Consider the following 66,519-nt stretch of genomic DNA (forward strand, 5'->3'; position numbering starts at 1 on the left):
GTCATTAAAGCAGGAGCATCCCAGTGCCTGCGGAACTCCATGGATTTGAGCTCCAAAGGCTCCGTGAAGGGAGGGAATAATCTGGATGCAGGGTGATAAGGAGGCAGCTCCACTCCGATTATTCTGGCATGCAAGGGAATGGAGCTGGGAAGGGGTTGGAATACCAAAAGGGAGCTGGGAAAGAGGCTCAGACTGGAGAAAAGGACACTCCAGAGGGACATTCCCGCTTCCCACAATTCCCTGGCAGGAGGGAGCAGCCAGGTGGGATCAGGATCTGCTTCCAAGGAATAAGGGATGAAATGAGAGGGAACGGCCTCAAACTGGACATCAGGAGGGATCTCCTCACGGAAAGGGAGGCCCGGTATTGGAATGGGATGGATCCCTGTTCCTCGAGGCGTCCAGGGAACGCCGGGATGTGGCACTCAGAGCTCTGGTGGGGATCGGGACTCGATTCTGAAATATTCTCCCAAATAATTCTGTGATTTCCTTCCCTTGTCACCCCTAATATTTCTCCCTACCTCATTCCCTATTCCCCACAACTGACGATCCCTAATTTTCCTGTTCTTCCCCCAAACCAACCCTTCCTTGGCCAGGCATCCAAAGGCGGGATTTTCCTTTGGAAAAAGCAATTTCCATAAACGCCGTCGCCGCTAATGGCTCCTGATCGCATCTAATTCCCACAGCAAATTCCCGTTAATCCAGTTTGTCTGGGCTGCGCTACCTGAGGGAAATAATATCCATCCTTCCATCCCCTTTTCCCGCTTGTTTGCCAGGACTTCTCCAATATATTTTAATCCCACCATTTATCTTTGTCAACGGAGAACAAGGAATCATTTGAGGGAGAGCAAACGGAGGAGCGGGAGCTTGGAATTATTAACCAGTGGAAAGCAGGTGTTCCCCAATCCCGCCTTGATATCCTGGCAAAAACTTGGATCGTTCTCCTGCTGCATCCTTGTGCGGGCAACAGGAGTGGAGGGAAATTCCAGGGGGTTGGATTTAATCACGCCAGGGACGAGGTGGGAGTAATCCACGGCTTTATTTGCAGTGGAATATTATTTTGGCTCCTTTTATTCCCAGCATTTTTTGGGGGAAGAGGTGCGTGATGGATGCGATACTTTTTGGAGTGATGGATCCTGTCTGGTTCCACGCAGTTTCCAGCCGGGATCCACCTAGTTTCCAATCATAATCCAAGGAATGAACAGCCCCCACTATCCTTCCTTGTATTCCCACTGCTCCTCCTGATCCTGCCGGGAAGCAAAGCCCATTCCCGGCGTTTTGGGGACAAACTGGAATTGAACACCCCCGCTGGAATATCCCTGATCAACTTTCAGCCCCTTCCCTGTATTCCCACCACTCCTCATTCCCGTATTTGGGAGCTTTGCCTGGTTTTTCCCCAGTCCCGCTGTTTTCCCTGGCACCGCATTTCCCGATGCCTTTGGAGACGCATTCCTGCACTTTTTGGGAAGAGCCATCAGCAGCCACCTCTAATTGGGGCTCCTGAGCCGCTCCTGCTTTTTTTAAGGAATTTTTTTAAAGCTTGGTTTAAATGGGGCTTTAAATGGGGCGTCCTAATGAGCCTCATTACAGCAGATCCCGGGATTTAATTATCCCGGGAAGGGAAATTCCCGCGGCCGCAGCCACCCCCGTGTCACCCCTCGTGTCACCCGCGCCCCATAAAGCATTGGAATGAGGCGAATTCCACTCAGGAATTCGCTTTCCCTCAGCGCTGTCACCGGGAGCGCAGGGTGCCGGGAGTTATGGGGTGCTGGGGACACGCGTCCCTGTCCCCAATAAATCCAGGAAAATCCCGGGATTTTAATAAAGGCTGCTTTATGGAGCGGCAGAATCCAGCGGCGCCTTGGAGTAACCGAGTGCCGCTGCCTTGGGATCAGGAGGAGTCTCCCGAAAAAACCCCAGCGTTCACCACTCTGCTCCTTTCCATGTTATTCCCATCCAAAAATCATGGAAACAGTGCCTGTCCGTTGTGCTCAGACCCAACTGAATTCCAGGCTCTTAAAAAACAAAGGGAAGAGATTCTCAAAGGAAAACTCTTTCCCAAATACTTATTCTGATTTTTGGTCTTTGCTTCCAACTGTTTTCTCCCAAATCCCGGGAGTTCAGGAAAGGCGGGAAGGGAATCCAGGGGATGGGACAGGGATGGGTGGCACGAGGGGCATTCCAATGTCTCTGGAAAGCCGGGAGATCCTCGGCTTCCCGAGCTCATCCCGAGCCCAGACTCAGTGGGAAATTGGGATTTAGGAAGAGGAAGAGGATAGAGGGAGGCCATGGATCGGGACCTGCTCCCTCGGCGGCTTGTATGATGTGGGTTTTTTTGGGAATCCCAACATCTGGGATGAACAAACTCATCCATAATTCCCTCTGGAAGTGTTCTCTCCCTAAAAGTCACTAGATGGCGGCCTAAGGCATCCTTTGCCTTTGGAAAAGCGGTGGAAGTTGGGAATGCCGCAGCTGCCTCCCCCCCTTCTCCAGCCTTTCCCCGTTTCTTGAAATCCCGAATTTCGGAGAGACCGACGGCTCAGGGGGCAGGGCGCCTCTGGATCTGCTTCATTCCAGGATTTGTGCCCGGGAATAAAGGTGGACAGTGAGCACAAATCCCAGGAATGATGAGGTTTCCAAGAGGAAAACGGTGGCCGAGTGTGGCAAATGAACTGGTCCTGCTGGTGAGGTAAAAAATGCTAGAATTCCTGAATTTGGGCCAGGTTGTGGAATTCTGTGGCCACTTTATTGGGAATTCAAGGTTTTGCTTTTATTCTTTGCCCATTTTTGTGGGTTCTTTCCCTGGGCTTTTTTTTTGTGGAATTCTCTGAAAATATAATTTTTTTTTAGTTCGTTGTTTTTTGGGGTTTTTTTTAAGAGGATTTTTTTTTTTTTTTTTTTTTCCAGAGGGAAGGGTGTTTCCCAGGAACACGGGATTCCTTACAGGTTTGCATCCCATCAAACATCCAGAGTTGGAAGGGAGGATATTTTTCTCCCAAATTTTCCCATTGTTTGCAGGGATTTTGTGGAGGTTTGATTCCCTCCAGATGTTCCCAGTGTCTTTGTGGATGTCAGGCAGGATCTTCCCGCTCCCTGGAAGGGGATTTGGGAAGAGCAGCTCCTTCTAGGCCTGGAAAATCTGTTCCCTGAGGAGAATATTCCTTGTAGGACTGGAATATCCATTCCCCAAGGAGAATATTCTTTCCCAGCCTGGAATATCCATTCCCTGAGGAGACTATTCCTTGTAGGACTGGAATATCTTTTCCCTGAGGAGACAATATCCACTCTAGGCCTGGAATATCCTTTCCCTGAAGAAAACATTCTTTCCCAGCATGGAATAGCTTTTTCCTATGGAATTTCAGGTGATTCCAAAACTACCTTTTGACACCCAGCTCACAAATCCCAGGATGATGAACTCCACACTCCCAAATCCATAAGGAAGTGTGCTCTCAATCCTATTCCTGGCACAACCCCATAAAGTTCTGTCCTATCCTTGACCAAAGAGAGGCCAGAAATGAAAAAAATCCCCCCAAAAAGCCCAGGATGTGCCAGAACTTTTCCTTTTTATTAAAATCCAGAGTGCGGCTGATGAGGGACCCACCTGGATTTGATTTCTTGTAATAAAAATTCCAATAATTCCCCCCAAAACAATTCCTGAGCACTGGTTCCAATCTCCCGACCCTCAAGATGGATTTTAAAGGCTCTTGTAAAAGGAGGAATATTCCAATAATTCTGGTGCACAATTCCAAGATCACCTTTGTCTTTATTGGACAGGAAAAGGGGAATGTGCAGAGGATTTTATTTCTATTTTTCCATTTTTTTTTTTTTTCCTTAGGATGCAGCAGGTCCAGAGAAAAGATTTCTTTAGGAGAAGGGAAAAGAGAGAGGGATCCCTGGGCTTGGAGTCACTGAGGGAGAGGAATCCCAAGGATTGAAATCACTGGGAAGATGGGCAGGGAGAGGGAAAAAAATAAAGAAAATCAGGAAATAATTGGAAATTTAAGGATTTTCCCTCAAAAGTCCTTAAAAAGTCAGGAGAAGAAAATATTTATATGACAAATATTTATGTGACAATTTCTATGGGATTTGATTTAGAATTGCTTTAAAATACAGAAAAAAATGGAATAAGAAAAGGAAAATTAATTTAAAATAATTATTTAGGTATTTAATATTGAAATTCCTTCAAAACATGGAGAAATAGAGTAAAATAAGGAAATATTAATTTAAAATAAATAATTAATAAGGAATTTGATTTTAAAGGATATTGATGATTTTATACTGGAATAAATTAAAATTAAATTAACTTTGAATCCAATTTGAAATAATTTAAAATTAAATTCAAATTAAATATAAATTGAAAGGAAATAATTTTAAATTGAACTGACATTAAATTGAAATTAAATTTGAAATTAATTTTCAAGAAATTCCATTAAATCTAGATTAAAATAAAAATAAATTTAAATTACATTTAACTATATTTTTTCAAATTTAATCCCATTTTATTGCATTTGAATATTAATGAGGCATATTTTATTAGAATATTGGATATTTATTATTTTATAATGTAGATAAAATAATGGATAAATTGTAACATGGTTAATTTATTTAATTAATGTGTTGAATTAAATTGATTAAATTGATTAATTATTTCAACTGGTCAGAGGAATAAGCCCCAATTTAATTTAGATCAAGAGCCATATTAATAATTTATTCATAATTTTAAAATTAATTCCTATCTTTTCCACATTATTAAAATTTGCATCCAGGTAGGATCTAAAATTCCCTTGATGGAACTGTTGGGACCAATCCCAGTGGGAATTCCAGAGCTCTCAATTGTTAATAACTATTTATTGGTTTTTAATACTTAATTTATTATTTTTTGATCATTTTATATTTTAAAGCTTTGTTGTTAATAATTTTGGGGTCTGGAATTGCTCCTTTCATTTCCATGGAATCTCCTTCTCCCTAAGGAATGAGGAAAGCTGGAATTTCTGCCAAAACTGGAAATTTCCTGGTGACAGTTTAAACCATTTATAAATCTCCTGGATTTGGGGAAATTTGGATTGATTTTATCCTAGCCTTGCAGGAAAGGGAAATCTGATGGGAAAAGAAAAGGAAGGAAGGGTTTTTGTGGGATTTGCATGAAATAACAGCTAGAAAATCCAAGTTAAGGACTTCCAGAGCTTCCCATTCCTGTAATTCCCCAACCACCAGCTGGGAATCCCTTGGGATTTGTGTTATCCCTCACGACAACCCCAAAATTCCAACGTCACTTGGTGCTTCCAGGCTATTCCTAGCTAAAACTCAGTCTTTCCAGGAATTCTTAATCCAGAAAAGATTTTCACCTTTTTCCCTTCTTACTCCGTTTCCCACCTTTTTCCTCCTCTGTTTTCCCATACTCCCATCTCTGTTCCATGCTGAGGAAGCAGAGGGCCAGAAAATCCCCCTGGATTGGGATTTTCCCTACGACAGCCTCACTTCTGGCTTCAAATCCCCGGGAATGGGCAGGGGGAAGATTGGGAAGAGGCAGAAGTCACTCCAAAGCCGTTTTCCCAGGAGAATTCCAGAATTGCCAGGAGATTTCCCATTCCCAGCTGTTGCATTCCACTGTAGGAAACATCAAGGACCTTTTAGAAAGGATGGTCAGGAGCGAAATTGAGCCAAACAAGGCAGACGTTGTGCCTGAAAGCCATTTATTGGTAACAGAATGGAAAAGAATAAGGAATTTCCCAAAGAAAGAGGGCTGGAAAAGGCAGAAAAGAGGGAAGAAAAAGTCATTATCAGGGGGTCCATCCTGATAGTTTTCCGAATCTGGATTCAGTTTTTATCAACGGCCTCGGCACGGCGCCGGCCTGTTGATGTTTTTTAAATTTTAAATTGGCGGCGGCGGTGGGACGCTCGTGAACAAAAACATGGCATGTTTTCGAACCGCTTGGTGTGCGTTTTGGGGAGAGATTTCCTTTGGGGATTAACGAAAAAATAAAGGTGTGACTCTCCCTGAAACCGGGCGTGTCCCCTCAGAAAGTGCTTTTTCCCCCGGGGCAATTAGAGTCTCATTACAGTGTGACCCTTTCTGAACAATATTTCCCCTCCTTGTCTGGAACTAATTCCAGGCCTGTCCTCTCACACAGAAGAGCGGTTTGGGGATTTTGTGGTGTGGGGCTTCTGGGATGTGTTTTACCCCCTTACCTGAAACTCCTTGTGTGCAGCTCCCTCGGTAATTTAGGTGTGTCCTCTCTGGAAGGGTTTGGGGCATTGTGGAGAATTCCTGCAGCGTGGCCCTTCCTGGGAAGAGCAATGCTGCATCTGTGCAGCTAATTAGCTCTGTGCCCTCCTGGGGGATGCTTTTCAGGGCACCTGGAAGTTTTAGGGTGTGGTCCTCCTCTGGAAGCTGTTCTGTCCCTTATGTCACAGTATGTAAGGAAAAAAAATAAAAAATTAATTACAAGGTGTGACCCCTCGCCCAAAGCATTATCTATCCTGCATATTTGGGGGGTGTTCAGTTTGTGTGAGAAATAAGGCTCATTCTTTAAAATTTTTAGATGTTTAATAAGGAATAATAAGTAAACAAAGTTGGGTGCTTGGCAGCTGCCAGAGGCGTGCCAGTTTGCTTAAAACAGTTTTCTTATATGCCTTTTCATTACATTGGTCAAATGCATGTTCATGGAGATTATACATATTCAAACATTCCTTTGAGTTTACACATCCTGGGAATTGTTTTGTTTGGTACGACCCCTGACTCATCTTCTTTAAGTACTGCAGATGAAATTTATATAATTCATTTCTTTACAAGGCCTCTGTTCTGTGGTCTGACAGTCCTTGGTAGCCTAAGGGTCAGTGGTAAATTCCTCCTTGCATTCTTTCTTTCGATGTTTAATTACCTGTTTTTTTTCCAATGTTATCATATCATACAGGTAAGACATTCCACAAGTACATTAAATCAACATTAGCTGTTTCACATAATTATCCCAGTTATTCTCGCCGTTGTCAGTCAGTTACACAAAGAAAAGCATCAGCTACTTCTGGAACAGTTATTGTTGTCATAATGTCTCAGGTTTAGCTGGGTGTGTGTTCAATTACCATCTGTTAGAGGTGGGACAGTTATCCTCTGCCCATTGGGCAGTTTTCTTTATCTCTTCCACAGTCAATCCTCCCTCTGGGCAGATATCTCCTGTTAATGGGCCACTGAGTCCCTGCATGGCTGATACAATTCCATCATCCCATTGGGAGATGCTCCACCCAGAGGGAGGAGCCAAACATTCCTACCTGGATAAAATCTGATTTAGAATAAGAGAGACTGCATTTTCCCATTGAATTCCCAGAGGAGCAGCTTTTTCTCCACTGCATTCCCAGAAGAAGACCAGGCCCATCTACACCACCACTGGAATTCCAGAGGAAAACTCCCCCCTTGTCCAGGATCCCTGCTCCAGCACAGCCACAGCTGGCACTGCAGGAAGGCTGCAGCCACCATGGAATGGGACTGCTGCCACCACCCTGACCCACAGGGTGCCAGGTTGTATTCTGACTCTGTCAGTGACTTGTTTTCTTTTTTTGTGCTATTGCATTTGTATTTTTAAAATTCCCATTAATGAGCTGTTAATCCTATTCCCTTTGCCTGAGAGCCCCTTAATTTCAAAATTATAATAATACGGAGGGAGGGGGTTTGCACTTTCCATTTCAAGGAAGGCTCCTGCCTTCCTTAGCAGACACCTGTCTTTTCAAACCAAGACAAATACACAGCACACAATCTCTATTTTAATATTTTGCGAGAGCCTAAATTTATAATTAATATAATTATTAATAATATATTAATTATAATAAATATAATATTTATCACTCTAGAATATATAATCTACATAGGGATTATGGTATAAAGGCTGACAAGTTATATTATATCAAAAGCAGTTAAAAAGTGATTACCTATATTTATCACTCTAAAATATATAATCTACATAGGGATTATGGTATAAAGGCTGACAAGTTATATCAAAAGCAGTTAAAAAGTGATTACGAACTGCATTATAATAAAACAATTTGAAAAAGCCAAGATAATAGTGAATGCCAATGACCACATAGTTATTTATAACAGTTTGGAAGCAGGAGCAGGAGGCGTTTGTGCTGTAACAGTGAGTGGGGCCGAGACCCGTCCTTCCCCTCACTTGCCTTCCTGGACAATTTCAGAGCCAGCCCCTCTGTGCCAGGGTTAGAGCAGGCTGGGGAGCATGCTGTGAGAAACAAGGCTCACTCTTTAAATTTTTTTAAAGTTTAATAAAGGATAAAAGGGGGAATACCCAGCGCTGGGCGCTTGGCAAACTGGCAAAAGCGCACCATTAGCTTAAGACAATTTTCTTATCTACTTTTTCATTATATTGGTTACATGCATATTTATGAGGTTTATACATATCCAAACATTTCTGTGAGTTTTTTCACATGTTTGGGAAATCCTTTCGCTTTGTTTGACCCTTGACCTGTCGTGCAATAGTGTAAATTTGATTTCTGGGAGTCGTGTATGCCATTTCCTCACAACATGTATGCCATCTCTCCACAGTGACAAACAGGGGATTATAGATAGCTGCAGGGTCAGTAGCAGGAGTCCTTTTCACATCCTTTTTTTTGATGTTATTCGTGTGGTTCCTTCAATGTTGTCTAATCATACAGACAGTTTTAGCTATTTCTACAAATTTATCTAAGTCACTATGGTTAGTTAGTTACAAAAAAAATAAAAGCATCCTGAAAAAGTTAACATAGTCTCTATTTCAATAATTTGGAAAAGCCTAAATTTCAATACATGTTTATCACACTAATGCATAGATAAGATACACATAAGTCACTGGCCATAAAAGCTGACAAATTATATCATATCAAAACCAGTTGAAAGTGGTTACAAACTGTACCACATCAAAATTGTTGTGATTAATAACAGCTCGCAAAAACCAAGAAACAAATATGAAAACCAATAACTATATTGATATTTATAACAACGGACACAGCATTTGAAGTGTGGCAGATCCAGCTCGGCTCTGCAGGCAAAAGTCAACTCCAAGCAAAAACTATGTGTTGTGCATTGTAATGTTAAATGCTTTTATTTGTGTAACTGTCAATGGCAGAAATAAGTCAGATGATTGTGTGAAGTAGCTATGTTGATTTAAAGTACTTGTGGAGTGTCTTTTATGAATTATAGCAGTGAAAAGAACCATGAAAATAAACACCAAGAAAAAAGAAAAAATGCAAGGAGGGATTTGCTACTGATCTTCCAGGTTATCAGAAAGTGTCAAACAACAGAACAGAGCCTCAGGAAGAAATAGAATATATTCATTTCCTTTGCAGGAAAACAAGTCAAAGGTTGAGCCAACCAAAACAATTCCCAGAACATGTGGGCTCACCACAATGTTTGAATATGTAGAATCCTCATGAATATGCATTTAAGCAATGCAATGGAAAGGTATATAAGAAAATTGTTTTAAGGTATCTAGTGTGCCCCTGGCAGTTTGCCATGCACCCAGAGCTGTACTGTCCCTTTCATCCCTTACTAAACTTGAAAAAATTTTGAGGGGCAAGCCTTAATTCTCACAAGGACCTAGAGGGAAAGGCTGGAGCTGAAAAGGCGTGGAATGTCAGCCCGAAGCAGCGCCTGAGGGACAGTGCCGAGCCCTGCCATGGCACTGGATGATGATGCCGTCACCGAGCGCTGCCACCAGGATCTTCCAAGCCCCCAGAGTCCCCAAGGCTCGGAAGCAAAAGTCCCCAAAAAAGGAAGCTCCATCTCCGAAAGCGCCCAGGAAAAGCTCAGTCTCCAAAAAGCACAAGGCGCAAGATCCAAAAGGCCCCTGAAAGACAGCTCTCCCAAAAGCCACATGCCAAAAAGGCTCCCAAAAAGCAGGGAGTCCCCAGAGCCAAAAGGCACACCCATCTTGTGGTGTGGTTCCTTTTCCTGCCCTCCGGCTCCTCCCAAGGGCCGCCATGGCTCCAGCCCAACTTTTCTCTGCTGGCCATTGGTGGGGACCTTTCCGTGTCCAATTGGAGAAGCTCTGCTCCCGCTTCCTGCTCCCACCTCAGCTTCCAGGAAGTTCCATCCATCCATCCATCCATCCATGTGGATGAGCAAGCCCCAGCTCTGGAGATGGCAAATGCTCCTCCTGGGAAGGAAAACATTCCCAGGGAATTCCCACTTTTGGAGGGGAATACCATTATTCCCACAATGAGGCTACCCCATGCTGGCTGGGACGCTTGGATTTAATATTTTAATTCCGTTAGGTCTGGACATTGAGGAAATCCGGATGGGTTGGGTGGATGCTACTCCCTACAAATTTATCTAAGTCGCTATGGTCAGTTAGTTACAAAAAAAATAAAAGCATCCTGCAAAAGTTAACATAGTCTCTATTTCAATAATTTGGAAAAGCCTAAATTTCAATACATGTTTATCACACTAATGCATAGATAAGATACACATAAGTCACTGGCCATAAAAGCTGACAAATTATATCATATCAAAACCAGTTGAAAGTGGTTACAAACTGTACCACATCAAAATTGTTGTGATTAATAACAGCTCGCAAAAACCAAGAAACAAATATGAAAACCAATAACTATATTGATATTTATAACAACGGACACAGCATTTGAAGTGTGGCAGATCCAGCTCGGCTCTGCAGGCAAAAGTCAACTCCAAGCAAAAACTATGTGTTGTGCATTGTAATGTTAAATGCTTTTATTTGTGTAACTAACTGCCAATGGCAGAAATAAGTCAGATGATTGTGTGAAGTAGCTATGTTGATTTAAAGTACTTGTGGAGTGTCTTTTATGAATTATAGCAGTGAAAAGAACCATGAAAATAAACACCAAGAAAAAAGAAAAAATGCAAGGAGGGATTTGCTACTGATCTTCCAGGTTATCAGGAAGTGTCAAACAACAGAACAGAGCCTCAGGAAGAAATAGAATATATTCATTTCCTTTGCAGGATGGCATGAAAACAAGTCAAAGGTTGAGCCAACCAAAACAATTCCCAGAACATGTGGGCTCACCACAATGTTTGAATATGTAGAATCCTCATGAATATGCATTTAAGCAATGCAATGGAAAGGTATATAAGAAAATTGTTTTAAGGTATCTAGTGTGCCCCTGGCAGTTTGCCATGCACCCAGAGCTGTACTGTCCCTTTCATCCCTTACTAAACTTGAAAAAATTTTGAGGGGCAAGCCTTAATTCTCACAAGGACCTAGAGGGAAAGGCTGGAGCTGAAAAGGCATGGAATGTCAGCCCGAAGCAGCGCCTGAGGGACAGTGCCGAGCCCTGCCGTGGCACTGGATGATGATGCCGTCACCGAGCGCTGCCACCAGGATCTTCCAAGCCCCCGGAGTCCCCAAGGCTCGGAAGCAAAAGTCCCCAAAAAAGGAAGCTCCATCTCCGAAAGCGCCCAGGAAAAGCTCAGTCTTCAAAAAGCACAAGGCGCAAGATCCAAAAGGCCCCTGAAAGACAGCTCTCCCAAAAGCCACATGCCAAAAAGGCTCCCAAAAAGCAGGGAGTCCCCAGAGCCAAAAGGCACACCCATCTTGTGGTGTGGTTCCTTTTCCTGCCCTCCGGCTCCTCCCAAGGGCCGCCATGGCTCCAGCCCAACTTTTCTCTGCTGGCCATTGGTGGGGACCTTTCCGTGTCCAATTGGAGAAGCTCTGCTCCCGCTTCCTGCTCCCACCTCAGCTTCCAGGAAGTTCCATCCATCCATCCATCCATCCATGTGGATGAGCAAGCCCCAGCTCTGGAGATGGCAAATGCTCCTCCTGGGAAGGAAAACATTCCCAGGGAATTCCCACTTTTGGAGGGGAATACCATTATTCCCACAATGAGGCTACCCCATGCTGGCTGGGACGCTTGGATTTAATATTTTAATTCCGTTAGGTCTGGACATTGAGGAAATCCGGATGGGTTGGGTGGATGCTACTCCCACGGGAGCAAAGCCACGTTCCAGAGGGTGCCACAGCCTCTGGCACCTGTTATTCTCTAAAACAATTCCTGATGCGGAATTCCCACCCTTGGGAAGCTGAGCTTTGCTCCAAGGGCTGGGCTGAAACTTGGGGTTCATTGGTTCAAATCCTCCAGATTTCATTGGTGGGAATAACAACCAAAAATATTTTTGGTTTTCCACTGCCACGAGGAAATCTGGGAGGCTGCAAGCACCTGTTCCAGGCACCTTGATCCTGTTTGTCAGGGAAAAGCAGGAGCAGGGTTTTACTCTGAGAAAATTTGCTGCTGACATCCGGAAATATCTGGCTGCATCCCTTTGGATATCGCAGGCATGCACCTGGAAAATCCCCTTTAGATAAAGGGGGGATCAGGGTAGGGTTGATAGGGCTGGGGCTTTTCCCAGGTGTCTCAGGGGGGTTGGAATGGGATGATCCCGTCCTAGGGAAATCCTTCTGGATGAGTGCTGAAGGAAAAACTGGAAGGCAGGGTAATGAAGACTTCTCCAGGCATCTGGCTCCCATTTGGAAGCAGCGCTGGGAATCTCAGGTCAGGCGGGATGTGCTGGAGTGTCCGTGCATCCATCTGTTTTCACACGGGCGGGAATGCTGGAAGCCTCCAACCCCAGAGGGTCGTAAATCCCGGCTCCGCTTTTCGCTGAAATTCAGCCCTGTCCAAATCCCGCACAAAGGCCCGGCTCATTCCCTGGATTTATGGCCTCCCGGGAAGCGTTGGGTGATTAAGGCTTGGCCACCAACACGGAGCAAACAGTAGGAACTCCGACAGCTCCAACTGGGAATGTGGGCCGGGATTTATCAAACAAATCCAGGAGAAATCCATCTCTGTTTGGAAGAGCGTGAGATATATGGCATGTTTGGGAGACAGATCCGGCTTGGGAACGTTTGGGAGGGTTGGAATTCCGAGTCGGATTCGAGCTGGGTGTAGCCAAGGCAAATATACAACTCCAGGCAAGGAGCTTTTCCAAGGGTAACAACAACATTCCTGGGCAAGTGAGGTCATCCCAAATTTTCTAGGCTGGGATTAAAAAAGCCAAGGGAAAAAAGTGCTGGAAAAATACAGGAGGAGTAAAAAAATAGGATAAAATGTGTTGGAAGTGGCTGAGAAAAAAAAAAAAAAACAGGAGATGGGAAAGGAGAAGAAGGTGCTGGTGCTTCATTTACAGGGAATGAAATTGGATGTTTGGAAATTTTTTTGTTTCAATCCGATTTTTTCCCTGACTTAATTATTCCATTCCACTCACCAGCATCCTAGTTCTTCCCAAAAATCCTGTTGGAGATGTAGAAGCAAAGGAAGAGAAGGGAGGGCATGGTGGGTAAGTCCTTTTGGATGGATCCAGGTGGGATACAACTTTCCTGTGGGATGGGCAGGGAAGGAACATTGCAGGGTAGTGGGAGCATGGCTGTGCCAGGCAGGAGGGGATTTCTGGGACTGAACAGTGCTGGAAAGGAGAATTCCGATGTATCCCAGCATGGAAGGAAGGAATGATGGGATGAGAGATCCCAGGAAAGTGCCTGGACATGGCTGAGGTACACCGGGAACATCCTGGATCTGTCCTTAGGGACTTCCTTATCCCGTGGCTCTGCCTGCCAGGAATGTGGAAGAATCATGGAATGTTTGGAATTCCACGATCCTTAAGATTCCTCTGGTTTCCCCCAATTCATTAAAATCCTGGGTTTTCTCTTTGATTCCAGTGATTCTCTGGAATAAGCATGGGTTGGGAAGGCACTGGAGCACTGTGAGTCTGGAATTTCCTTTTCCCAGGGAACAGAACACCCACAGCTCCCATAAAATTCCCAGTGGCCGCGTTTACAAGGTGTGAAGCCATAAAGCAGCTCCTGAATTTTCCACACCTTCCTCCTGCTCCAGAGGCTGATGGAGCACCGAGAATTGTTCCTCCCAGTCCTCACGATTATTGCCCTGTGTTCCAACAGGAGCTGATTCCCAGCACGGGAATCCTAAGGATCATCCTGTGAGAATGGGCAGGGACACCTCCCACTATCCCAGGCTGCTCCAAGCCCCATCCAGGGATGGGAATTCCAGGGATGGGAAAAGGCTTGGATGGCAAAGTTATCCCAAAAAATCTTTGTGCCATTGTTTCTCTCCCATCAGGAGTGGGAAATGTGGAATTATTTTTCCCTTGGGACGAGATGAAGGAGCGGTGAAATATCTGTATAGTTTAGGCTTCCCAGGAGGGAGTATTTGCCTTTGGAATGCTCCTGGGAGTAGGAAGAAGTGAGACTGGGAAGAGAGAGACAAATTAAATTAGCTGGAATTCTTGGCAGGAGTGGGAAGAGGGAAGCACTGATGGACATCCAGGCTCCTGCTGGAATTCTATCCACAAATTGACCAGCAAAAGAAGGATCAGCAGCATCCAGATGGAAAACACAGCTCTGCGTGGCTTGGAGTTCCTGCCCCAGAGCTTCCAGATCCCACGGACCTCTTGGGATTGCAGCTTCTGGGATTAGGAGCTCCCAATCCCATTTATTTCCAGCCAGCCCTGGATCCAAAGGCGAGGCTCCTAATTTGCCAGTAATTTGGAGATTTTGGGAATCCTTGGAAGTGTGTGGGAGCCACATGGAATAAATAATTCCCAGCCCTTGGAATTGCCACCTGTGCTGACATGTCCAGGATTTTCCTGGGAATTCCCGGTTTGGGTGGCACCAAACCCATCCTGATCTAAATTTAGGGAATTTTGAGTATCCCACTTATATTTTATCCTTATTTTTTTCCCAGCTAGAGTTCAAGCTGGTGGGAATGGCATAAGACAAAGTTTTGGCAACCACATTCCCATTTTTCCATAGGGGAATTTGGTAGAAATCCAAAAATACCAAACCCCAAAATTCCTCTTAAAACAGGTGTGGATTTGTTTGTGACCTTTCCATGAATCCTTTGAGGATCTGATGAAGGAAATAAATAGGGAATTGGAATGGTGAATCCTTTTTCCAAGAAATCTCAGGACAACTTTGTTTTCATGTTTTACATGATTTTGGGGATTTTTTCCCAGGGAATGATGGAATTTTAGGGTTGTGCTATGGCAACGCAGTGGGCGTGGTTTCCCAAGCCTCGATCCCATCTGATTCTCAGCTCCCCAGGTGGAAGAGAGGAAAAGCTTGGAATGGCTCCCCTTGGAGTGTTTTCCATACATCCAGGAGCAGATCCATAAGTTCTTTCTGTTTCCATGTGAGAGGAAAACACCTCAGGCTTTGCCAGGGGATGGTCAGGTTGGACTCAAGAGGAATTTTTTTCATGGAGATGGTGGTAAAGCATTGGAATGGGATGGACCCCCATCCCTGGAGATGCCCAAAGAATGTCTGGATCTGAGAATTGGGCACAGGTTGGGCTCTGATCCTAGAGGGCATTTCCCACCTAAACAATTCCCTAATTCTAGTTTTGTGCCTCCCTTTCCAAGGAATTCCATGTGTGCCTGTGCCCTCTGCCCACTCAGCCAATTAATTCCCGACTCCAGTGGGAAAGAAACAATGGAAAATGCTCCTGGAGCTCATTCCAAGCTCTATTTCTAAAAACTCCCTGGTTTTTTACCTTCTCAATGTCCAACCACAGCCAAAAAAACTCAGGAGCCTCCAGCTCTGAGAAGCTGGAGAAGTCCAAACGAGCTCCAGGTTTTCCAGGCAGTTCATTCCTCATTTTCTGTGGCTTGGATTGTTTATGTTCCCTCCGCTTCCATGAAAACGACGTCTTCATTAAAGCTGAAAAATGGATTTTGGGATTGATGGGAAGCGCTGATTTCCCTTGGCCACCGGCAGGAATGGGAGTTCCAGGGAACAGCCCTGCGCTCATTCCTGTCTGATGGATGGCCTTGGAATGTTATTTATTTTGCTCTGGGTTTTTCAGCTGGTTGGATTAAAAATTAAAAAAAAAAAAAAATTAAAAAAAATAAAGCGGGAAAAAAAAGCCAAGGAAAAGCCCAGCCAAGCTTTGGATCACAGTGAAATAAAATCCCAGGCATTGTTTTCACCCTGGAGCTGAGGGATAGGGAAAAATATTGGGATGGGTTTGGAGTCCTCATCGCTGGAGGTGTCTGAGGATTTAGGGGGCAAATTCTGGGAATAACCAAGTGGTGACTTCTTGATCATCCAAAGGAGCCCCAAAATCCTGGATCCAGATGTTGGTCCTACCAGCAGAATCCCAGCACTGGGATTATCCTATGGCTGGTGGGTGGGTCCCACCTGGGTCCCACCCCCAGCCATAGGATAATCCCAGTGCTGGGATTCTGGCTGTCCCAGAAATCCCCATTCCATTCCCTTGGAGTGCCAGGATTTAAGGATCAGGATCCCAGAATTTGGGATACATAAGGGAAGAAATTCCCCAGCTCCCAAGTTCCTCCCCTTTTTGGCCACTCTGGATTTGCCATTCTGGATTTGCCATTCCAGATTCGCCATTCCCTGTGCCTCTGGAGCCCTCCCTCCTCTCCTAAATGGAGACCAAAGGAAACTGTGGAAAACTGGGAAAATGCAGAACACATCCCAAAATCCCCACCTCAGGAAGATGTTGCAGCTTTTCCTTCCCCTCACCCAGTGTTCCCAAAATCCTGGGTAACAATTTCCTGTTCAGATGCCCCCGATGTGCAATGGGGAATTCCACTGCTGCTGTTGGAATTGAGGGAAAATGGAGTGGGAAAAGGAGGAGTGCTGAAGGTAATGCAAACCAATTTCTGGTTTTATTCCACATTTCCCTGAGCCAAAGTTTTCCCTATTTTTGGGAGGAAAAGGTATTCCTTTCCTTCCTGCTTGGCTACAACAGGTTTATCCCAAGATCCTCCAGATTTCCAGGATCCTAGAGTCTGGAAAAAGGGGGGAATGGGGTGTATTTTGGGCTGGAATAACAACTCCTAACTGGGGTTTGATATGATTTTCCCCCTTTTCCAGTCATCCACCACATCCCTAAATCCCGCCCTTGTGATTCACCTGTATTCCAGAGCTGTTTGATTACCTTCTGGAATTGTTGGATCTCACTTTAAAAACATAAAAAGCTGGATTTTCCCCTTTTCAGGTGTTATTCCCATATTTATGCAGGTGTAAATATTCCCTTTATCCAAAAAACTGAGCTCACAGCCATTTGGTTTTTCCTAACTGGAAATGATCATGGATATGGGACAGGGAATGGGTGTTGCATCCATCAGCTGGGAACAGGAATATCCATTGGAAAACTAAACATTAAATTCCCTTTTCCCAAGTTTTAGCACCCAGGCGTATTTAATCCAGAGAGTTAAAATCACCAGAGGAGAATCCAGGTTATCCCATTTGCCTGTTTCCTTGGTGTGGATTTGGTTCTGTGGGATTTTTGGGATTTGAGATTCAGCCATGTTAATGGAAATGGGATGAGGGATGCATGCATCCCAGATTTATTTGGGAAGGGCTTCTCCCCTCAATGCAGCAAAATCTGGGATTGCACTGCCCCCCTGGGCCAGGGATCTAAGGGGGGGTTATTCCCAGGATTTTTCCTCTGCCTGGCAGCAACGCCTGGAAGCTCCGTCATGGCACATTGGGCTTTGTTTTTCATTTCAGGCGCCTCGGCTGGAAAAATAAGGAGAAGGAGGGGGAATCCAAATCCAAACAACGCAGCAGCTGGAATTTTGTCTGGAGAAGGGCAGGGAAAACTGATTTATATCGGCTGCAGGAGCAGCTTCAAGCTCCTGGCATGGGAATGGGAGCTTGGGGGTTTTGCTGCCTTTGGAATTCTCAGGTGCCAGACTCCGGAGGGTAGCTGTGCCCAGCTTTTCCATGATTTATGGCTCTTCCTGGATCTCCCAGAGCTGGAATGGGTTCTGGCAGGGTGTAAATCAATCCCAGTCTCCTAAGTCCAGCATTCACAGGGTTGTGTCCCTGCCGAGCCCTTGGCTTGCCTCCTTCTCCCAGTTTTCACAAAAACTGGTGGGAAGCCAAAATGTTCAGCTGCTCCAGAAATGCTCCCAGTGCTCTTCCTAACTCCATGAAGGATGGAAAAAACTGGATTTGGGATGAGAAGTTGGGAGGGAGGAGGGCAGATGCCTTCTGGATTCAGGGATTTGGGGTTTTTTTGATCATTCCTGCTAAAAGCCACTCTCGAATCCAAGCTCTGCCTCCCTGCTTCCAGGTCAATGGAACTTTTCCTTGTTGAATCCCTACCCTTCCTCCAATGGAAGCTGGAATCCAGGATCTCCCTGCTACCTGCTGGAAAACTGCACAAATCACAGAAAATGAATTTTCCAGGGCTTGGGTATGTTTTTGGAAAAGCCAGAGGGTAGCCAGAGTTTGGGGATTTAAGGATGATTCCTTGGGATCATCTCTCCCAGTAGAACATTGATTCCTGACTGTCGATTCCTGGAAATTTCTGGAAACTTGGGAAATGCCGTTGTTGGGAATGGAGGAGAGAGCCACCATGGACAGCAAGGGTGGGAATGGTGATGCCGAATCCTTCTGGAATGATGTGTCTACCAGGAGGCTGTTATTTTACCCCAGGAATGATGGAGGAGTTGGGAAAATCTTGGGATCATGGAATGGTTTGGGTTGGAAGGGATCTTAAAACTCATCCCATTCCATGGGCGGGGTCACCTTCTACTATCCTAGGTTTTTCCAGCCTGGCCTGGAACATTCCAGGAATGGGCCATCCATGCATTGTTTGATCCTTCCTGAATCCCAGGATAGGCAGGATTAAAACCCAAAGTTTGGAGAAGTTTGTGGTTTTTTTGTGGTTTTTTTTTTTTTTTTTTTTTTTTTTTTTTTTTTTTTTAAGGAATTTAAAGACAAAACAATTCCAGTGCCTTAAAAAGAAAAATGGTTTGGGATGTGTCAACTACAAAACTTAGGAGTTGGGAACAAATCCTGCATGGTTTCATTGGATTTTCCTGGAATTTTTATGGCCAAAAAGGGAATTGCTCAAAGGACAATGAGGATAAAACATCTGGATGGAAATAAATTGGATTTTTCCTTGAAAATTGCATTTCTAGTGGAAAATAGGCTGTGTTTGGCCTCAGGCTGTGCTGAGGTCAAGGGACACTATTCCAGATGGATCCCCTTAAATGAAAACATGGGCAAAATGGGGAACAGAGCCCAAAATTCCCTTAAATCTTTGGAGGCAGATAAAAATTCCCAAGGAACAGCTCAAAAAATGCCTCATCCTAAACTTATTTTGATCTATTCCCAAAATTCCTGTTGTCTTCCCAGGTTGTTCCTTCTGGCAGCTGGAATTTCTCCAGCCCGTCCCGAATGTGTTATCCCAAATGTGTCCGCTCCCGCTCTGAGATTTCATTGGAATTGAGTGCTGCATTAATCCATTGGCTGGAGTTCATCCTTTTCCTTGTAAATCCATCCTCTCCTGCCTCCAGCACGTGGAGCCCAATATCCGGGGGGAAATGGAGCCTTTGATCTTTCCTTGATGGAGAAGTTTCCCGGGATTCCAGGCAGATCCCTTTGCCTGGCTGCTGTCCATAAAAATTTGGGAGCACCGAAGGATGGATTAAGGAGGAGAGGAAGGTCTGAGGTTTTCCATAGCTGGAATTAAACGTTAATAAGTTCTAATAAATTGGATATTGGGAAGGAATTCTTTCCTGTGAGGGTGGGGAGGCCCTGAAAAAGCTATGGATGCCCCATCCCTGGAAGTGTCCAGTTCCAGGTGGGACAGGGCTTGGAAAAACTTGGAATGTTGGAATGTGACCCTGCCTATGGCCGGGCTTGGACTGAGAGGATCTTTAATGAGAGGTCCCTTCCAAATTTTCCCGCTGGCATTCCACTTCCCAAACTCTGGCTGGCATTTGCTGCCTCTTCAAGAGCTCTTTTCCATGGGGCTGGAAAGACAGACCCTGATCCAACGGTGTGGGATGGAACCAGGGAAGCACAGCTGTGCAATGCCAATGGATGCCAGAGCTTTTCCCTGGCTCCCGGGAGCGCGATGATGGATATCCATCCCCAACACGCACATGCCAAGGGATTTGTGTTTTTCTGGGATGCAGGTGTTGTTTAGAGGGAAGGTGGGAGTGCAGAGCCAAGGAATATCTCATTCCCACATTCCTTCCATCCTATTTTTTCAGGAAGCATGAGATGTGTCCCAGTGCCTGTTTCAAAGGCTCACATTCCATCGGAAGCTGCAGGTGGAGGAACCTGGAATGTTGACAGGGACAGATCAGGTGCTTCTGAGTCATCCAGGAGCTGAGAATTGATCCCCATTTGCTGGGTCCGTCCATGAGCTTCTGTGGAGCAGAGACACAAGGAATTGTTGTGGTGCTCCATGGGAATGTCTGCAGCATCCCTGACTCTTAGGATGCTGGTCCAGGGAAATTGGGATTACCCAGACCAGTGGAAACACTGATCCTACAAATCCAACACCTTCCCATGCCAGAGTGTTCCTGGGAATGTCACAATCCCAGCTTTGGCCACTTTAGTGAACTCCTTGGGTGAGTTTTGGTTTAAATCCCTGCATTTTGGGTCACATTTTTGCACACGGCTCATTTCAACAGCATCAAACCCCAGGGAAGTAGCTTTTCCACTGTAGAGAAAAGCTTTGAGAGATCTCCAGTACAAAATGGGAAGAGAAGTGAGAAGAGTCAAGGATTTGCTATTTTTAGTGTTGGGTTTGCCTGAATTCCGAGCTTGCCTTGTGTTTTCCTTGGATACAGCTGATGCTTTTGGAACTCCTGGGGCTGCCAGGGCTAAACCAACAATCCTTAACCCCAAAAGGAGCCAGCCAGGAATTCTGTGCGATGAGGGAGTGGAGCCTGGAGCTCTTCCCAGATTATCCAGCAGCTGGGATGTGCTTGGGTTTGCTGGGCAGATTCCCATGGCATGAGGTGGGAGCATCATGGAATCACATCCCCAAGTGCCATGTCCATGTCTGGGAAATCCCTGCCAGGGAAGGACAACTGTTTTTTAAGGAATTATCCCAATATCCAACCTGAAGCTTCCCTGAAGCAACTTGAGGTTGTTCCCTCTTGCCCTGTCATTTCCTGGGTGCACATCCCAATCTCACCTGGCTGCATCCTCCGGTCAGGGATTGTAGGAAGTGGGAATGTCCCTCTGGAGTCTCCTTTTCTCCAGGCTGTGCTTTCCCAGGTCCTTCCGGGTGCTCCAGCCCCTTCCCCTGTCCACTGCCTGCCTGGGACATATCCTTTTTTTAGTGAGGGGGGACCTGGATTGCTCCTCCCCGTACCTACATTTTGGGATGAATCCCTGTTTCAGCCCAACTAATCTGGACCTGATCCCAAAAGTGCAGAACATTCCCAAACCTGACAGGAACGTGGGGGAGAAATAAGAAAATCCATGGCTTTTCTCTGGTGTTTTTGCTAGGAATCATGGATTAAAGAGCTGGAACCTCAGAACCTCAGGTTGGGATTTTTGGTGGCTCTGGAACTTTGGCAAAATTTAGGGAAGGTGGAAGGATCCAGTTTTTGTCCTTGGAGCTGGAGGAGACAGGAGAGAAAAATCTTCCCTTTTTCCAATAATTGATTTTGGAGGAGCAAATCCCAAGGAACAAATCCCAAAGAACAAATCTTCTGGGTTTATCCCAAACTTTATCCTAAACTTCATTTTCTGGCCTAGAGGTCCCTAAATTTTCCCACTCTGGGAACGTGTCAGAGATGCTCTTGTTTATACTTTGCCGCCCTCTTTTACTCCCTAGAACCAGATATTTCCTTGGATTTATTTGCTGTGTCTCCCCAAAACCACTGGAGAATAAATAGGATGAGGGAATATTGACTGATTAATTAATTAATCAATTAAGACATCTGGGGAGGCTTTGAAAGGTGACTTTCCCTGACTTTTATTTTTTTCCCAGATTTTTATTTCCATTTCCCATTCTCCAAGGCTCAGTTTTTTCCTTGTAATCTTAAGGATTTGGGCTGTTCTCATCCACCTGTGCCAAGAATCCAACTTGAAGAGGATGTATCCAAGGTTATGGATGGGCTGGCAGCAGTATTCCAAAATTCTGCAGCAATTCCACTGGATAATTCTAGACTGGATCCATGACTGGCTTGAAAAGAGGGATGTTTCTATTCCTAGATATAACACAGGAATTTTTATCCATGGAGTTTCCAGGAATTGGGATTTTATCATAGGAAACACTGTGTTTATTGCAATTTTACTTCCATATATTCCCAGTCTCATGGGAGTGGGAAGTGAATTCATGTGGCCTTTCCTTGTTGGGGCAGCTTGGAGGTTTGGGAATGGGGAAATTTGGATTATTGGGTAGATTTGGAATAATTTTTATAAAGCTGAAAATGTGCCAGGGATTAAAATCAAAATCTCCCTCATTGTGTTGGCTTTGGACACTGAAAGATGGATTTTTAGCCCTAAAAAAAAACGTGGAACAAGTCTGGAGGTGGCCAGACTGTGCAACAGGAGCCGACTGTAACATTTTTCCAAGGATTCTCCTGGGCTCCAGATGTGCGGGCTGGGAAAGCCGTTAACGGCCCCAATTAGGCTTTAATTTATCTTCGTTTCCTCGGCCTTGCCGTTAAAAGTCACACCCCAGAGCCATTAAAGCTCCGCATTCCCATTCCTGAGTTTTGTCAGGTGCTGGCCAGCAAATCCAGCTCGAAACTGGACTTTATTCCCACAAAAAAAAAAAAAAAAAAAAAAAAAAAGTTTAAATGGGTCGGGAGCCTTTCCCTGGACATCTGCTTGAAGGATAACACGGGGATATTTAAAAGTCTTGGAAGGAAAACAAAAAAAGGCTTCCACATTCCCAAGGAATTTCAGCCCCTCATCCAGCCCTTTCTCGAATCCCCCATTTTTGGCAGGAGAGCAATGGCATTAAACATCCAAGGAGATTTATTAGGGATAATTTATGGCCAGAGCAGCCGAGCCGTGGGTTCGGGGGAGCGGAGCTCACCACGGGCAGTGTTTTCCTTCCTGCACATTCCGATTGTTTTAGTTTATTCCAGAGGCACGGCTCGGGAGCTCATTTATTCCCGGGACACATCAACACGTGGAGTGAGATCACTCCCGTTCCTGGGGGTCGGCGGGCTGGAGGTGATGAAATCATGGATTTATCCACAGCTTATTCCAGGCGTTTGATTGACCAGGATCAATTTGGGCTGGACCGACAACGTTTCCCAATGTTCCCAAACAGCCGCTAAAATAATTATCGGGATCCGGGAGCGCGGAGCAGCTCCTGACACATGTTGGGAGTGAGGAGAGGACAGTTCCAGGCACTAAAAATACATCCCAGATGGAAAACTCATCCAGCTCCGAGGGGGGAAAGCTCAACCTGTTGGAGGTTGTTATAAGTCGGGAATGGGGCAGTGAATGTTTGGGATAAGCTGAGTCCCCAGTAGGTCTTTCCTGCCATCCATGAACTGCTGACCTTTTTTCCTTGGAGAGCTGTTAAAATGGAAGCAGAGGGCAGAGGGAGTTGTTTTCCAGCCCCTTTTGCACTTGTGTGGTCTGGAAAGGGAACAGATTTTCCCTGCTCTTTTCCAGGAGACAGACACAGGGATGAGGGGAAAACAGAGACGGCTTAATGAACCTTCCCAAGGTATCCAGGGAATCTGGAGCTGCCTGGCATGGGAGCAGCGTTTCCATCCCACCAAGAATGTTCACTTTGCTGATAGCTTCGGATGGGATTTGCGATATTCCTGGTGGGCTGGTAGAAAGCAGGGAAAAGAAGAGGGATTTGCTGCTCTGGAAGTTTAAATTCATGATCAGGAGGGGGTGAATTCCCTTTGGGATGCCACTCACCTTGGAGAGTGGCTGGGAATGTGGACTGTGGGACACTGGGCATCACAGGGATGAGGGAATGAGGGACGGAATTCCTTACAGGTTAAGATGAGACCTGAGAATATTTTTTTCAATTTATTTGTTAGCTGAACAAGGAGTCAAAATAGAACAAAATAGGAAAATCAGATGGAATACATCCCAGGATTTCAGGAAATCATCCAAGGGTACAGTCCTGTGGGCTGGAGCCATGGGAAGGCAACATTCCCAAGAATTACCATCCCAGGAATGTCAGGTATCCAACCAGCCGTGGAGATGAGTTATCCCAGAAAAGGGTGGAGCATCTCCCCAAAATGGATCTGAAGGCTAAAACCAGGCAGTGGGATCCCTCTCCCTCCAAACAGCCATTTCCTCCTATGCTGCAATTCCAAGGACAATCCTAGGGAACACCGAGTGCTTTCAGCTGTGCTGGAGCGATGAAATATTCTAGACACATGGTCCCAGGGCTGATCCCAAGGTAGACGGTGCCTGGAAACATGGAGAAGGTTTTTGGGAATGAGCAGTGCATGGAAGTGGATTCCCAGAGTGTGAGGCACATGGAGAGGGCTCTGGGTGTAGGATGGGGGAATTCCCCCAGGAATCTGGGGATTTAGTGGCAAACTGGAGGATTTGAATCATGGAATTCCAGACTGGTTTGGGTTGGAAGGGACCTTAAATCTCATCCCATTCCAACCCTGACACCTTCCTCTATCCCCAGTTGTTCCAAGCTGTGTCCAACCTGGCCTTGGTCACTCCCAGGGATGGGGCATCCACAGCTGCTCTGGGAACCTGTTCCAAAACACAACCCAAACATTACTCCAAAAAAATTAAACACCTAAAAAATTACAACCACTCAGAAAGTTAAATTCCCTCCCCTCTCCCAGTACTTCATCCCTAGGTCTTTTCCCTTTGGAATGGCAGCTCCCTGGGATATGCAAGAGATCCAAAGGTATCCCTTGCCTCTGAATGCCACCCAAATATTCCAGTCCGACAAAAATCCGAGTGGTTGAGTGATTCCCTGAATAAAAGAGATGGCTTTTCCAAGGGAATTAGAATGGAAAATCCTCCCTTTCCATCTGCAGCCAGAGGTATTTGGAGATTTGGAGCCGCAGCTTAAGCAGGATTTGAAGGATCCACAAGAGCATGAAAACTTTGGGAAGAGTGGGAAAACTGGGCAATAAACAGGATATTTTTTTCCCCAGAATGCTGGGATGCTCCAATGATCCCATCTGGCCCTCAGGATCATTGGAACGGCCTGGACTGGAGTGGGTGGTTACAAATGTGCCAGAGTTTTCCCTGTGCCTTTGCAAATCCAAGGCTTCTGTGACTGGAAGGCTCAGCTTTAATGAACCCAGTCCCTCATCCAGCCCGCTCTGGAGGCAGGGCCTTAAATCAGGAATATTCCTGAGGTTGCCTTAAATCAGCTTTAAGTGACTTTAATTCAGCTCTGGCCGATTCCCGATCGATTCCAACGACTCATTTCATCCCAGCTTTCACGTCCATCCATCTTCCGACCTCACTCTCCTCTTCCCAGCCCAGAGAAATGGGATCCAGCTGTTGATGTTTAGGTCAGGAATGGCTGCCAAGGCGGGGAATTGCAGACTTATCCAAACATTCTGGAAGGTTGGCTGTCTGTGCAGGAGGCATCCCTGACAAATCGGACTGGAAAGGGTGTGGAGAGGTCTCCTCATCCAGCCCCACCACAGAGCCTGTTCCCAAGAATTCCTGCCTCCATAGCCAGTGGAAGGAATTAGCGACAAGTGGCTGGATGTATCCCAGCTAAAATCCCCATTCCTTAGGGATGAATCTGTCTCCATCATCCATGAGACACTGGGATTGGGTTGGAAGGGACCTTCAGGACCATCCCATTCCATGTCCATGGAAACAGGGATGCTTCCACTATCCCAGGTTACTCCAAGCCCTATCCAGCCTGTCCTGGAACAATCCCAGGGATTTCTGCATCCACCACTCACATCACTGGAGGTTTAGCCCAGGTTCATTCCTTCCATGGAGCCCAATAGGGATTTGGATCTCAGTCTGTTCCCTCCTGGTCCCTCCAAGGTGTCTCCATCCTTCCTGAGCTATGGATTCCATCCTTCCTGAGCTATGGATTCCATCTTTCCCGAGCCATGGATTCCATCCTTCCTAAACCATGGATTCCATCCTTCCCAATCCTGGACTCCATCCTTCCCAAGCACGCTCCAGGCTGGAGGAGAGCCATGTGTTCCATGGCCAAATTCCCAGTGATGGATGCAAATGTCATCACTTATTTTTGTGGAAATTTCATTGTTTATTTTCCTTGGTTTTCCAGCAATAACAACTCCTCTTCCATCCCGCCTCCAGCTTTTCATCTTCTGCCAGAGGCTTCCCCTCCTGACTTTCTCCAAATTATCTTAAAAACCTGGAATGATTGACGTCAAGTAATTTTAAAAGGGCATTTGGTTGGATTCTCCAGACTGTGGGATTCCGGCCAAACGGGAGCACAGCCGGAACACAGGAGGTCACTTTATTTCTGGCACAGCAAATTAAAATAATCCATGGAATTCCAGCTTCTCCAAGATATCCTGCATTGTATTTGGGAGCTCTTCATATTTCAGACTCTTTGCTGCCTGACAGTGTTGGATTTTAGGGATGATTCTCTGGATTTGGAAATTTCCTTTTCCGTATTTACTGTCAGAGCCTTAAATGCCACATTATAAACAAGATGCCAAAATATGATCCTAAATCCATGAATAGATGGATATATGATCCTCTGGAATATTATCCCAGGATTGTAAATTGGAGTGGCTCCCATCATTTCCCTGGCACTGCCCAGCCCTGACCTGCCCCAGGCTTTAAGTCCAGCCTAAAATCCTTGGAATACCCAGCCAATAAATTTCCACATGCTTTGAGCTTCTCCAGTGGAATATCTGGGATCAGACCATCCCAAACCTGGCCCCAATGGAATTTTCCCCCTTCAGCCTCAGTTCATCAAAAGCCTCTGCGGTTCCTTCTTCTTCTCCTAATGAAGGTGGAAATGTCCATGGCGAGGGGAATTTATGGATGAAGAAATTCCAGTGGCCATCATTCCATAATAAGGCTGACAGGCCTGTAAAATATTGCCCAAAAAACCCTGGAAAAGGCTCCGGCAGCTCCCTGGAAGGTGACCCAAATATTTTATGGAGTGGGCTCTGACGACCTTCCCTTATTTATGAATTTTTAAATGAGCGGGATCTGTTTAAAGAGGGGAAAAAAAAAAACAACCCTGGGATATGAAAAAAACCCCAAACCAACTTCAGATGGTGACTTTAACCTCCCGTAGATTAAAAACCATTCCATCTTTTTATCCAAATTCCAATAAAAATCCTGTCTCCCATGGATTTAGGGACTGCTTCCAATGCCACTTAAAAGCTGATTATTTTCAGGGCAGGTTTTGCCCTCCATAGCTTTTATTTTAAATTATTTTTTAAATCCATTTTAAAGAATAACAATTTATTTGGGACTTGTTTGGGACGGGGATAATTTTACCTAGGAAAACTGAGGGAATTTTAATGGAAAACCTTTACTCCACTCACTCACTCTCCAAGCCCCATCCAACCTGGCCTCAAAGAATTCCAGGGATGGGGCAACCATGGCTCCATAGTCCAAGAGCTGAATCTGGCTGTTTGGAATCTTCCTTTACTCCAAAGGAAGCCAAAGTTATTGGGAATGGTGAAAATTCTAAAATACTGGGATAAACCAGGCCACTGGTATCCAGACTCCTCCTCTGCCCATTCAAGAAACCACCATTCCAACAGCTCCAGGGAGGAATTCTGCAGCCAGAAATGAGGGGAAAATGCTGCTTTTCCATCCAGGAGAACATTTAAGGAATATTTTACACCAAAGCCCCTTCATTCCTGTCTGGAGGGGTTACAAATGGGACAATCCTGCCTTGGGATAGAGCCCTTCAAACACCACAACATCAATATCCCGGCTCCTGGAAATCCAAGGAATATTTCTCCACGTCCACATCCCATTAATCATTTGGAAAGCCATTTATGGACCCAAATTACCAAGTGCCAAAACGCCCCTGACAGGGAGGGAAATTTATTCCTCTGCTTTATTGATGTTCTATTTATTGTTAGAAATCCAATAAATTCTTCCCAGATTGGGAATTTTAACGGGAATTCTTCATGGCTGGGTCCCATTTGTGCTCTGAATGCTGTGTAAAGTGGGAGCAGGGAAGATAAGCCAAAAAAAAAAATCCTTTAAAATCTCCATTTTTAGGATGTACATGACGGGAAAAAGTCCCCTTCCAGCCCGGCAGTGAGGTCGGGATCAAATACAGATTCCAGGACTCTGATAGGAAAATTTGGAAAGGTCTTTAGAGTAAGCCTTTAATCTGTTTGCTGGGAGATCCATGAAAAATGCTTTATTTACCCAAGTAAACAGTGGCTCCCATTTCCAATGGGAGGTTAAGCTGTTTGGAGAAAGGCTTGGGAGGAAATCATTCCAAGGATTTTAAAGCTTAAGGTGTCATTGTTTGGTTTTTTGGGATTCCTTCCAAGGAGATCGCGGGCAACTTTCAGAGGGGGCAGAATTCACTCAAATTCACCTGGAAGGGCTGAAAATCCTCAGTTACTCCATTTTGTGGGGAGTCTCGGTGGGAATGGGCCAGTTTGGGAATGAGGCTGGAATGGGCCAGCTGGGAAGTGCCTGGAGCAGCATCAGCTCCCGCTTTAATCCAGCTCCAACACATCCCAATTTTCAGGAGATGCCACGATCCCTTTTATAGTCTCCTTTAATCATTCCAGCCCTTCCTCATTCCAGGCATGGTTATCCAGCAGTGCCTTCTCCTGAGGTCAGGATAAATCTCTTCCCACGTGCTGGAATTCTGCTTATGCCATGAAAAAGGAAGAGGAGACATTCCCACTCAATCCTTTGGGATTCCCAAATCCTGTTGGGAATGACAAAGGAAGGAGCTTCTCCCAGGTGAATCCCTGGGAATCTTTTGGCCACCAGATGCCCCCACAGAGCCATCTGAGGTCCCTGAGGGAAGCTGGACACAACCCATGGATTTTGGGAAATCTGCAGCTCCTTCTCTGCCACCCTTTCCCAGTGCCAGTGTTCTCCAGGGAGGGAGAGTGGCAGGAATTTCTCTGGAAGTTCCCATCACATTGGAAGTCATGTCCTGGACACTGGGAATGGCTGGAGGTGTCCCAGTCCTCAGTGTAAAGATTTTTGTGGTGAACGGGGAATTCCCAGGATTTCTGCCTGTGCCCAGGATAAGTCTGGACAAGGCTGGGGTAGGAGCAGGATAAAAGCAATGCTCGCAGTGGGTAAAGCATGTTTCCAGCTAAATTTTCCCTGGAATTCTGTGCTTCAGGGATTGTCCCACACTACAGAAGTCAATAAAACCAGGAAATCCTTGGAAAAACGTCCTCCAAGTCCTCTCCCTGTAAACGTCCTCGCTCCAAGCTCCCCTGCCTTTCTTAAATCCCTGTGAAAGCCAGTTCCTGCTTCTCTCCATGCTCCCAGTGCCTTTCCCTTCTCCAGAAATAAATTGGGATGTCTCTTGAACTCATTTGTGCTCCTTGCTGCCTTCCCGCTGCCTTCCCGGCCTAACTCTTTCCATATGGCCGCGGCTCTTTCCATGGAGCGCCTCCGCCTGGCTTCCCTCGTTCACTTCCAAGCTCCTTAATTTTATGAACAATTTCCGAACAATTAGAATGTGGAAAAGTCCTCCGAGGGAAGCTGGAGGATCCCTGCCCACGGGATAATGCAAATGTGGGCCAGACAAAGCCATTCCGCCTGTGTCCCTGCGGAACAATCCTTGGATGGGCTGAGCTCATAAAGCCGAGATTTTCCATCTCCGCATTCCAGGGGCTGGATCCTCCTCCCAGTGCCACCAGTGTGACGTGGAATCACTTTGGGTTATTCCAGCTTCTTTTCCCAATTAGAGCCACTGCTTCCCTCCCCTGTTCCCTTCTTCCCGTGTTTATCCCGAGTAATGCCTGACACATGCTTATTTCATGCTATTCCAGTGCAAGGAAAACATCGGCAATGAAACCAATCCACTTTTAATGGATCAAATACCGGCCTGCGAAAAGCCACAATTTTCCAATCAGAGTTTGGATTGAGGCAGCCCCTCAGCATCCCATGGAATCCCAACAGTTTTCCAACAGCCCCTTTCCTTTTCCCATCCCAACCAGGTCATTTTCCAATCAGCCTCATTACACTGAATCCATTTATATTCCCCAAAAATACATAATGACGGGAATTAGCCCCAACCCAGGCCTTTTTTTAATCCCTCGCCTGTTAAGTGGAACCACATCTATCTCCGAGCGGGAATTCTTCCGGAGCCCGATGGAAATGGATTCCAAACAATGCATTCCTATTCAAATTCTCCTCCGTTTTAATCAAAAAAAGCTTGGATTATCTGCAGCCAATATCTCTGAAGGCAGCCTGGAGTCAGGCCCCTTTGCTACCCCCCTGGTTTTTATGGAATATGCGGAATATATGGAATTAATCCATCTGAATATCCAATGTGATGCCTAATGACTTTGGGATCATAACACAAGCGAGTTGTTTGCAGTCCATAAATAAGGAATGGCTTTTGCCGGGATTTCCCAAACCAAAACAGGCTTTGATTGGAAACAGGAGGCAGATCCAACTTTTCCCTTTTTCATGGCTGAGGGAATTTGGGCTGGAAGGATGGAGCACCCACAGGCAGTGCTTGGCAGGGGTTGCTCCCAATTCCTGCTGTTCCAAAAGCATGGGATGATGGGAATATCTTGGCATGCCAGGGACTGGGATGAGATGGGCTTCAAGTCCTTTTGAATCCAACCCATTCCACGATTCCGTGATCTTATCTCTACCTGCCTGGAGATGCCACTGGATCTTTTCCATCCCTGCCATGTGCTTGTTGGCAGAAATTCCGTCTCCTCTCCCTTCTGGAAGATCCTTTCTCTGGGATATCTTGGAGCTCTTCTCAGCACTGGCTGTGCAGCTGAGCTTCCTTGCAATTCCTGAATCCCAACCCTGAATTGCAATCCCTGAATTCTCTGTTAAAGGTCTTCTGAAACAGGAATAAAATCTCCCTGTCCGGGTGGATTTACTCACCATGATCCGTCCCCTCTGCTATCCACCTCTTCCTGCCTGGGGGTGAAATTCCAGCTCCTCATTCCCACAATTATCTGGATCTCACCTGGCTTTGGATCAGCCTGAAATATTTGGGAAAGAAAGGTGGCTCCATAGGGCAGCTGAGATCACCTTTGGGAGATGCTGGTCTTCCACCAGGACCATGAGAGGGATCAGGGAGCAAGAGATACCTGGAGCACAACTCCTGGGAATACTGATCTGTGGATAGTTGGCACATGGACAATGGGAAAGGGACGAGATGCAGGAGTTTTCCCTGCCAGATCCCAGTCTCCATCCCAGGCTTTTTCTGGCTCCTTCTCAGGATGGGGCTGGCATTCCCATCCCCCTGGACAGTGGGAAATTCAGGAATCCTGCCTAGCTAAATCCATTTATTCCTCTGCATGGTCCTTGCTTCCTGGAGATGCTGAGCCAGCTTGGCAATATTCCGGTATTCCAGTAAAATTAAAGATTAATTTCCCTCTAAATGCTCCATAATTTGATTTTATTAAAACTTTTACAAGGAGACAAAAGGGGGAATTTTGTCCCCCATCCCAAATATTTGCCAATAAATCCTTTACACCCCTGCAGGGTCAGGTACTCCACTGTTGGGAAACAAATTCCATGTAAAAAAGTAAATATTAGGGAAAGGATATAAAACTTTATTGGCACTAAAATTCCTACCCCCTTCTTTCAGGGAGCCAAAGAGGGAAGGGAGGAAAGAGGAAAATAAACCCTTTGGAAAACAGGGGGATTGCTGAGAGCACTTCCAGTCATTTTTCCCAGGGAAGGTAAGACCTGGATTTGACAGCCTGGAGCCCCAGGAATTGAGGGGGGATTAGAGGAGAGTCAGCCCTGGGTTGGAGGGGCTGGGAAGGGAAATTCCTTGGCTGGAGATGGGAATTCCCAATGCGGAGGTGTTGCAATCCCAGCATTCCAGAAAGGCTGGGGTTGGAAAGGTCCTTCAGTCTCATCCAGTTCCACCTTCCATTTTCCCAGGTTGCTCCAAGCCCCATCCAGCCTGGCCTGGAGCTTGTCCAGGTGTTTTCTCTGGGATTAAAAATCACCTCTTGGTTTTTCATCCCAGAGTTTTCAGCCCTGCTTAGACATTTCTTCACCAGCAGCTCTTCCAGAGCTTATCCAGCTTGGATAAACTGGATAAATAGCCATTCTTTATTGGAACTGGCCAAGAATCTGCTCCAGCTTTTTAGTTTTTTATCAGGAAAATTTGTTTCCTGGTTGAAGGAAACACCAGCAGTGCTTCCACAGCTCTTATTCCCACAAATCTTTAATAGTGGATAATATTCCTTAATAAAAGCTGTTACAAGGTCCTTAAACAATTCTTGTGGCCCTTACAGGATTTATGTCCTGAGGAATCCCCGGGATGCAGATGTTTGATGTTATTCCAGATATGTAAACTGATATTAATTGTACCCATTTCCCCCTGAAAAAATGGATTTTTTTCCCTTTTTCCCCTGGCTCTAGAAGCAGACATCTCATAATTCCTACAGCAGGGAAAAGCAGCACACGGAGTGAAAAAAAAAAAAAAAAACCTGGATGAAAAATGTTTGTGCAGCTCGGCCTTTCCTTGGAAATGAAAATAAATGTCCCTAAATGCCATAAATTTCAATTCCTGCCAAGGCCGGAGCCCATCTCGGGATTGAATCCCGAGGAAAAATAGGAAACATTTGTTGGATCCGTCTGCTGAAAGCAGCGAGGAAATGATGTCATGGTTGGGAAAAATGAAGTTTTGGAAAAATCCAGTTAACACACCTGGCTTTGCCGGGGAAATTGGGATGGCTGGGAATGGGGGCTGCTACTCCATAGCAGGGTTTTCCAGAGAATATCATTTAATCTGGGTTTTTTTGGAAGGACAACACCCATCATCATCCTCAGTCCCACTTGCTGTGCAAAACAGTGGGATAGAGGATTATATCCCAAATCACTAGGAACTGCATCCCAGCTTTCTGTGCATGCAGGATTATCCAGCCCCAAATCCATCTCTGTAGCTTGGGAAGCCCCAGCATCCCAGAAAAGGCAACTCAGTCCAGGATACCTTTCTCTTCCCATGGGATTTGCCAAACATTCCAGCATCTGGAGCAAGGGACATTCCCTTTGATTATTTCCTGATGAGATTTATTCCATTTGTTATCCTTAACGCTCTCCTTGTTTTCCCTTCTCTCCCTCTGTCCTTCCCTTTCATCCCAGAATTTCTGTCCATTTGTCAAGCACAGGGGAAGATTCAGGGAGACAGAAATAAAGATTGAAATATGTCACCAATGAGGCTTTTCCCCCCCTGTTTTTTTGGCTGCCCAGGAATCTCCCAATCCCAGGCTGATCCTGCAGCAGGGGAGTGGGAATTCTGGTGAGATCCCACCTGGAATCCTGCAGGGATTCCGGAGCAGACTTACACTTAGGCTGAGGATATTTTTTCATTTGCCAATGAAAGCAATTCCATTTAAACAAAAAACCCAAAAAAACAGAATTGCAGAAGAAAAGAGAAACTCTTCACACTTCAGGGTCAAACTCAGCTATTGATTCCAGCTCGGGGAAAGCACGGATTTTCCCTTTCTTTTTTGAGGGAATGTCAAAACATTTCACTGCAGACTCGGTAAAACATTTGACATTTCCCAAGCAAAATCTTTTGTTCCCAAAAGCGTTTGTTTATTCCCGATTTGACCCAAATTAAGGAACAAAAGAGTTCAATAATTCGGACAAACCAAACGGAGCCCTCGGGATGGTTCAGGCTGACCCAGCGTGACACAGTTGGGATTGGAGATTTTCCCAAAAAAAAGGTGGGATTCAACATGTGCTGGGGTGTTTTGGCCAAAAAATCCTCTGAGAGCTCAGCTTTTCCAAAGCTTTTGTGGTGGGGGGATATCCCGGTGTTCCCTCTTTAGGATGGGAATGAGAAGGGGGAGAGGAGCCCTCTTGGGTGGTGGGACAACACATGAAAGTGGAGAGGAAGGAGACTTTAGGCAGGTTTTAATGGAATATTAAGAAAAAATCCTTCCCTGGGAAGGTGGGAGGGATTGGAATGGAATTCCCAGACCATCTGTGGCTGCCCCATCCATGAAAATTGGATGGGGCTTGGAACAACATGGGATAGTGGGAAGTGTCCATGGCAGGATGGAATGGGATGAGCTTTAAGATCCTTCCCATTCCCTGCACTGGGGATATCCTGCAAACCATTGTGGTGTTTGGAGATGCCACCATTCCCAGGAATCCACATCATTCCAGGAGGGAAGTGACACAACCTGGCCAAAGTGCAATTCCCAAGCTCTCTTTGCTGGGAAAGTTTCCTGTGGAAAACAACTCTGCCCTAAAAGTGCATTTATGTCCCCATGTCACCTCTCCAGGATTCAGGGATTATCCCACTCCAGGATTCAGGAATTATCCCGGCCACACTCCCACATGGATCAATGGGGGAATTTAATCCCAGGAGATAACAAATCCCGGCTCCTCCCAGCACTTGTTGTTGACATTTCTCAGGGCTTCAGGGGATTTCAAAGAATTATCTGGAGATCTGGTTCCCTCCAGGTGTTTTAATTAACTCCAGTGCTCCTTGGACACCTTGGAATCCAGGAATTCATTGCCCATCCCAATTTTCCTCCTGGGTAGCTTTAGGAAACATTTCTTGGTTTTTCCTCCAAATTGGGAAGTTTGTAGGGAAAAGTTGGGCCAGTGAATCAATAACAATAATGCTTAAATTCGTTTATACAAAAAATTATGGAAAATATTAAATTATATCAGATAGATTAATCAATAAATCAATACTTAAATATTGTCTGATTTTATTCCAGTTTAATATATATCCCTATTAAAATAAATTCTGGGATTACACCAGTTAAAATATAAACTGGAATGCTACCAGTTAAAGCAACTGGAATTCTGTTGCTTTTTTTCCCAGGATTTATGAATGAGTGGCTTCCACAAGCACCTGGGCGTGTTACTGCAAATTTCCTGCAGAATTCCAGGGATCAGTAGGAATTCCTTCAGGATCCTAGCATGGATCATCACCATCCCATCCGTACCCCCTGCTCATCCTCAGTATTCTCTGATTTCCCAGCCCTGGAGGGAAGAAAATCCAGGGCATATCGGGGATTTATGGGCACATTTTGGTGTTTTGGATCCCTCATTTCCCAGTGGGCAGAGAATTCCAGGACTCAGGACCTATCCCTATGGAAGGCTGAGGACCTTGGAGCTCCTTCCATCAGAGTTTCCAGCGGATGGAGCACGTTCTGCTCGGGAATCCATCCCCCCGGAATATCCAGCATATCAGTTTTATTAACCAGGATCCAAGGAAATTTAGGAGCCTGGCTTAATTTGGGAACATTCATCCACTTAAGCATTTTTCCATGTCCTGCCCAAGCTGGTTTCTGATTTATCAATGACCTATTTCCCATCTATCCCAGCTTTCACTCCGTAAATCACATTCCTGGTTGGAGAAACGCCGGGTTTTTTATGATTCCATTTTAAAAAACCCTCATCTCTTTCTCGGAAGCTCCATATTTTCTGTGGAATATTGAACCATCACTTCCAATAGCAATGAGTCTGAGGATTTGTGGGATGTTCTGGAGGCTTCAGAGGCCTTTGGAGCATTAATCTTTCCTACAAATAATCCTCATTCCATCAATAACTGCCTGGATTTTTTTATCCTTGCTCATTATTCTGTATTTTTTTGGGGAAGCAAGCATTGCATGGAAAGGGAGCAGCTCTTCCATTCCATCCCTTTCCATGCAGCAGGGGAGGTTTGTGGGAATCTCTTCCTCCCTGAGCCTGATTTTGGGAAAGCTGCCTGAAAAAACAAACACGAGGCTCCAATCCCTCTTCCCATTCCCAAGGGATCCAACCCATTCTCTCCAGCTGGGTGCTGGCCCAGGCTCGGGTTGGATGGGATAATTCCAGCAAGGAAAATGAATATTTTGGGAGGTTTGTTGCTAATTGTGTCCCATCCTGAGCCATTCACGAAGACTTTCAAAGGCACAGGGAAAAAAATCCTGGCTTCCCAAAGGAAACTTCCATGGATTTAATGAGCTCCCAGGCTCTCCCCATGGCTGGTTATTTATGGGGTGGTTCCATAAAGCATTGGCTAATGGATATGGAGAAATGGCTCTGGAGGAGAGTGGGATCCCTGCAGTGCTTGGAGCTGTGTGGGAATGGGATATTGGGCTCTTTCCATCCCAAAAATCAAGGGGGTGAGGGAAAAAATAGGGACAAAGTTGATGGTTTGTGGTGTCACTCCTGTGGCATCAGGAAAGGGAATGATTTCTTGGCAAAAATTCCTCAAAAAGCGGGACACCCATGATGGGAATGACCCAAGGCTGAATCCCACCACAAACCTGATGGATCCAGAGGGATCATGCAAAGAACCAAGGGGATAATTGAGGGAGGGATCCCTGGGTTCACCTGGAACACAATCTGGGGTGAAAATTCTTTTATTGGGAGGTTTGCACATGGCAAGAAAAGCGGGATCACAGTTCAAGCTGAGGATATTGTGGAAACTTCATCCTCCAAAACTGTTTTAAAGCAATTCCAGAGGAATCAGCGGCAGCATCCGAGGGGGCTCTGCCAGGCCCCAGCTGGGTGCAGAGGTTTTGAAATGGAAACAACTCTGAAATTCCTAAAATATTCCCCCCAAAAAAGAGACATTTTCTTTTTTCCCCCAGCTCTGGTCTTCATTTTCCAGGCTGGAGGAGGAATGTTGTTGAATTTTATGGAAAGTGATAGTGGGACTCTCTGGAAGTGGCCATAAAAGATAACAGATTTTGTTTTAAAGGCAGATAAAAGTTACGGGCCCGTGTTCCTTGGAACAGGAATTTCCTTGGATACCAATAAAAATGTTGGTTATGAAGCATTTCCTGAGGAATGGCTCTAACCCTGAATGATCCTGGTTATTTGCTGAGGAAAATGGGTTTTATCCTGGACAATAAACCTGTGGAGATTTATTAACCTGGGAAGCACATTCCAGGCTCCAATCCGCTCCCAGCCCTTGGAATTAATACCGTGGATAGAGTGAAAAATCCCTCTCCCGCTCCAGAGCCTTTCGCTGCAGAATGTCTCCCATAAAAGAGTTCCCTGAGCAGCCCTTGAGCTGGATTTTCCTAGTCTTTGCCTGGGTCCTTCATTCCCAAAGGCTGGGGTCTGTTTTAATGGGAATATTTCCTCTGGATCACATTACTCTGGCACTATTCCCTGCAGGAATAACAGGAAAAAGGCTTGGAATAGGAATATTTGAAACAACCCATTGGCCGTGTCAAGGTGATCCCAACCATCTTTGCCTCATCCAGAGCCTGAACCCCTGGGAATTCCATGGAAAAATCAAGAGGAGAGGGCAAAGGGAAGAGTTAAGGCATCTCCTTTCTCCACAGCTCAGGGAATCCCCCAAAATATTCCAGCCTCAGCTGCCCTGGGATGCTTGGAATGGAAGTGGGAAAAAGCACAGGGAACCCCCAAAATATTGCAGCCTCAGCTGCCCAGGGATGCTTGGAACGGGAGTGGGAGGGTTAACAGAGGAATTGGCATTTTGGATAAATCAGCACATTCTGCTCCTAAAAACGCCTGGATGTGGAACGGGAGCTGGGGCAGGCCCAGCGCTGGGTTTTGTAAAGCTTGGCCCAAGTGTGCAGCCCGGCCTTACGGCAGAACAGGTAATTAGTGTTCATAATCAGTTTGTAAAGCTCGAGCGACTCCAGAGTGCCGGGCACTCCAGGAAAAAAGGGAATTTTCTCCTTCGGGATGCATGAGAATGCCAGCGGAACATCTGCACCCAATCTAGGCTCTGCTCAGCCCCCAAATATTGTTGTGGTTATGGGCAATTCCCTTAAAAGCCGATCCCTTTCCAGCCCCGCGTTACTCAGGATGAAATGTTTGCAGTTCCTTTAACTCTTTTTAGGGTTGGGGTTTTTTTGAAGTTGGAATTCCACATTCAGGGTACTCCAATCCCACAGCTGCTTCCCTGCTCCCTGCAACAACGGAGTTTTGTTTGGGAATCTTTGTGCTTACTCAATCCTTCCGAGCCCAAAAGCAACCCCACTCGTTCCTTGAAATGGAGAGGGACCCGTGGTGTTTGGAAAACAATCGGATTCATGACAGCTTTTCCATAATGTTGGTGTTTTGTTATTGCTTGGGAGACGGGAGGGAATTTAATCCCGGAGCTAGATGGAGTTTGACAGCTCTGGCTCTGGAAGCTCTTTTTGGCATGGAATTTTTCCTGGAGGTGATTCCCAGAGTGGATAGAGCCAGGTGGCTCCGCCTCATCCAAGGTGGAATGAAGGAAAGGGAATGTTCACGAGGCAGGGAAGTTCCTGGGGGTGCAAAACTCCTTGGAAGGGTCTTGGGATCAACCCAGCAGGTGAAATGCAGGGAATTCCGACCATCCTTCCATGGACTCCTTCGGTGGTTTTTCACCTCCCTCTTCAGCCTTGCTTGAGGTCTCCAGGCCCTCCTGGAAGGACAGAATTCACCCAAGATCCAACCTGGGAATCCCTTATGGATGTACTTCCAAACCCCACTGACACAGGACCCTTTGCTGCCAGTTCCGGGCGGGGCGTTGGCTTTGAGGGACGTGGCTTTGGAATTCACCGGCTCCCTCCAAGAGCAACCAAGTTCCTGCCAGAGGGAATTTTATTCTCCCTTTCCAGAAGGTTTCCAGCACTTTACTGGGATTTTTTTTTCCTCCTGGCACATTTCATCCCTTTCCCCAAACCTCTGGTTCTCCAGGAGAGGCTTTGGAGCAGCCTCATCCGTAACCTGACCTTGCCTCCTGTCACATTTGCGTCACCGGCTCTGGGGGCCGTGCCTGGATGTTGACAACTATTCCCAACCTTAAAATATGGCTCTGGCAATCCAAGGAAGCCAAAAGATGAATTCCCTGCTGTCTCCGGAGTGTTCCTGCAGGAAAAGTTTTGGGCAGCAGGGATTCTCCAACGCTGCCTGGTTTATTCCCACTTTAGCAGCTCAAGGAATGTGGATTCATCTCCACGGGCCTCCTGTCTCCTCCTGGGATCAGGCAAATCTTTGACAAACTGTGCTCCTCAATATCTCACAAGGCATGGATACTTTGGGACCTTGGGTCTTTCACTTCCCAGGGATTTTTCATGGATTCATGAGGCTTGGCAGCTCCAGGATCAGCTCCAAGACCCTTCCTGACAAAGGGAAGTGTTCCCTGTGGGAAGGGGCACAGGAACAGTAGTGGAGCGGAGCAGAGGGAATGTGAGGCTTGGAAGCTCCAGGATCAGCTCCAAGCCCCTTCCTGGCAAAGGGAAGGGGCACAGGGAAGGGGCACAGGAACAGTAGTGGAGCGGAGCAGAGGGAATTACAGCTCCTGAGAAATGAGCAGGGACTATTTTAGGGCTTCTTCCCAAGGTTTAGGAATCCAACAGTGTCCATCAATCCATCCCAGCTCCTCTTCCTCGCTCCTTCCGGCGAGGTTGGGACCGACGGAGCCTCCAGCCAGCCCCGAAATGAAAAACGTAAATATGGAATATTAAAACCAGACCTGCTCCGGAGAGGAACTTTGACATCGCCACAAATCCGAAGAAGAAAGGGAAAACTCTGGCACAGAAATCCCGCATGACATCATTTTCTGGGATCACGGTGCCAAAACGGGGATATCTCCAGGAGTGAAAGCTTCGCTGCTCCTTGCCAGGTCCATATAACTTTGGGATTAAAAAGACTTTCATATTTCTGCTGCAGGAGATGGGATGGCAGGGAGGAGGGAGGTTTTTCCCATGGGAATGATTAAATTCCTATCAGTAATAACAAGGAAGAAAAGGTTTGTCAGCCGTGTCATTGATCTCCCTTCGTAATTCCTCCAAAATCCATTGGAAGCTTCTGCAAGGAGCCCTGAACCCACAGAGTTGCTTGGTGGTGGAGTGAAACTATAATTAGGGTTCAGGGAATTTTTTCCTGCCATTTATCATCCCCAGTTTTCTACAAATTATGGAGAGTTCTGTCAAAACTCTGCCAGGGCCATAGTCCTGCAGCCATTCAATCCCAGGGAATGGCTGATCCCACACATCCCAGACCGATCCTTGACTCTGCCTCTCAAAACCTTCCCATTCCAAACCTCTCCCAGCAGCTTCAGGGAATAAAAGCCCCTTCTCCAGCCTCTCGCTGGGAAATGAGGTGGGATTTTCCTGGGCCATGGGCTAGGAGCAGAAGAAATCTTTTGGGGAAGATTTCCAGAAGTAAAAACCTGCTGGATTCCCCGAAAATGAAAAACTCCCTATTAAGAGGGAATGTTATGAAGTGCCTGAGGGAGCTGGGAATCAAATTCCCATTTCCAAGTGCAACTTAAGGAGTTGCGGGCAGGTTTATAACCCTGCAAATGAGGGGGGGATTTGCAGCTTCTCCGGAGAGGTGGGCATGGATTTTTCCAAGTTCCTGCACAAGGAGGAGGATTTAGCTCCAAAGAACACAAAGGATTTGCACCAATCTGACTTTGGGAATTTTAGAGCAGCTCTTTTCCAGCCTGGGCCCAGTCTTTGGTATCTTGGGATCATCCAGAGGATGATGGACCTGGATCTTCCCTGGGCCATCCCTGATCTCTGAAGGGATCCCCTCCAGCTCCTTCCAGCTTCTCCAGCCACAACCCAGAGCAAAGAGCACTGGAATCCCGGGAAAGCAGATCCTGTGCTGGTGCCAAACATCTGCAAGCCCCAGTCCCCCAGCCTGTTCCTACAGCAGAGAGATGGGTTTAAATCCTCAGGATTCCAAACACTCCAGGAAAGAAATCAATCTGGGGTCCACCAGCAAGTCTCCAGAAACATTCCCCATCCTGCTCTGTGCTCTCCAAAGGGTGCTAAAGATATATGGAGCAGGTAGAGCTGATGGAAACAGTTCCAGCCTCATTTTCTTTCAGGCTGCAAACCCCATTCCATCCGAATTGCTGTGTTCCGAGGGATGGGATCGATTTTGACAGGACCATGGCTGCAGAAGTGTCAGAGCTGATTGTTTCCACCCCCTCACTTTGTTCCCGTCAATTCCAAAAGTCCTGCTCCCATCAAGTCCAATTTTCCCTAGATTCTGTCAGGCTGCCTGCTTTGTGGCCAGGCAGAGCAGCACCTCACCTCACCCTGCCTAAAAACCCCATTTTATTTTATTTATTTTGGTGATTTTTTTTTTTTTTTGGGGGGGGGGGTGGTCTCCACTCCCAGGATTTTCCATGAGCTGAGGTGCACGGTGCAGGCACTGAATTTCCCCAGAGATTTTCTCCATGCTCCCATGGGAATACAAGTCCCGAGGGTGTTTTCCCACCCAGCAAATCTCCTCCTTTATCCCTCCTTCCTGGGGACCCCAAGCCACGATGTCCTGGACCCTCCTAACAGGTGCCAGCCAGTTTAGGGCCTCTGGATTGGGGTTTTTGGTAGCTCTGCCTGCCCCAGGAATTCTGCTGGGCACAGGGAAATATTTTGGGGATGTTTAAGGAGAAAATCCCTTCTCCACAGGAAATCATGAAGATGGCATTTTTAATCACACTCATGGAGTGCCCAGGAATGGCCACCTTTGCCCTGTGGCTGTTGGGGGATGCTCAGCATCCCCAACCATTTTTCCAGGGTTTTGGCTGGTCCACAGCAGTCTTGGAAGGGAATAATTCAGGTGCTCATGCACCATCCTGTCAGGACAAGAATGGAAAGGATCTGACTCCAGCCTAGCTCATCCCAGAGCCCCCAGTCCCATATCCACAGGGATATCCCTGCCTGGGATAGGGGGATGAGGAGTCACATCCCGGCAGGAACAGAATGGAAAGGATCTGACTCCAGCACTGGTGCCTTGCTCATCCCAGAGCCCCAGTCCCACATCCAGAGGGATATCCCTGCCTGGAATGCAGAGATGAGGAGCCCCAGTGGATGCTGAGAACTGGCACACAGCAAACACCACACTTCAGGGGTTTTGCTGTCCCACATCACTCCCAAAGCTGCTCTTCCACCCGCTGGAATGCAGCTTTTATTGGATAAACCTGGCAGGGGACGGGCCAGGGCCACTCCTTCACTGGTTCAGGTGACTCCTCCATCCTCACATCCCTAAAATCCACTCAGCCACAGTCGGGCTGCATATCCTGCCCTGGGACTGTGCTCTCACCTCCCTGAATTTCCCAGCTCTGCAGGGCGAATCTGAGCCTGGCTTCAGCAGAGGCGGAACCGAATTTTGCCACGCCGAGGTTGGAGACAAAACCGCGTCCCGGGGCGGGCTGTGTTGGCATCTCCCGGCTCCCTCCTTCCCTCCCTCCCACCGAGACGCCCTCTCCGCAGAAATCGCGGCGAGTTTTCTCCTGCCAGGATATTCCCTCCCCGCCCCGCTGCAGGACCTGCCCCTTCCCACACAATGAAGGGATCGACGCCAGCGGCAGCGGCTGGATGAGCCAGGGAATGCGAAACCCCATCCTGAGCGCATCCCAGCCGGCTAGCCCGGGAAGGCGGGGACACGGGGACAGTCCCCTGGGGGTGGGCAGCCCCCCGGGGCCAGGTGATGTGGCGGGGAGGCGGCCACGGAACCCCGGGATGCTGGAGAATCCCGGGAGGAAGCTCAGGGAGCGATTCCAAGGGATCCCACCGAGTGCTCCCGCTCCCGGAGAGCTGCTCTGGAGCAGGGACGGCGCTCACCCTGAGGCAGGGCGGTCACTGCAGTGTGCCCACGGCTGTCACTTTTTATTGAGGTTCCTTATGAAAGAAATATCCCATAAAACGTTCCTGGCACTTTTGGTCCATTTCCATCCCGAGGCAGAGGCACTGGGAAGGGGCTGGAGAAAGGGCTCCAGCCCGGATGCTCCTTGGGGAAGCCGGGAATTGCTCCCCTGGGCTGGGACAGAGCCGGGAATGCTCCCGGCAGTGCCTGGGGACGGAGGGAATCACGGCATCCAACAGTCCTCGGGAGTATGGGGAAGGAGAAGGAAAAATTGAAAGCAAGGAGGAGAAAATACAATAAAATAAAATAAAATAAAGAAAACTGAGTCTCTTCTGTCATCCCTTTCCGATCCGATGGAGGCTAAGTGTCCCTCCGGGAATGTCCTGCCGGGGATTTGCCGAGGCAGAAAGTCACCTGTCACCGCCCAGGCTGTCCCCTTGTCCCCGCTCCGGGCTTCAGCCCCGGGCTGCAGGAGCTGATTCCAACATTCCAAGAGTCCCTGGGCAGCTGCTCGGCGGCTCTAGGACGAGGAGGTCGGGATGGAGATTCCGTGGATGGCGCTCAGGGGCTCCGGAGCTTTCCCCACCGGGCTGGGGGGTTTTCTGTCCACCCCTGCAGGAAGGGGGAGAGGGAAAAGGACAGACGAGGCAGGGGATGGAGGGACTCCGAGCACCGGGGGACACCCCAAAATCCGCCTCCAGAGCCGCTCGGGGTCCCCCCAGCAGCGAATGTGACCCCCAGTGACAGGGACAAGGCTGGTGGCACTGCCAGGGACGTGGGGTGACCTGGCGAGGTGGCCCCGACCAGTCCCAGCCACGCACAGAACACATCCCTAAAAATTCCTAAAATTTGGGGTGTCCTGGGAGGGAACTGTGCCGGGGAAGGGAAGGGGACAGGACCGTGCCACCATTCCAGAGGTGATGAAATTCCTGCTGAGCTCCGTCCCACCGCAGCTCAGCCCTCGGGAATTCTACCTTCAGGCACCGGGATATTTATCCCGGGGATGCTGGAGGCACGGGGATGAGCAGGGGGAGGTTTCGGGGGAAATCCAAGAAACTCGGAAAGGGCTGAAATTGCCCGGCTGGATTTTCCTTCCTTCTTTCCAGCCTTTTCCCATTTTTCCCACTCGCTACAGGTACCCCCAGCCCACCCGACCCTTCCTCCTCCAGCTCGTTTGTCGGATAATCCAACATGTTCCTCGTCCCAGACAAGTGGCAAAACCAGAAAACCGATCCAAAGGGAAAAATGGGAAATTTTAAAAATAAACTTTAAAGAGAAAAACAAAAATCAATTTAAAAACCACACGCAAAGAAACCCCACCAATAAATCAAAAACCTACAAAGGTTTAGAGAAAGTCTGGGGACAAAACAGCTTAAAAATTGGGAAATCAGAAAATTCAAGCTCCAAATAATTTTAAATACCTCGAAATTATGTTAAATATGCAAAGGTGGCTGTGGTCGTTTTATATACTTTTTTTTCCCTTTCCTTCTTTCTAATTTTTTTAATTCCTTTTCTTTCCTTCTCTCTCTTTCCTTTCTCTCCTTTTTTTTTTTTTAATCTTTAAATAATCGGTTTGAATTATTTATTTTCTCCCTCAATCGCTCCTCCCCGGCACAGCTGAGGTTATAACTCGCAGCACGTTAGAAACGGTAAAATTATTTAAAAACAAACAAATAAAAAACTCAATAAAACAAAAGAAAAAAAAACCCAAACAGCCAACAACCAAAAAAAAAATTTAAACCCCAGAGAAAACAACACAAAAACGGACGAATAAACAGGGAATTAATTGTAAATTCATTAAAATAATAGAAAGTAAAAAAATGCGGAGAAAATTACAAAAATGTCGAAGGGGATGTTATAGCCAGGGTGGAAAAATCGGGATTTTTAAAACTAGAGAATCGAGCTCTGTTAATGAGGCGAAATAATTAACGGGAGATAAAAGCAACGCCCACTCGGACAGCCTCAAATTGCTCCCGTGGGATTCCCGGCGGAGCGTTCGGAAGGAAATAATTCATTAATAACGCCGGGAACCAATTAAATAAAATAACAGTTAATTATGATAACTGATAACTCTAAACAAATCGTTCAATCATTGCTGTCAGTTCATAATTAACAGGTAATTACTAGGAATTAATGATTCCCTGTCAAGGCTTCTGCTTTTGCAGAAAGGCTCCCGGTTCTTGGAATCGGGGGAATGGGGGAATAGGGGGAGAGGCTCCTGCTCTGTCACATTCCCGGGGGGATGAGCAGCCCGGGAATCCTCCCCATTCCCTGGCGCTTCCCAGCGAGCCAGCAGGGAAATTCCAACGCAGAGCCGGAATGTGGCGGGGATCCCCGGAACCCCGGGAATGGCATGGATCACTCAAACCCCTCCTGCGGCTGCGGCTCCCTGCCGGCCCTGTCCCCGCGCTGTCCCCGCGCTGTCCCCGCTCACCTTCACTGCCGGGCTGCTTGAAGGCCATGGCCAGCTCGCCGCCCGCGACCGTCACGCCGTGGCCGTGGTGGCCCAGGGGGGTCCCCTGCGGCTGCCAGGGGGGGCCGGGGGCGATGTAGGCGCCGGGGGAGCCGCCGTAGACGCCGGGCTGGCTGGAGGGGGGGTAAGCGCAGGCCGGCAGGAAGGTGCCCATGGAGGAGAGCCCCGCGCCGGGCTGGGGACAGGGACGGGGACAGAAGGGAACAGGGGCTCAGAATCCGAGGGGGATCCCGCTCGGGGGCGGACGGGGCTCCCTGTCCTCTCTTCCCACCTCCCTGGCCCCTCCCTGCTCTCCCCGCCTTGTCCTCCCCTGCCCCATTCCAGCCCCACTCGTGCCACGCTTCCCTGTCCCCTCCTGTCCCCAGCCCTCTCCTGCGGCTGTTTGATGTCGCCGTCCACGGCAGCCTTGTCCTCCCCTGTCCCCTCGTGTCCCCCCAGCCCTCACCTGCGGGTATTTGATGTCGCCGTCCATGGCAGCCTTGTCCAGCCCGTTGACCGCCTGGCCCGGCCCGGGAAAGCCGCTTCTGTTCACGCTGGGCCACTCCTCCATTTTTGGGGGGTACGCGGCCCCCTCGGTGCCAGCCAGAGCCCCTGAGGAACAAAACGTCAGCTCCGAGCCCCCCGGGCCAGGCCCGAGCAGCTTTGGGGGTGAAACAGAGGGAATTGCCGCTTTTCCAAACGCCTAAACCCATGGACTGGGGGCACAAGAATCCGCGTTCTCTCCAGCATCCCGAAATTTGGGATCACACGGCGGGGAGAGGCTGTGGTGTCCCCCCCAAAACCCGCTTGCCGTCTCCCCCCTCCCTCTCCCAATTTCCAATCCCCGATAATTTAGGGGCTCCAATTTCTCTCCTGACGAAGGGGATTTGGAGAAGTGACATCGGAATTTTAAGGATAAATGATTGCGCGGGGGGAAACGCATGCGGTTGATTTACTCGGGCTTTTGGAAGGATAAAAGGACCCGCAACCCCCTGCCACGGCCCGCGTGTCCCCCCTTGGAGCCGCCGGGGCTCGGCCTTGGCGCTGCCGGTGCTCCCGGAGCCCCAGAATTCCCAGATTCTTCGGAAGAATCCAGGAGGCCGGATCCGAGTTGCCTTCTCTTCCTTTTCCTCCCTGATTTTTCCTCTCCTCTTATTTTTCCCTCTTTTCCCCTCCTTTTCACATATATATATATATATATATATATATTTTTTTTTTTTAATCCCCCTTTGCGGAGCGAAATTCAGGGCTCCGAATTTGCGGTCGGCAATCTATCATCCCTAGGAAAATATTTTCCACATTTTTCATAAAAAGTTCAAGATGTGGCTGAGCCGAGGCCGCATCTGGCCCCGCCGCCCCGACGGGCTGGTGGAGCGGGGGGAGGCCCTTGGGAGAAAAAAGGGGGGAAAATGGGGGGCGGGGGGGGGAAAGGAAAATGTACGAAACAACAACAAAAAAAAAATTGGAACAAACAGCAAAAAACGAAAGAAACAACAACAAAAACTCGAAATAAACTAAGAAGCTGAAACTAATAAAAAAGAAGGAAAGACGCAAAAAGGCACGAAATGAACAAAGAGGCACGAACCAAATAAAAAGCCGAAAGAAGCAAAAAAAAAAAATAAAATCCCCGAGCGAGCCAAAAGGCACGAAACAAACAAAACCCCCGAAACAAACAAAAAAACCCGAAACCAACAAAACAAACAAACAAACGAAAAAAACACCCAACCGAACAAAAAACCGCCAACACAAAGAGACAAAATAATAATAATAATATTAAAAAAAAAACTAAACCGACAAAAAATAGGCTAAAAAAACAAAACTATGAAAGGACGAGGGGGGTGGGGGGGAGCCGAATTGCCGGTACCCACCCGCCTGCTCCACGAAGGTGCGGATGCCCAGGATGTTGGTGACCGAGTGCGCCGAGGGCCACGAGCGGGGCAGCGCCACCGGGGGGGCCCCGAGGTGTCCCCCGGGGTGCGGGCCGGCCTTGGCGGGCGGCGGAGCGGCGGGGCCCGGGTACGGGTACTGGTAGATGTGGGCGCAGGGCAGCGCGGCCGGGGGCGGCCCGGCGGGGGCCAGCGGGCCGATCTTGTTGCGGAGGATGCGGCTGATGGAGCTGACCGAGGGCACGTTGTACTTGTCGCACACGCCGTCGGCCAGCAGGCGGTCGCGGATCTCCCAGGCGAAGATGCCGGGGTCGCCCTGCTTGTAGTCGCGGATGTGCTTGACCACGGCCGGCGTGGTGACCCGCGGCTTGCTGCCGCCGATGGCCCCGGGCAGGATGGAGCCCGTCTCGTGGTAGCGGGCCAGGATCTTGCTGACGCAGCCGTGCGACACGCGGAGCTGGCGGCTGATGTCGCAGGGCCGGATGCCGAGCTGCGCCAGCTCCACGATCCGCAGGCGGATGGCGTTGGGCAGCGGGCGCCCGTTCACGAAGACGCCGCCCAGCTGGTTCACCTCGCCGTAGGTGTGCTCTGCGGGGCGGGATGGCACGGCATGGCGCGGATCGGGATGGCACGGGAGAGGTCGCGGTGCCCGCGGGCTGCCCGCGCAGAGAGCGGGGGTGGGATGGGGATGGCGCTGCAGCGGGAAGGGGAGAGGGAAAAGAGGGGAGAAAGGGAAAGGGGAAGCGAGGAAGGGAGGGGGAAAGAAGCAAAAAAGGGAAGAAAGGAAAAGGAATGGAAGAAAAGGGAAGGGGGGAAAAAGGAAGAAAAAATTGGAGGAAAAAAGAAGGGGGGAAAAAAGGAAAAAGAAAGGGGGGAAAGGAAGGGGGGAAAGAAGGAAAAGGAAAGGGGGGAAAAAAGGAAAAAGGAAAAACAAAAAGAGAATGAGAGGAGAAGAGGGAAAGAGAGAGAAAAAGAGCCCAAGGTAAGGCGAAAGAGAGAAAGGAGAAATACAGCCAAAAAAAAAAAAAAAAAAAAAGAAAAGTGAGATAAAAGTGACAGTAAATAAGGAAGGGGGAGGAAAGACAGGGAAAGAATGAGAGGAAAAGAAAAGTAAGAAACGACGAGGGGAGAAAAAAAGGACACAGAAAAAGGAGAGCGGGACAAAAGGAGAGAATGCAAAAGTACGAGAACGGGAGAAGAACTCGCAAGGAGGGAGCGGAGCGAAAGCGAAGGGAGGCGCGGGCAGGACGGAGCAGCCCGAGCCCTCCCGGCACCCCGGGATCCCCAGCCGCCTCCTGCCCCTTTCCCGGTGCCCTGCTCCGCCAGGAGCCCGTCCCGGAGCCCGTCCGGGGCCGGCCGCACTCACCCATGGCCCGGCGCGGGGAGGGGGCAGCGCCGGGCGGCCGCTCCGCAGCCGCGGCATAGAGAGCCCGGGGGGCGGCCGGGCCGGGGGGTCCTGGCGTCGCCGGGAGCGAGCCCCGCTCGCGGGGAGCCCCCGCCGCTCCTCGGGATCAATTTGACGTGGGAATCGCGTCAATCGCGGCCGTCACGGCGGCGGCGCCGCCGCCCATTGGCTCCCGCCCGCTCCTAAATGGCCGCGGCCGGCGGGGCCGGGGGAGCCGCCCCCTCTGCCCGCCCCCTCGGGGCCCCGCCGCCGCCGGGGAGCCCCCCCGAGCGCCCCCGAGCCGCGGGAGGACACGGAGGGGACACCGCGGGGGTCTCATGGCCCCCGAGCCGCGGGTGCCCCGGTCCGTCCCCGCGGGGTTCCCACGCGCGACAGGGACACGCACCTGCCCCGCCTCCGGCCCCGACGGCAGCCGCGGGTGGGGACGGCACGGCACGGCACGGGAGCGCTTTCGGGGGACACGGAGCCCTGCCCCGGGGGGGCTCCCCTGCTGCCCAGCTGCCGGGGGAGAAATCCGCCTGTTTCGGCCCCAAAAAACCCCGCCCGGGAGCGAATCCGTCAAACGCGGCGGGGGCGAGCGGCCGCGGGATTCCCGGGGATTTTTATCCCCCCTCACGGAGAGCTCGGTTGGGAGGACCGTGAGTGTTTCCCGCGAAAGACTGGAAGGTGGGGGGCTCGGGGGGAAGCAGAGCGTGGAAAAGTCTCCCCTTGGGGGGTGTAAAGCGGGGGGCTCGGGCTGGGGCAGCGCCCGTCACCCCCCTGTCCCCCAGCGCGGGTAGGGTACACCAGGAGCACCACATCCAGCTGTGGCACCGGATCCAAGCGGGGCCTCAGCGCTGGAAGAAGCCCCGGGAAAAGGAGAGGATCGATTAACCGGGAGCCTCCCGCCGCCGGTGCCCGCCCGGTGGCTGCCCCGCCGCGATGGGCTCGCCGTGCCCGCCGCGGGGAGCGGCGATCGAAAAGCGGCCGGGCAAGGCAGGTGCGGCTCTGACGGCCCTGCGGATCCTCGAGGATGGGTTTTTTGGGAGGTCTGGGGGTCCCCCGCCGCAGGCGGAGGAGCTTTTTCACCCCGCGGCCAGCGAGCGGAGGAGCTGCGTGGCTGGAGCATCCCTCGCTCCCTGGGGATGAGGATTTCCAAGGAAAAGATCCCGGCAGGAAAAGATTCCCCCACCTGCTCCCCGCACGCCACCCGCGTCCCCGGAACCCTGCTGGGTTCCCGGGGACATCACCGGGATCCAGTCCCCGCTGGAATGTGCGCCTGGATATAGCGGAGATGGAAAGGGAGCTGAGGCAAACGGGAAAAGGTCAAAAAAAAAAAAAAAAAAGGGAGCTGGGGCAAACGGGAAAAGGTCAAAAAAAAAGAGGGAAAGGAATAATAGAAAGGAAACGAAGCAGAAGATGGAGGGAAATCACCATGAAAAGAAAACGAAGAAGGAAAAAAAAAATAAGAAGGGAAGAGAGGTAGATGATGGAGGAAAGTTAAGCGAGGGAAATGAAAAAAGGAAGGGAAAATAAAAGCAAAATGAAAATAGTTTTTAAAATTAGGATAAAGGAAAATAACTGAGGAAAAATAAGGGAAAATAGGAAATTATTGAAAGAAATGGGAAAAGAAAGAGAGGAAAAGAAGGAAAAAGAAAGGGGCGGCTGCTCAGGTGAGATGTGGCAAGAAAATCCCAATTAATTTGCTCCCTGTCCAGCTCCCTGCGGAGCTCCAGGAGCAGCACCGGGCCCTCAAATCTGCTCCCCCCTGGCCATTCCCTGCCCTGCCCTGGTCGCGATGGTTTCCATCTGCTCCGGCTCCTCTTTCCCTTCTCCAGCCCCTCTTTCCCCGATTCAACACGATACGGCGTGAAAAAAATATTTAAAACCCCCTAATTTTCCCTGGTTTTGCCAAAGCTTCTGGAATTTTGTGGGTATTTTTATGCCGGGCTGAGCCTCGGGTGACAGGCGTGATTTTATGTCATTAATTTTGCTGAATAAAAATCCAGAAGAGCAGGGAGCTCTGAAATATTTCTTCTTTTTTTTTTTTCTTTTTCTTTTTCTTTTTTTTTTTTTTTTTAATTTTTAAATAGATATATCAGGAATACTGGATGGAAATATCAAGGATATTGGATAGGAATGTCAAGGATGTACTTCTGCTGCAGCAGCTGGAGATTAGAATAGTTAAAGGTAGGGGGTCCTGGGTTTTTCATCAGTATTTATTCCCGACTATTTGTTACAAAATAATATAATTAATATTATACTGTAATAGAATAATGCTGTTAAATCATTATACAATAACAATAATATATTCTATTGTTGTGTTGTTATCTAATACCGCCATCCTAAGCTACATTATTTTATTCTTATTAATTGATTACTGATTCAGGAACGCTGGGGCTCTTACAGGAGTTTATGGAGCTCCTTTTCCATCGGGATCAAACCGAACTGGAAAATCCTGTGGGATCTGACACTCTGAAAACCCCCAGTAAGTCCTGGGTGTCTCTGCCTGCGCTTTGTGTGTCAGACCCATCACAAAATTCCAACGGGATTTTGTTCTCCAGCCTTTTGCCCAAATGCAGGGAGTTTGAGGATCCCAAAAAATCTTCGTGGTCGCTGAAGGAAAACGTTTGAGAGCTCAGCAAAATAAAATCTTTCTCCAGAGCTTCCCTCTGAGCATCTCTGTCAGGTCTGTCAAGGCCACAGCTTCGATAATTAACAATAATATTTGTCAAAAGCGATTTTCTTCCGTAAAATCCCTCCCTGCCAGAGGCTCCTCAAACCCACCCGGATTAAAACCACACCAAACCCCCAGGGAGTTTTTCCATTTGATTTTATTTTTTTCCCCCTCAAAAAACCCTCTGCGTTCTCTGACGAGAAATTCTCAAAGTGAAAACCAGAGCGGGATCCCGGATCCTTTAAATAAAAAAATTCCTGATGGGAAAGGTTGCCGATCCGAGGGCAACACGGAGCGTTGAAAATCCGCAATAAATCGCACGGGTCCGTCCTGCTTTTCTCTTTATCTGGATTTTCTCCTTCTTTTCTGCCCGGGGATCGTTTCAGTGGCTTTGGAATCTCATTTCATGCCCTGAGTGGAGCGTGGGGACGTGCAGCTCCAGCCGCATCCCACCGCTCTGGATGCCAGGGACCCCCTTTCCTTCCCAGGGCTTGATATTGAAAAAACACCGAGTATTTTGGGAAGAATCCCGGTTAACGGCCGAGTCTGGGGCTGGAAGGAGGGGGGGATTGAAGGCTGGTCCCTGCAAATCCTGCTCGGCACATCTGGGAGCCGCGTGCCAGGAGGGGCCGGCAGGAGCAGCCGCCGCCTCTGGAAAGGGCTGGGAGAGCCGGGATCCCGCACGGAATGTGGCGAAAGGACAGCGCCGGGCTCCTTCCTCTCCCTCCCGCCATTCCCGGGAAAACCGGCACCCCTCTGCTGGAAATTCGTGCTGGGAACCCGCCGGGTTGGTGCCTCTGGTGGGAGCGGGAGGTGCCGTGAGACACGAACGGCTCCTTCCCACAGGGAGCCCTCCTGGAATCCTGGAATCATGAAATCCTTGAGGCTGGAAAAGCCTCCCAAGACCATGTAGCCCAGGTGGCTCTCTCTGCCTCTCCCTGGGGAATATTCCCTGGCTCCTCCAGTGCTCTGAAAGAGAAACAAAACTCCCTCCCAATATTTTCCTTAGGACTGATGTCCCGCTTAAGGCTGAGCAAGCCTTGGCTGGGTGTAAATCCAGGCGGGATCAGCTGCCGAGCCCCGGCCCGGCTCTGCAAACAAACCCCACACGTGGGGGCTGCTAAAGCCATTCCCGATGTTTTCCTGGCGGGATGGATCCCTCCTCCCGGCCACCACGGAGCGGCAAGGCCGCGGGCTTGGCAAGGAGCGGGATGTTGAGTTGTGCTGCTGAAAAAACATCTCGGGGGGGCTGGAACTGCACCCGGGGCTTGCTGGGCTTGGCACGGGGCATGAGGAGAGCTGGGGAGAGAAGGGAATCTGCTCCTCCTCGGAAAGAGTTGGGAGCAGATCCGATAGGATTTGATAATGCTTAAGTCAGGTTTTAGGGCACGGATGCATCCAGCACCGTTTAATGCAGAAGCTTCTCGTCCTGAGAGGAAATCTCACGCTCATCTTGTAGGAAAGAGGCTGGGTGTATGTGAGGGTGGCCTGAAAAGTGGGATAAATAGCCCAGTGATCTCCCGAGGGATGGCTCTGAACCTGCCGAGCTGCTCAGCCAGAAAAGTGGGGAAAAGAAAACCCCGTTGGTTTTCCTCAAGGTCCTTTGGCTTTAATGGTGGAGGCGGATTTTAAACAACATTTTATAGGGCTGAATATGAATTTAATAGCGCTGAATGTGATGGTATTGAATATATAAACACTGAATTCCATACTCCTGGATTTTCCAATGTCCCCTCTGCAGCTCTTCCCGCTGGTGCCACACTCAGGATCCCCTGGCGAGGGCACCAAGCCAGGGCTGTGCCCAGGGTGCCATTCTGGCCATCCCAGAGCTCCCTGGTGCAGCTCCAGAGGATTTCCCCAGGGTCTGGAGCCATTTGGAGGCAGGTAAACTCTTTTCAGGGCTCATTTCCCAGCAGAAACTTGTCTCAGTGTGAAAATGCAGGGCCAGAGCGAGGTGAGCAGCATAGAACATTACAACCACCATAAAGGCCCCGAATAGTCACAGCAAAACTCTGTTTATTTCTCCCTGTGTGGGAATGGGGGATATAAAATGGGATTTAAAGCTGTGAAGAGCTGCCTTGTCCACTCCAGCCAGTTCCTTAATCCCAAATGTCCCTCTCCCTCTGCTTCCCATTCCTGTCTGACAGCTCCTCCTTGCACATGGCCTTTAAAATTAAAGGTGAGGGGGATAAAAAGGAACTTTTCCTCACTGCTCTGCCTCCTTGAATCTGCAGGAGACCATCCAAATAAACCAGAAAATAATTATTTATGGCCTCATAAATTGTTGTCACTAATTTCTCCAGGAGTAAAAATACCTCTTTGGAGCAAAATGGGATTTTTCAGTGTTTTTTTTTTTTTTTTTTTTTTTTTTTTTTTTTTTTTAATTTCTCCAGGAGTAAAAACACTTCTTTGCAGCAAAATGGGATTTTTCAGTGTTTTTGGTTTTTTTTTTTTTTTTTTTTTTTTTTTTTTTTTAAGGTGTGTGGGGTTGAGTAGAAATATTTTGAGCTGAGAAAGATCTGGGGTTTCGGACTTGTTTGATTGTTGTTTTATTTTTTTCCTCAGGTAAGAGAAAGTGTCTGGGAAAGTTTCATTTCTTTTGAGAAAAGCTCAAATGGTTTTTGGTAAGGTGAATTGTGCTGCTCTTCTGGAACAGCAATGGTGGAATGGAGCCTTGGAATGGGAATATCCAGGATGGGGAGCATGGACTGGGATTGAAGTGGAATTCCCCCCCTAAATCCAACACTGCTCCCACAGGGAAAGCACCCGGGATATTGGAGTTATTGTGTGCTACCGGAAGCGCTCCGTGCCAGAATTCTAGGCCAGTAATTGGGATAAAGTGGGAATGAAAGTTCACATCTTGTCCTGGCAAGAGGGAAATGGGAGCTCCCATTGGAAAAGCTGCACACAAACAATGCTCCTGCCACTCATCCCGTGGCATCGCCAGCCGAACGCTCTCCGGGCACTGGTTTCCATTTATTCCCTGGGATTCTGGGAGATGTCAGCAGAATTTAACACACATGATGCGGGCAGATGAATGAGCTGGATCCTTTTCTGGGAACGAGCATTCCCGGGGCTCCGCGTGGTTCCGCAGCTCCAGAGCTGGGGGGATTTATTCTGGGAGATCTGGACTCCATTTCAGGCCGGGAAAATCACGCTCAAGCCAAGAGGGATGCTTCCCACTCCCATTAACAGGTCCCAGGAATGCACTTAAAACACGGGTTTGACTTTAAAGCCAGGCTTAAGTCTTGCTTCTGCTGAAAGGTGAGGGATTTAAAAGAGCATTTCTGGGTTTACCTGGTTCTGGGCTTGTAAAAGAATCCTGCAGGATGCTGGAAGTTTTAGGGATCCAGATTGTCCTTCTGCGTTGTCTGAGAGCTCTGATATCCTGGAATTGTCTGGATAAACACCATGGATATGCCCAGCTAGCAGCTTTTGGAGATCCTGCCCCATCTTTCCCTTCTCAGCTGTGATTTCCCCACAGGAGGTGAGGGGTTTCCAGCCCAAATTCCCACTCGTGCCCCTCTCCACCTTCACTCCATCGAGGCATCAACTCCTGCTCCAAATCGTTCCTCCAAAGCAGCCCAGGTAGTGAAGAAATTCCCCCAGGACACGGCCTGGATCAGGTCACTGTCCCCCAAAACACACTTGGGAGTGGTCCAACGCTGGTGCCACAGGAGCCTGATGGCTCCAGATACTTCCACGGGGAGCAGGATCCGGGGAAAGGGAGCATCAACATCAGGGAATAATGCTGGGAGCTCAAAACCCAGCTCAGGCAGGGAGACAAGGGAACTGCCTGGGATGGGGGGACTGGGAGAGCACAGGAAACCCTCTGCCATGAGCTGCTTTTCCCTCTCCTTACCTGCTCCAAGATCCAGCACCTGCAGGGATTCGTTTCCTCAGGATGAAATTCCTCTGATGGAAACCAAGAGATAACAGCCAGGGAGGGGAACCATCCCCATCCCGAGCCTGGCTCTGGCATTCCCCATTGGAAATAATTTATATCCTCTGGTCTGCTGGGCTTGTCCCACCAGCCCTAATGACTGGTTCTGTTTAATTTTCAGCTGCTTAATTGCAGCCGAACACTTCAACACCACTAAATTAAAACAAGCTCCCAGCGTTTCCTTGCCTGGGCTCCTGGCCCCGCTCCAAGGGGCGCTTAAAGCAACCTCAGATGGTTTATTCCTGCCACACAGGCTGCTCCCATCCCAAAAAAAGCTGTGTGTGCCTGAACCCACAGAAGTGGGAGCATGGAAAACAACTTCCAGGCAGGACATGACCAGGATGAAGCCAGGATCCCTCCTCCCAAAAGTATCCAGCCATTCTCGTGGCCTGGAAATGGGTTTGGGGGGCAGGAGCATCCTACAGGGGAGCAGAGACCAGCCTGGAGAGACTGCCCTGATGGAGAGGCTGCTGTTGGTGGGGTTTATCCCAGGCAATTCTACGTCTTGGAGCAAATTTCCCAATGTGGAAGCACTGTGGGTATCAGGTACCTATTAAGGAGGAGCCAGAGGAAATGGAGCTCCTCCAGCAGTTCATATTCCCAGGAAATGGATGTTTAGGGTTGGGATGTGCCTTTCCAGCACTTTCCAGGGGGGATTGTTTGCTTTGGGGATGGATGTGCTGGTGGGGGGCTGGGAATCCATCTGCAGTGCCCGGGCTGGCACACGGAGCCGGGAGAGCAAAGGACAAACAGGATCTGCAGAGAGCGGGGAGAAACGAGCTGAGGCCAAAGCTGGCCTCTCTGCAGCCACCCATCCCATCCCATCCCATCCCATCCCATCCCATCCCATCCCACCCCACCAGGAGAGAGGGAGAGACTCAATCCCCAATGGAGGGAGGGAGGGAGGGAAAGCAACCCCCTTTAATTTGGGGGTAAAAATAACCCCCATCCCATCCCATCCCATCCCACCAGGAGAGAGGGAGAGACTCAACCCCCAAGGGAGGGAGGGAGGGAGGGAAAGCAACCCCCTTTAATTTGGGGGTAAAAATAACCCGAACCTGCAAAAAAAAACCCAGCCCATGGAAAACTCCTATAAAGTTGAAAGGCTCTGGAAGCCGAGCAGGCTCCTCATGCCCATAAATAATTTCCTCGTGGATCAGCGGAAACAATGCAATTAGGGGCCGGCTGCGTGCAGCACGGTGGGACTGCAGCCAGTGAATCCCTGGGAATGCTCAGACATCGTGCAGCAGCCCCGGGACTCCTCCCAGCTGCCTGGAGGGTTCGGGGTTTTAACAGGGTTTTGCCCTCTTTAGAAAAGACAAGGGCCAGGCCTGGCTGCTGCAGGGACCAAGCAGGATGCTGGGATAAGGGATAGGATGGATTGGGAAAAGGGAAATGTGGCTCAGCCTGCCCAGGAAGGAGCTGTGGGATGAGGGGATGCTGCCCCATGGGGGAGTGCCCACCCTCCCCCTCTGCCAAAAAAAATTTAAAAAATGCTTTGCAGAAAACTGGGGGGAAACGGGATAAAAAGGAAGTTAAAGGAGGCCTTGCATGGACACCTGGAGGAAGGAGGAGCCCGAAAAAAGCCTGAGAGCCGCGTCGGTGCCAGGTTACCTGATCCCGGTGCGGGCTGAGGTGAGAACAGCAGCGGGCTGCCTGATCCTTATCTCGGAGGAGACACAATCCCCGCAATCCCTGCTCCAGCGCCCGAGAGAAAACACCCCAGGGCACTTCCTCCTGCCCAGCCCCCGGGCAGCGGGGACAGGAAGCCCAGAGCCAGTGACCCGCACGGGATCTGCTCTCCTGCAGAAAATTCCTTGCCCTGGCATTAACAAAGCCGCCAGTAAACCTGAGCAGGATTGATTTTCCTCAAAAAGCCCAGCGGTCCAAATCCTCTGGGATTCCTTCCCATCTCCCTTAGGAGCTGGAGGGGCTCCTGCATTTTTCCAAGGGAGTGAGAGTGACAGGGGACATCCATCCATCCATCCATCCATCCATCCATCCATCCATCCATCCTTTGGATCTCCATTGGTCCACACCCACCCTCTTCACCATCCACTGGCCAATCTCAACCCCAAAAATCTTCATTTCTTCCCAGTGGGACACAGGACTGGGGGTGACCCCAAGCTGTGTCCCTGTCCCAAGGAGGGGGCTCCTTCAGGGAGCCACAAGCACATGGAAAAAGGCTCCAGAGCTGCTTATTCCTCCATCCAGAGGGATTTTTTCTGGAGAGGGTTGAGCCAGGATCCTGCCTGTGGGTGCTCCCCACAGCCCTTCCAGAGGCAGCAAAAGAGGGATGATGAGCCCAAGAAGAGTGAGCAAATATCCCAGGCTGATTTGGAATGGGGGGAAGGAAAAGGAGCTGGAGAGAACACGAGGAAACTCCCTTTCCACTGGCCCATTCTATCTCCACACTGAGCTGCAATTCCCTATCCCTAATTTAGGATATTTGAACCCCAAACACCATCTGGTAGAGCCTCCAAGGCTGTTTTCCAGCATGGATCTGCTCCCTGAGGGCTCTGGTTCTGCTCCATCCCGGGTGGATGTTGGCAAAGCTGCGCTGGCCCAGGAGATGGAGCCACCACATCCCTGCCTCTGGCTTCTCCTGGAAAACCCCAGCGAGCAGGGGCCTGCCGAGCAGGAAAAGGCCCCCTGAAGGGGATATCTTTCACCTCTTGGTGACTTCTTCCACAAATATCCCGTCCTTCAACACCTTTTTGTTGACAGAATCTTTGTCAATAGCGCCTGAACTTCAGGCTTGATCCCAATCTCCGCGCCGAGGGAACCGGTTGTGCCAGAAGTGCCGCAACAAGGAGAGGTGTCTGGGTGGGAACCCGGTCCTTTCCATGGAAAAATTCCTCCTCGATTCCCTGTCTGGAAGGGAATCTCGCTGTGCAAATTCCTGGCTATGGGACACCCAAGGTCCTCAGAAGGGACAGGAGAGATGGAGCTGCTCCATAAAGGTGTCGCTGGCCTAAAATGCATTTAAATTCCCAAAATGCTTTTTGGATTCAGCAGCACATGGAGAATTATCCACAAAGAAGCCCAGAATTGTTTGGGTGGGAAAGGATTTTAAAGCTCATCCTGTTCAATGGGCAGAGACATCTTCCATGAACCCAGGCTGCTCCAGACCCCGTCCAACCTGGCCTCCAGCATGAACAGGAAAAGTTGTTTATTACTTTAAAAGCATCCCTGAAAAAGTCTCTGGAAAAAAAATATTGAATATCAATATGCAGATTTTTACCTTAAGGTTTGTTTTTTTTTTTTTTTTTTTTTTTTTTTTTTTTTTTTTTTTTTTTGTTTTTTTTTTTTTGTTTGTTTTTTTTTTTAAGTGTTACTGGATTTAAGGAAAAAATGGACCAGCAGAGGTTTTTTTTTGTTTTTTTTTTTTTTTTTGTTTGTTTTTTTTTTTAAGTGTTACTGGATTTAAGGAAAAAATGGACCAGCAGAGGTAAAGGAGGCACCTTTATCCTATCAGTCATTATTTCTCGAAATGTGAAGATCTGAAGTTTGGGAATGGAGATAAAATTCACTAAAGTTTCTCCGGAAAAATTAGAAATATTTATGGATTGGCAGCACAACTCCCCAGCTGTGCATTTTCAGCAAAGATTTACATTTTTTAAATAAGAGAGGAAAGTAAATTTTCCTTTTAAAATAGCTTTGGAGAGGAAAAGAAGCTCAGGGCTGGGCGGGTTTTTGGGAAGAACCTTTGGACGGCTCCAGTGGGAAGCATCATGCGCTGCCATGCACAGCTCCGGAACAGGTCAGGTGTCAGAATCCTTGACTGGGAAGTCTCCTGGAGGGGGAAAAGAGAGGAAAAAAACCGAGAAAAGAGGCGGGAATGTGCTGCCAGCCTGGAGGCTCCCTCTAGCGCCGCTTCCCAGAGCTGCCGGGGGCCAGGGATCCTCTCATCCCAGCAGGAAAAGCTCTGGAGGGGACAGCCAGCAGAACTGCCCCAAGGGGCCAGCCCCAGCCATTCCCTGCTCCAGCCATTCCCTGCTCCAACCCTCAGGACACGTTTGGGTGCCCTTTTCCAGCTGGTGCCACCAAAACCCCGAGGCAGGGATCCCAGGGACCCTGGGCAGCGTGGCCTCAGCCGGGCTGGCCTTCCTGCCCAGATTCCAGCGTGGCAAATCCCAGGGAGTGCTGACAGCACTGGGAAGTGACAGGTCCCAGCCCTGGGGACATCCCGGTCTGTGCTCCCTGTCCCTGCCAGCACACGCACAAGTGCCACTCATCAAATATTTACCCTGGCTGAGCTGAGATGGATCCCTGGGGCAGTGTCCAAAGCCAGAGGTCGGCGTTCCTGGATCCACCTGGACGCTCAGCTCTGCCCCACACACGTCCCCTTCTGTCCTGTCCGTGTCCCCGAGGAGGGAGAGGGACAGGGACAGCCATGAGGACTGTCATTGTGGAGCCAGGGACAGCCAGAGCCTTTTCCAGCAGCTCAGGGACTGCCCGAGATCCCAAATCCCCATCCCATGAGGAGCAGCCTCATCCCTCTGTGCCCTGGGGGATGTGACTGTCCTAGGTCCCAAATTCCCAAATCCCCGTACCATGAGAAGCAGCCCCATCCCTCTATACCCTGGGGCATGTGACTCTCCCAGATTCTAAATTCCCAAATTCTCAAATCCCCATCCCATGAGGAGCAGCCCCATCCCTCTGTGCCCTGGGGCATATGACTCTCCCAGATCCTAAATTCCCAAATTCTCAAATCCTCATCCCATGAGGAGCAGACCCATCCCTCTATACCCTGGGGGATGTGACTGTCCCAGGTCCCAAATTCCCAAATCCCATGAGGAGCAGCCCCATCCCTCTGATGCCCTGGGGGATGTGACTGTCCCAGGTCCCAAATTCCCAAATTCCCATCCTATGAGGAGCAGTGTCATCCCACTGTGCCCTGGGGGATGCTCCCACTCCAAGGCCTTCCAGGAGCTCCATTCCATGGAATTTGTGTCCCCACCCGGCACGATCTCCTCCCTCTCCCTGCGCAGCATCCTCCAGCACCGCACTTGGCGCGGAGGAACAAAACGGGAGAGGGATCTGGGGCTTCCCAGAGCACGGAGGGTGGAATGTAGCTGCTCCCATGGGATGGGAGCCCGGCCAGGCAGCTCCCAGCAGCGCTGCAGCATCTCCCCGCGCCGGGAGATGGCAATCTCCATCTTCCGATGGCATTCCCGGCGCCGGGAAGGAGCCTGATGGGGCCGTGACACCCCCGAGCTCCCAGCTCGGCCCTGCGCGGGGGAATTCCGCTCAAGCCTTTCCAAAGGAGCGGGATTTATTCCATGTGTTCGAATCAATATTGGGTATTTACCCTGCGCTGCTTTATCCGCCTCTGTCCTCCCGAATAAAGCGGGGAAAATTGGAGTGTCCCGGTTATCTGTTTGCCATCTGCCCTGGGTTTAGCGGCTCCACGGACCAAGCTTTGGATCAACAGGGTTTTATTGGCTCCTGTCACTGCGGGCTGGCAGCGGCCGAGCTGAATGAGACATCAAACCTCGCTCCTTCCCTCCTCCCGCTGCTGGGCTGCAGCATCCAGGCAGCCACGGCTCAGCTTTTTTGGGAAAGGGAGAAGAAAATGGGGATTTCACTCAAGTTTCCAGCATTCCCTCCCTTCCATGGCAGCTGGAAGAGCGGGGGGTGCTTCCACTCCTGGCAAAGGAGGAGGGGTGGACACAGCTCCTTCTTTAATCCTAATCCTACTCCTAGGAATAAATATGGGATTTAAAAAGCAGCCTGGGAATCCAAACCCTGCTTTCCAAGATTCCCATCACTCCTCTCACCTCTGGAAGGTGGGGTGGGATAGGTGCAGAGACAGCCACAGCAGAGCAGGAGGGCACAGGGATGGGGTTGGGACCTCTGGAGTTCTCCTCATCCCTGGGTGGGCAGGAAAGGCTCTGCCAAATCCCAGGGACAGCAGGGAGGGAGCCTCCCTACCCTGCCCGATTCTGAGAAAATTGGGATTTTTTTTAAAAAAAAAGGTGAAAGGGTCGCCCCTGGGAGGCCTCATCCCCATGTCCCTGCCACAAACCCAGCAGGTGACAGCCACGTTTGGGTTTAGTGACCTGTGCCAACCCAAAAATGGGCAGTGAGGGCTGAAATCCTGATGGATCTTGGGCATCGTGGTGCCACACATTCCAGGAGCAGGGAATTAATGAAGCAGCACGTTGGTTTTATCCAGCTCTGTCCCAGCAGCTTGGCTGCCTCTCCCAAGTTTCAGAGGGGAAAAGAACCATGAAGATTTGATTTTCCATCATTATAAAGGGAAAAAAACCCCAAGTTTTTATGTAGGAAACATCATCTCTGCAAGGGATCCCACATTATACAGGTGGCATCTCCCTCACCTGGCTGTGAGGTGAAAGGGGACACTCATTCCCAAAAAAACTGCTTGGAAACACAGCCATGGCATGTGGGAACACATCTCCTCCTTCCCACTCATTTTTTTTCCATTTTTAACTGTACAAATGGCCCAAAATTCACCTGAGGGGCGACAGCGGTGCAGAGCCGAGCTCTGGGAATTTGAGCCGGGCGAATTCCAGCCTAAATAACCTGTGAATGTGCGAATGCAGGGCGAGCAGCCGGGCTGCTCCCTCCTCACCGAGATGTCCTGGCTGGGTTTTTCTATTACTGCTATCAGGAGGATCTCGGCAGACAGATGCATTTACTGTTTGCCGCCCGAAGATAATGAAAAGAAACAGTTTATAAAATCAGATTAGGGGTGGAAAAATTGCCTAATGATTATAATTCCCAACCCCGCCGCTGAATAATGATGTATTCAAGAGTTGTCACCGCGTGATGAAAGGGGCCTCATATGAGAGATGCTCGCCTCTGAAGCATGACTGCGGATGAATTGCAGCCAGATACAATCCCGAGATAAGGGACAATGAGAGCCTCGAGAACACTTCAGAACGGGCTCCTCAGCACGCAGCCAGAGCCGCAATAAAAGCCCGCGGATTGGGAAAAAAAAAAAAAAAAAAAAAATCCAAACGGTTTCTGATAAAAGACGAGCCAAGGTGAAGGGGAAAAGAGGGAGAATCCCTCAAACCTGCTCGCACGGCCCGGTGGGGAAAGGAAAACGCGCTCTGTAGGCCCCAGAGGATGGATTGGAAAGGGAATGCTGTGGCTTCTCCTTGGAAAATCTCTTCTCTGAGGCAAATCGGGGTGTGGGTGGGTGTGCCCTGGCTGGCAGGAGGGATCAGCTGCTCCCAAGGGCAAAGGATGGATCCACAAGGAAGGAGGGAAGCGTGGCTTGGGCACCCTCCAACTCCTCCCCAGCCCAGGAACCACCCAGCTTCAACCTGCCCCAAATCCCTGGATGCCATTAGGGATTAAAGAGCTCTCCAGCTCCCAAGGCCTTTCCAGGAGCACCTTGGGCAACAGCTGGGCATGGAAAAGCTCCCAGAGCAGCACCAGGATGTGTCCCAGCAACGCGGAAAAGCCAGGAGCCTGCATTCTCCAAAGGAAGACCAGAAACCAAAGGAAGCCAAAGGATGACCAAAGGATGACCAAAGGAAGACCAAAAATCACAAGGATGGGATTGGAGTCACCCTTCCCTTGGGAGCAGCAAGCCATGATCCCAGCAGGAAGAAGGGCAAAGATGATTTTCCACATTCTCCATGGTCTGAAATGCAGATGTCTGCACTCACAGCAGCCGTGGCACCGGGAACGGCGATGATTTATGGGAAGCTGCACCAGCATTCATTATTCATGTGGAAAGCAAGGGAAGGGCTTTGATACCGATCGGGAAGAGCTTCAGATCCATGGGGGAGATAAACTTGAATGGATGGTGTCACCCAGAGCGGGGATGGAGCTCTGGGGCACATCTTGGGATCACCCAGGACAGCTGCACTCCCAGGACAAGGTGGGCACTAATTCCACTTGGAACACAGCTGCGCCCCAAAATCCCTGTGGGAATTGCTGCTCCAGATTGATGTCAAGGCTTTGTTTGCTGTGGGTGCCCACAGACCTTCCTTAGAGCACAATTCCCTCTAAAATCCGCCCATTTTTAGCTCAAAATTCCACCAGTCGCCCCAAACTCTGCCTCACTCGGGCGGAGAGGGAATGACAGGATCTGCCAGGAAGCTGGAATGCTGCATCCCTGAGATCTCCTGTAATTAATTACAGCTCGATTCCTGCTAACGAAGGGACACCCGAGCGCCGGACGCAGCCGCTGGTGGCGCGGTCTCCCGCTAGACGGCTGCAATTAGAGCCTTCGCTGCTAATTGCGCTCATTAACCTCGCCCCAGCAGCTGCAGGAGAAGCAGCTCGAGGGCTGGCAGCATGGTGGAGCATCCCTGGTTTATCCCACTGGCATCCAGGACAATCCCATGGCAGCGTCATGATCCCAGATGCCAAAAGGCAGGAAAAGGCAGGAAGCGGGTGTTGGGGCGCGTGAACATCAAAGGCTTTCCCATTGCTGATTCCCTTGGATAAAAGCAGTTGTTTGTGCGATCAAACCCAGGCCTACAACACCCAAAACTGGGCCGGAATCCTGAAAAAGCCAAATCCCACAGGAAGCAGAGCCAGCAGCACATCCTAACCCAGCACATTTTCCTCGTCTCCCTTCCCAGTGCTGCCCTTGCTCAATTTTGGTTTGGCTGATTGGGTGTTTATATTTGTTCCTCTGGCATTATTTCTATTTTTAGCTTCCCAGACTGCAGGGAAAAAAAACCAAACCTCTAACTTTCCTGTGGGCTCTCCAATTCTCGCAGCTCATTCCCAGGGAATGCAGCAAGGCAGAGCCCAGGAGCCCCAGCACCTCTCACCCAAGCACCCTGCTGTGCTTCCAGGGACAGCACGGCCCTGCTCCATCTGGCAGCCAGGCCTGGAATCTGGGAGGAAGGAATCTTTGCCTCGTTTTCCCTGTTTCCAGCAGGATCTGTCTTTCTGTCACCTCGTTACAGCTCCTGCCCAGAGCTGCTACTGAATCCCAGCTGCACTGGAGGCAGAGCACAGAGAGGGAACAGGAGATCCCACAACTCTTTAATCCCAAACTTTCTGCCCTTTCAGCCTTTCTCCACGGGACTCGCTCCAGCCAAAGGCTCCTGATCTAGAGGCACCCTGGATACAGGGATACAGGCACCTCCAATCCCCAGGGCACAGCACTGGGCACAGGTTTCAGCTTCCCAAGCCCACCACGTCGCCTTGGAACCCTGAATTCCCTGCTAAAGGAGCATCCCCAGTTCTCCAGCTCCAAACCAGCCTTCCTGGGAGAGGTTCAGACCCTTTCTCCACTGGAATATTCATATTTTCCCATCCATGCCTTATTTTTAAGCCCTTTCTCTCTCTCCCTTTTTTTTTTTTTTTTTTTTTTTTTTTTTTTTTTTGACAGCAAATGTGCTCCTTTTGTCTCCGCTCTTTCTCTGGCCCTGATCCTGTGACAAAACATTAACACCCGAGCATCTGAAGTGGGGTGGCGGGGCAAAGCCTGGCTCCCTGGAGCACAGCCCCCATTCATGCCCTGCGCTCACCCCGTGACTGCGGCGGGACAAACTCACAGGGCAGAAAGTTGTTTGTTGTCCCTCAAACGGCTCCATTGTCCATTGTTGGGGCTCTTTCCTGAGCTACAAGTCTTCCTTCAGCTCTGCTCCGCAGGGGACGGGCACGGCGAGCGCCCTCGGGGCTCCTAGCGTGGTGAGGGGACATCTATCCTAAAATTTTGCCCCGCTTGGGAGCGCTGGGTAAGATTCTCCCTGCCTTTATCCATGGGGTTGTGTTGCAGAAATGAAGAATAAGCTCATTTTCAACTCAGCAAGACCCCCCCTGCCTGTGTCCAGCCCCCAGCCCCATCCAGCTGCATCCCAAATCCGCAGCTTTGCCCCCAGATGGGCAGAGCCGGGCTCTTCCCTGCCAAATCCTTGTGGCTGGAAAAGGCTGAGGAGAAAGGGCTTTTTCCAAGAGTGGCTGAATGCATCGGGCATGGTTCCTCTCCAGGGCCTCGTGCCTGCCGAAAGGGGAGATAAAAGGTCCTTGTCCTCCCCAAATCAGCTGCCTGGCGGGAGCAGGGGGAATTAAAAATATCCTGGAGCGGCGATACCCGGGCCAGGCAGGCCTTTCTGGGAAATCTCTGGATGGTTTGTGATGGAAGGCACTTTAAAGTTCATCTCGTTCCACCCCCCTGCCGTGGGCAGGGACACCTTCCACTGTCCCAGGTGGCTCCAGCCTGGCCTTGGACATTTCCAGTGATCCAGGGGCAGCCACAGCTCCTCTGGGCAGCCTGTGCCAGGTCCTCACTAATCCCGCAGTAAAAATCCCTTCTAGTAGTTTGTCTAAATGTTCCACGTTTCGTTTTAAACCACACCAAAAATCCTGAATCCAGCTCATTGGGAAGCGCTAAAAGTGCCCAAATCCAGCCCGTTTTGAGGGATGCAGGGATCCAGGCACGAGGCTGGCAGGGGAGCGGGGCAAGGGCCACCTCCTGCCCCCACTGGGTGACACTTCCCTGGGCTCGGAGGTGACTTTGGGGACACTTTGGGGCTGTTTGGGCTGAAATCCGCCTTGCCGGGCGCCGGGGCGAGATGCGGGCAGCGGCCACACGGTGTCAGCGCAGATCGCGACATCCGCGGCCCCGCTGCCAGCCGGAGCCCCCTGCCACTCCGAGGGGACACGGGGACCCGGCTCCCTGCCCGCCGGGCCCCGCTCCACCTGCGCTGGGGACCCCCGGGTGCCACCGCTGTCACCCGGGGGCGGTGGCAGCAGGGCTGAGCCGCACTGTGCCCTCCGTGTCACACCGCGCCACGGGTGGGGCCGACAGCGACAGAGGAGCTGTGCCAGCATCCCCCCCTGCCGTGTGGTTATCCCGCAGCCCCCCGTCCCTTTTCCTGCTCCTTTCCTCTCCTTGGCGCGCCTTGTCCCGCCCATCCTCTGCTGCCACATTCCCAGAGCGTTTCCAGCCCCGGCCTCCTCTCCATGCGCCAAAACCTCTCTTTGCCATGGAATGCCAGAAGAGTTTGGGTTGGAAAGGAGTTTAAAGCTCATCTCATTCCAGCCCCCTGCCACGGGCAGGGACAATGCCGCTATCCCAGGTTGCTCCAGGCCTCATCCAACCTTTTCCTTCCATGGGATTTTTAGTGGCACTGTTACCGAGGCACTGAGAAATTCCCCAGCTCCACCCCTCTCGAAACAGGGAGTCCTGTAGGTCCCTCCTTCCCTGCACACCAGAATTCCCGAGGCTTGGAAAACACCAAATCCATCAGTGCAGACCCTGGCACAAGGCAAGGAGCAGCAGAGCCTCGAGTTTTGCTCTGAGGAGCAGCACACGCCAGGTGGGAGCGTTCCATGAGCTTTGGATTGAAAAACAAAAAAAGGAATCAAAATTCCTTTGCTCTGCACTGCAGCTGTTTTGGGAATCTGGTATTGACCAAAACTCTGGGTTTTTTTGCCAAAGGCACCTGAAGTGCCGAGATCTCTGCCCACACTTCCTCAGCCTGGGAATTGATGGCATTTAAGGAAGGAGACCAGGCTCCCTCAGCCATTCCCTGCATTCTCCCTGCTCTGGAGAATTCCAGGATGGAATTCCACCGGCACGGAGGGGGCTGTACCAGGAGCATCCTCGGAGCAGAGAAACAATTCTGCTTCAACACCATCAGATATTTGGGTTGGAAAGTTCTCCCCACAGGAAAATCCAGTGGGATTTTTCCCCTGGGACAAAGGCTGCAGAAGGAGGGGAAACTTCTGGTCCAACTTTTGGGATTCTCCTCTCTCTGCCTCCAGGGGATTTTCCATGTGCTGACGGGGCAGGGAACAGGAGGAAGATCTGCTCCAGCTCCAGAGCAAACCGCAGCCCAGCCCCCCCCCC

At 49.3% G+C, this 66,519-nt stretch overlaps 1 protein-coding gene across 1 annotated transcript; it reads right to left on the reverse strand.

Annotated features, from left to right (window-relative positions):
* Window positions 1–42,871: 42,871 nt before the first annotated feature.
* PAX1 (paired box 1) lies at window positions 42,872–48,141 on the reverse strand. The gene is made up of 5 exons (XM_041473930.1): window positions 48,085–48,141; window positions 46,701–47,412; window positions 45,299–45,444; window positions 44,815–45,028; window positions 42,872–42,992 (listed from the first exon to the last, which is right to left on the reverse strand). Exons 1-5 carry the CDS (start codon window positions 48,139–48,141, stop codon window positions 42,901–42,903), a joined length of 1,221 nt encoding a protein of 406 aa, XP_041329864.1. The 3' UTR covers window positions 42,872–42,900.
* Between the last annotated feature and the right edge of the window lie 18,378 nt (window positions 48,142–66,519).

This window comes from Pyrgilauda ruficollis, unplaced genomic scaffold, assembly GCF_017590135.1.
Source record: "Pyrgilauda ruficollis isolate IOZ18807 unplaced genomic scaffold, ASM1759013v1 scaffold31, whole genome shotgun sequence".
NCBI classification, from domain to species: Eukaryota; Metazoa; Chordata; class Aves; order Passeriformes; family Passeridae; genus Pyrgilauda; species Pyrgilauda ruficollis.

Excerpts from the sequence above, each read along its gene's own strand:
- PAX1 (XM_041473930.1), bottom strand. The coding sequence starts at position 48,141 with ATGCCGCGGCTGCGGAGCGGCCGCCCGGCGCTGCCCCCTCCCCGCGCC. Across the intron at positions 47,413-48,084 it reads CTCCCCGCGCCGGGCCATGG|CGCCATCCCCATCCCACCCC; the intron begins GTGAGTGCGGCC and ends TTCCCGCTGCAG. Across the intron at positions 45,445-46,700 it reads CACCTTCGTGGAGCAGGCGG|GGGCTCTGGCTGGCACCGAG; the intron begins GTGGGTACCGGC and ends TTTGTTCCTCAG.